This window comes from Cherax quadricarinatus, chromosome 98 (assembly GCF_038502225.1).
Source record: "Cherax quadricarinatus isolate ZL_2023a chromosome 98, ASM3850222v1, whole genome shotgun sequence".
Lineage (NCBI taxonomy): Eukaryota > Metazoa > Arthropoda > Malacostraca > Decapoda > Parastacidae > Cherax > Cherax quadricarinatus.
Genome location: NC_091389.1, coordinates 5,243,216 through 5,315,304, shown reverse-complemented (window position 1 = coordinate 5,315,304; position 72,089 = coordinate 5,243,216). Strand labels below are relative to the sequence as shown.

At 46.5% G+C, this 72,089-nt stretch overlaps 1 protein-coding gene across 1 annotated transcript; it reads left to right on the top strand.

Annotated features, from left to right (window-relative positions):
• Window positions 1-12,220: 12,220 nt before the first annotated feature.
• Window positions 12,221-58,030, top strand: LOC138855537 (anoctamin-6-like). Its single transcript, XM_070105412.1, has 6 exons — window positions 12,221-13,072; window positions 20,641-20,750; window positions 37,147-37,325; window positions 40,797-40,875; window positions 53,936-54,069; window positions 57,844-58,030. The coding sequence occupies exons 2-6, from the start codon at window positions 20,679-20,681 to the stop codon at window positions 58,028-58,030; spliced, it is 651 nt and encodes a 216-aa protein (XP_069961513.1). The 5' UTR covers window positions 12,221-13,072; window positions 20,641-20,678.
• The last annotated feature ends 14,059 nt before the right edge of the window (window positions 58,031-72,089 follow it).

Genomic DNA, 72,089 nt, shown 5'->3' with positions numbered 1-72,089 from the left:
TGGAGGAATATAGCAAATAATATTGTTGCAGTAATAACACCAGGAGGCAGCTCTGATGAAAACTCACACTCACACGAGGTTTTTAATCTCTGCACAAAATTCAATTTAAACCAGCATATAATAGAGCCTACTAGACTGGAGAATACACTAGACCTCATCTTCACTAACAATGATGATCTGATAAGAAATGTCACCATATCAAAAACAATATACTCAGATCACAACATAATTGAGGTTCAGACATGTATGCATGGAGCCCCAGACCGACATAATGAGACTAGTCACGAGGGACCATTCGCTGCCTGACCACGGTCGAGTGAGGTTGTGCGCTGCACCCCTCTGCTGTTCAGGCGAGCTACCTTGTATCAACATGGCGCTGAGTGTGAGGAGGCGCGTAAATACCATTGGTATTGAGCTGCTTCGTGGGGCGATTTCACCCTCTTCAGTGCAAGTCTTACTCCCGACAATCATTAGGGAGACCTATGGAATCCAGGACGATGAGGTGTATGGTGTAGCCCTGAATGGGGCTTATAGAATCTTCGTCAAACTGAATTCCACGTCCGTGTATGAGTCTTTGGTGACGAGGTTCCAAGACGTGAGTCTTGACGCTACTCCAGCTGTGAAGGTGCGTTTGATCGACGTATCTCGCCACTTTACGTGGGTTAAGATACGTAATGTCCCATTTGAGGCAGATGAGGCTGACATAAGGAGTGTTTTTGAGACATATGGAACCGTACATCTGGCACAAAAGGGCAAGTGGACGGCAGGTGCTTACATGGGACGTCCGGAGGGTACCTTTTCCCTGAAGATGACTCTGAGACATCCCATACCGTCTTACGTCGTGTTGGAGGACTTCAGGACGCAAGTTATGGTATCGTATGCCGGACAGAGACGTACGTGCAGAATATGTGGGGCATACGACCATATGGCGGCAGAGTGCGTGAAGCTGAGGAGGGCGCCAGCGCAAACTGGTGAAGCACCAGTTACCAGCGTGATAGCTGTTGAGAGCCCAGTGCGCAAGCAAGGGCCTGGGCGCTTGTGGAGTGAAGAGGTGGAGGATTCCAAAGAGGAGAATGGCATGTGTGAGGTAAGCTGTGATGTAAAAGGATCTGTTACTACACAAAGGACAAGTACAGAAGTGCAAGTGCAGGAGGAGGTGCAGGCTCTAGAGGAAGAGCTTCAGGAGGTGTTAAGGACATTGACACCGCCTGCAGAGGATGTTGTTCCTGAGCTGGTGAGAGACACGGCGGTGCCTGTAGAGGAATGTAAGGATAAAAAACATAGCAGGGTTGACGGGCCAACTAGTAAGAGAGAGTTGTCGCCGTGTGCTGTGGAACGGGGCGTGGTGGAGGTTGAGGTTCATCGTGAGGGAACCTCAGAAGATAACATGGATGTAGAGGGCATCACGAGGAAGAGAGCGGCGGCGTCAGACTCAGATGATGTCCTGACGCCGGCGCAGAGGTCTAGGAGGAAGGAAGAGCAATGTCGAAGCAGTCACGATAAGAGGCATCGCAAAAAAGGGGGAGGGGTTGATGGTGTGAAGCCTTGTGCTGGCTCTGGGGCAGGAGGCCCTGGGATGAATGAAGAGAGGAGGAAGGGTTGGAAACTATAAAGAGGCCTTAGGTGTATGACTGTGAACGTAAATGGACTGTGTAATAGTGTGAAGAAGGAATGGTTTCGAATGTTTCTGTATAAATATAGGGTGGATGTAGTGTTCCTGCAAGAACACAATTTCAAGGAGGGAAGAGTGCTCGAGGTGGAGGGGTTTCAGGTCATGACTCTGCCATCTGCACGTCTGAAAGGTGGTGTGGGTATATTGATCAGGGAGGCAAGCCCGTTTGTGTTGCTAAGAAGTGAGGGGGGAGGAGGGGGAAGAGTATTGCGCGTGGATGGGTGGTGGATGGGACAGCGGGTATCTTTTGTATGTGTGTATGCACCAGCGGAAAATGATGTGAGGGTAAAAAGGGATTTTGTATGTGAAGAACTAGTTTTCTTCTTACGTGGTTTACCTGCAGTGGCCATCGTTGGTGGCGACTGGAACTGCGTTATTAGGAGGGCTGACGTGGAACCAAAAGGGGCGGGGCACGTGTCGGCGGCCTTGCGAGATCTTTTGAGGGATATTCAGTTGCGGGATGCGGTTGGAGGAGGGGCGTTGGAGGTAGAGCACACTTTTGTAAGACGGGGTTACGCTGCTAGGTTGGATAGGCTGTATATATCTCAAGGGGTTGGGTTGACATTTTTCCGTACAATAGAAGTAGCTTATTCGGATCATCGGGCGGTAGTAGCAGAGGTGGCGTGGGAGTCACTCGCAGGTATATCTAGGGGATATTGGAAATTAAATACAAGTGTGTTAGGTGATGAGGAGGGGATAGAGGGATTTGCAACGCTGTGGGAGGGGTTACGTGCAGAGATAAAAGGGGTAGAGGATGTGGTGATGTGGTGGGATGGTGTGGCTAAAGAACGGATTAAGCAATATTACGTAAAGGAAGGGAAACGTATCAATTCTTTAAAATATGGGCTTGCTAACTATTTGGAGGATAGATTACGGGGTTGTTATGCGAGGGGGGCGGTGGCGGGCACTTATCCAATGGATGAAATTATGGCAATTAAAGGGAGGCTGCGTGAGGTACAGGATGAGAGGTTCCAAGCGGTGCGGGTACAGGCGGGGGTGGAAGAGGTGTTATGGGGCGATAGACCTTCATCGTGCGTATTGCGTAGGCAGAAACAAAGACAGCAGGCAATGACTATTCCATGGTTGGAGGTTCATGAATCGATAGGAGGGTACAGGGAGGGGCAGGTCATACAAGCTACGGAAGGAATGGGGGCGTTTGCTGACAAGTGGTATGAGAAGTACTGGCAACGAGAAGGGGTAGAGGATGGGGTTTTAGAACAGGTGTGTGGGAGTGTGGTATGTCAGTTGCGTAACAGTGATAGGGAAGCACTGGGTGGCGAAATAACTGAGGGGGAAATATGGAGGGCTTTAAGTGGAATGCGAAAGGGCAAAGCACCGGGAATTGATGGACTCCCGGTAGAGTTTTATCAGCAGCATTGGGAACTATTGAGGCATTTTCTGGTTAGGTTATTAAATTGCATGAAGGAGAGAGGTGAGCTGGGTGAGAAGCAGGCAACGGCTGTCGTTGTATTGGTACCGAAGGGTAAGGTGCAGCATACGCTTCGGGATTACCGGGCGATCTCGTTGTTATGCGCAGATTATAAATTGTTTGCGAAGATTTTGGGAAATCGGGTCAAGTGTGTGGTAGGGCGGGTAGTATCAAAAACTCAGTTTGGTTTGCCAGGGAGGTCTATGGTGGAGGGGCATGGGTTACTTAGGGATTTCGTGGAGGCAAAAAGGGGGGGGAGGGAGGGAGGTTTGGTGGCGCTCGATTGGCAAGGGGCATACGATAGAGTGGATCGGAAAGCATTGAAAGCCATCCTCAGGGGTCAGGGGTTTGGGGAAGAAATAGTGGGCTGGGTTGAGGCGTTGTATGGAGGTGCAATGGCGAGGGTACAGATTAATGGTCGATTGGGTGGGAAGATTGTAATGGGTAGGGGACTTAGGCAGGGGTGTCCTATGTCACAATTATTATTTGCATGCGTACAGGACCCCTTTTATAGATTGATGGAGCAGCGTATGTGTCACGTAGAGGGACCAGGGTGTGAGGTTGCGAGGGTTTGGCCAGTTTTAATTGGGTATGTGGATGATACAACTGTTCTGATCAGGGAGGGGATGTCAATGGACACATTAGACGGGGTAGTACAAATGTTCGCAGGGGCAACTGGTATGAGGGTAAATTCAGATAAATCCATGGTCATGGGGTTAGGAGCTTGGGCGGGTAGGGTTGATTGGGGTAGTGCAGTTGTGAGGAAGCAGGTGAATTCGTTAAACATCTGTGGTCTTATTTATGCAGACGATCTACCTGTGGCACGCATGGAAAACTCGCTTAGGATGGTAGAAAGGATTCAGGGACGCTTGGGTGCATTGCGACCTTATCATTTGACCCTTGTGCAGCGTGCCATTGTTGTTAATATCTTACTGTATAGCAAAGTATGGCACGTGGCAGCCGTGTTCCCATTAACTGGGCCAGCAATAACGAACATACTTAGGAAGGTTTTTAAATTCTTGTGGGGTTCGAGCTGTGATTGGATTAAGAGAGATGTGGTAATGTTACCTGTAAGTAAGGGGGGGCTGGGATTGCTGGACTTAAAGCGGAGGGTCAAATGTGTCTTCATTAAAAGGGAGGTGATGAGGGAAAGTGTGGGTGGGGGGGGTTGGCCAGGATCCATAACAGATTGCAACGGATGTATACAGGAGTTGAGTTGCATGAGTGTGAAACTGTGTTGAGGGCTCTGGCGTGGGATCGAGAGCCAGCAAAGGTTAAAATAGGTAGGTTGTGTAGATTGTTAGCCGGGAGGGTTGTAGCGCCTGTAGAGGGAATTTTCCCCATGTATGCATGGGGAAGTATATGGAATAGGTTGAGTAGGATGAGGTTGCAACCTCGTGTTCGGGATGTAATGTATCGTTTTCTGCACGGCATTTTACCGTCGGGTGTGGTTCTACGGGATAGACGAGTCGTTGACGGGGGGGGAGTGTGGGATATGTGGTGGGGAGGAGTCGGCTTTTCATGTAGTATATTTTTGTGATGGACTGAGGAGTGTCAAGGGGTGGTTAAATAGGGTGATAAATAGGATAGGAGGTAAAGGAATTTCTGTATTGAGAGCATTAAGTCTCGACGTGGGGGGTTGGGAGGAACGTGTAATCAGAGCTGTGGGATACATTATGGCAGATTATATCTATATAGTGTGGGGATTGCGGGGCAAACAGGTTACTGAGGTGAAGAGGAGGGTGTTAGCGTTAACGTTCTATAAAACGGTATGTAGAAATAAGGAAATTTATGGGAGGAGGTGGGTGAAGGATTTTTCAGAGAGATATAGGCAACTTACGTTACAGGTTTTATTAGACTTGTAATATACGAGGGAGGGGAGGGTATGATTGGAAAGTGTTGCTGGGGTAGGGAAGTCAGGGGTGAAAACAGGGTTGCCTCCCTGGTAATGGATAACAAAAGTTTTGTGAGAGTGTTGGATGAGTGATGCATGAGTGAATAATATGTGGACCACGGGTGCTAGCACCTGTGGAGCTGGCCAGTTTTTGTGTGACAGGACTTTATACTTATTATACATATTGTGTGTGGTAATATTGATTTACGGTAATGACATTGTAATTTGGAGATTTGCTATAATAATTGCATGTGTTTGCTCCAACTTGTTTTCTAGGTGCCTTGCACTGCATAGTGTTGATGCTGTGATCATGCACGGTGTCCAGAGATATGATGTGATATGTTTGTATTAATGTCTGTGCATTATTGTTCGTCACTGGTGTTCTGCAATTTTCAGTTTTGTTTTGAGAGTAAAGAGGTTAATGCACGTCAGATAGTGTAAATAAAGTTGGGCAACAGTGGTGTTATAGGTTTTTGTGGTTAGGTGCGTGCTAGGCACAGTCTTTATGTGTTACTTGTGTCATGGTTATATTTTATGTTGTATTGTACTGTTGTCAATAGCACTATGTAATGTCCATATAAGCTGTATAGAGCTTGAATGTCATAGTTGAAGCTGTGTGATTGTTTTAACACTGGAATTGCATGTTTAAATGTGTAAAGGCTTACATGTGTTGGATTTTGAGACTAAGTTTATTCTTATGGTTGTAGTAATTTTGTATGTCCTTGTGACTTTTCTATATCACCATTGTTGTGTAATACATATTGTTATGTAACTGAACCATTAGGACAATTACATAAATTAATGTTTGGATCATTGCTGTGTGACTTTAGATTAGGCAACATTCATTGTTTATAGTATGTTAGGTTGTAAATAGTGGGGTGGTTGGATAACCACTAGGGGGGGGGGGTAATATGTCTGTATAATATGTTCAGTGCAATGCATTGTATGGTCTGTAGTCGATTATTAAGTACCATTTCGAGGGATGTGTATATAAAAGTGTTGTTCATATCATGTAATTCTGTTGAGTAGCTCCAACAGGTTTGGGTTAAGTGATAGGATGAGGGAGCAGGGAGGGGGGAGGGGTGTACCCACACGGAGTTGTAAGTGTGGTGTGTAACATTAGCTGTAGGGAGGATTGTGTTACTTTATAGACTTAAATGAGTTTTACATATTATATTTTGTAATGTCATGTTTAAAATAAAATATAAAAAAAAAAAAAAAAAAAAAAAAAAAAAAGTCACGAGGGAGCATTCACCAAATTCAACTTCAATAACAAAAACATAAAGTGGGACCAAGTAAACCAAGTCCTAACCGATATAAGCTGGGAAGATATACTAAGCAACACAGACCCCAACTTATGCCTAGAACAGATTAACTTGGTGGCACTCGATGCATGCACAAGGCTTATTCCTCTAAGAAAAAGGAGGAGTAGATGTAAAATAGAAAGAGACAGGCGCTCCCTTTACAGGCGACGGAAAAGAATAACAGAGCGGCTAAAAGAGGTCAATATATCTGAAATGCGTTGGGAGACACTGATCACAGAAATAGCAGGCATCGAACTCAAGCTAAAGGAATCTTATAGGAGTCAGGAATCGCGGGAAGAACTAAAAGCCATAAATGAAATCGAAAGAAACCCAAAGTATTTCTTCTCCTATGTCAAATCAAAGTCGAGAACAACATCCAGTATTGGGCCCCTACTTAAGCAAGATGGGTCCTACACAGATGACAGCAAGGAAATGAGTGAGCTACTCAAGTCCCAATATGACTCAGTTTTTAGCAAGCCGCTAACCAGACTGAGAGTCGAAGATCAAAACGAATTTTTTATGAGAGAGCCACAAAATTTGGTTAACACAAGCCTATCCGATGTTATCCTGACGCCAAATGACTTCGAACAGGCGATAAATGATATGCCCATGCACTCTGCCCCAGGGCCAGACTCATGGAACTCCGTGTTCATCAAGAACTGCAAGAAGCCCCTATCACGAGCCTTTTCCATCCTATGGAGAGGGAGCATGGACACGGGGGTCGTCCCACAGTTACTAAAAACAACAGACATAGCCCCACTCCACAAAGGGGGCAGTAAAGCAACAGCAAAGAACTACAGACCAATAGCACTAACATCCCATATCATAAAAATCTTTGAAAGGGTCCTAAGAAGCAAGATCACCACCCATCTAGAAACCCATCAGTTACACAACCCAGGGCAACATGGGTTTAGAACAGGTCGCTCCTGTCTGTCTCAACTATTGGATCACTACGACAAGGTCCTAAATGCACTAGAAGATAAAAAGAATGCAGATGTAATATATACAGACTTTGCAAAAGCCTTCGACAAGTGTGACCATGGCGTAATAGCGCACAAAATGCGCGCTAAAGGAATAACAGGAAAAGTCGGTCGATGGATCTATAATTTCCTCACTAACAGAACACAGAGAGTAGTCGTCAACAGAGTAAAGTCCGAGGCAGCTACGGTGGAAAGCTCTGTTCCACAAGGCACAGTACTCGCTCCCATCTTGTTCCTCATCCACATATCTGACATAGACAAGGATGTCAGCCACAGCACCGTGTCTTCCTTTGCAGATGACACCCGAATCTGCATGACAGTGTCTTCCATTGCAGACACTGCAAGGCTCCAGGCGGACATCAACCAAATCTTTCAGTGGGCTGCAGAAAACAATATGAAGTTCAACGATGAGAAATTTCAATTACTCAGATATGGTAAACATGAGGAAATTAAATCTTCATCAGAGTACAAAACAAATTCTGGCCACAAAATAGAGCGAAACACCAACGTCAAAGACCTGGGAGTGATTATGTCGGAGGATCTCACCTTCAAGGACCATAACATTGTATCAATCGCATCTGCTAGAAAAATGACAGGATGGATAATGAGAACCTTCAAAACTAGGGAGGCCAAGCCCATGATGACACTCTTCAGGTCACTTGTTCTATCTAGGCTGGAATATTGCTGCACACTAACAGCACCTTTCAAGGCAGGTGAAATTGCTGACCTAGAAAATGTACAGAGAACCTTCACGGCGCGCATAACGGAGATAAAACACCTCAATTATTGGGAGCGCTTGAGGTTCCTAAACCTGTATTCCCTGGAACGCAGGAGGGAGAGATACATGATTATATACACCTGGAAAATCCTAGAGGGACTAGTACCGAACTTGCACACGAGAATCAGTCACTACGAAAGCAAAAGACTTGGCAGACGATGCACCATCCCCCCAATGAAAAGCAGGGGTGTCACTAGCACGTTAAGAGACCATACAATAAGTGTCAGGGGCCCGAGACTGTTCAACTGCCTCCCAGCACACATAAGGGGGATTACCAACAGACCCCTGGCAGTCTTCAAGCTGGCACTGGACAAGCACCTAAAGTCAGTTCCTGATCAGCCGGGCTGTGGCTCGTACGTTGGTTTGCGTGCAGCCAGCAGCAACAGCCTGGTTGATCAGGCTCTGATCCACCAGGAGGCCTGGTCACAGACCGGGCCGCGGGGGCGTTGACCCCCGGAACTCTCTCCAGGTAAACTCCAGGCTGGAATATTGCTGCACACTAACAGCACCTTTCAAGGCAGGTGAAATTGCCGACCTAGAAAATGTACAGAGAACTTTCACGGCGCGCATAACGGAGATAAAACACCTCAGTTACTGGGAGCGCTTGAGGTTCCTAAACCTGTATTCCCTGGAACGCAGGAGGGAGAGATACATGATTATATACACCTGGAAAATAAACCTTATCTTCATGCTAAAAAAAATAAAGTTTCATAACTTTTTTGACATATTGGAAGATGTCGGTCTTGTTGACCACATAAATTTAAAAATATTTGGGATAGTTAAGACAGATGAACGCTACCTTTTGGAGCAATCATTCTCCTGTTTGTTGTGAAAATCAAGTCAATTCAATCATAAATAAAGATGGTGTCTCCCTAAATAAGTAAATAAGTTACTTTCGAGATATAGGCCGCAGCGCGCGGCACCCCAGGTGCCCGGGAAATATTTTTTTTCCCCGAAAAATTCGCCTTATTTTACACTTTTTCCGCGACCTGCGAGTGTTTATTACAGTTAACCATTGTAAATTCGTTTTCTCTCATCATTGATGAGAGAGAACGGACCCTTTCTTCACCTTCAGGGAAAATATCGATAGAATTTTTTTCGTCTGGGCATCATATTATGCTATATATTATATATACTTTTTATGTTTATATGCTATTATTATATTGCATTATGTCATAATAGATCAATTGTGATAGATAAATAAGCCTTATAATTGATATTAGCGTGGGTATGGAATATTTTGTTGGCTGGAGGTGTCGGCCATTTTGGGTACTATACCCAGGGTATCTGGTTGGTTCCCTGATCACATTATCTCCGCCCACTCTGGCATGATCTCAGATGGTGAATTTGTATTATATTAGACATAAAGATATAAGAAAAGGATAAAAATAACACGGGGGAGAAACGTCAACAAAGCCGAGTCAGCGCTTCTTACGCAATATGTTGCGTCAGCGCTGTCACCATGCCTGTTATAAATGGCTGTAATTCCTTTTAGAAACATCGTACAAGTTAGTTAGTTTAATATGTTTATTATGCACCACATACCCATCCTGTGGGCGGTAGTCACCTCATACCCATCCTGTGGGCGGTAGTCACCACATACCCATCCTGTGGGCGGTAGTCACCCCATACCCATCCTGTGGGCGGTAGTCACCCCATACCCATCCTGTGGGTGGTAGTCACCACATACCCATCCTGTGGGCGGTAGTCAAAAGATTACAGAGGTACATAATTGGTCCAGGGACTGGACTCCAAAGTTTTGATAGCTGAGCAAGTTACAGAGGTAATGAACTCACAATTTACAAAGGTAATGAACTCACAATTTACAAAGGTAATGAACTCACAATTTACAAAGGTAATGAACTCACAATTTACAAAGGTAATGAACTCACAATTTACAAAGGTAATGAACTCACAATTTACAAAGGTAATGAACTCACAATTTACAAAGGTAATGAACTCACAATTTACAAAGGTAATGAACTCACAATTTACAAAGGTAATGAACTCACAATTTACAACGGTAATGAACTCACAATTTACAAAGGTAATGAACTCCAGGTAAGTCTGGTCACAATCATGACAAGTTACAAAGGTATTTACAGATTACAGAGGTACGTAATGGGTCCAGGGACTGGGCCCCCAAAGTTTTGATAGCTGAACTAGGTACAAAGGTAATGAGCTCACAAGTTACAAAGGTAATGAATTCTGTAGAATGGTTACTTACGTTTATACTTTGGCTACAATCATGAACAAATTATAGAGTAATGAGCAATTCCATCGTACAAGGATAATAATTATACCAGAGTGTAGTCAGAAAGTTCAGCTATTTTTTGGTAACAATAACTCAATTTTCATATTTTTTCGATTTTTTTTTTTTGCACCGCGCGCGTGAACCTGACTACTCCCTTAGTCTTGGTTACAAGTACTGACTGATGTTGTAGTGGCCAGACTTAGTCTTGGTTACAAGTACTGACTGATGTTGTAGTGGCAAGACTTAGTCTTGGTTACAAGTACTGACTGATGTTGTAGTGGCAAGACTTAGTCTTGGTTACAAGTACTGACTGATGTTGTAGTAGCCAGGCTTAGTCTTGGTTACAAGTACTGACTGATGTTGTAGTAGCCAGGCTTAGTCTTGGTTACAAGTACTGACTGATGTTATAGTGGCAAGCCTTAGTCTTGGTTACAAGTACTGACTGATGTTGTAGTGGCAAGACTTAGTCTTGGTTACAAGTACAGACTGATGTTGTAGTGGCCAGGCTTAGTCTTGGTTACAAGTACTGACTGATGTTTTAGTGGCCAGGCTTAGTCTTGGTTACAAGTACTGACTGATGTTGTAGTGGCCAGGCTTAGTCTTGGTTACAAGTACTGACTGATGTTGTAGTGGCCAGGCTTAGTCTTGGTTACAAGTACTGACTGATGTTGTAGTGGCCAGGCTTAGTCTTGGTTACAAGTACAGACTGATGTTGTAGTGGCCTGGCTTAGTCTTGGTTACAAGTACTGACTGATGTTGTAGTGGTCACGCTTAGTCTTGGTTACAAGTACTGACTGATGTTGTAGTGGTCACGCTTAGTCTTGGTTACAAGTACTGACTGATGTTGTAGTGGTCACGCTTAGTCTTGGTTACAAGTACTGACTGATGTTGTAGTGGCCAGGCTTAGTCTTGGTTACAAGTACAGACTGATGTTGTAGTGGCCTGGCTTAGTCTTGGTTACAAGTACTGACTGATGTTGTAGTGGTCACGCTTAGTCTTGGTTACAAGTACTGACTGATGTTGTACTGGCCAGGCTTAGTCTTGGTTACAAGTACTGACTGATGTTGTAGTGGCCAGGCTTAGTCTTGGTTACAAGTACAGACTGATGTTGTAGTGGCCTGGCTTAGTCTTGGTTACAAGTACTGACTGATGTTGTAGTGGTCACGCTTAGTCTTGGTTAAAAGTACTGACTGATGTTGTAGTGGTCACGCTTAGTCTTGGTTACAAGTACTGACTGATGTTGTAGTGGCCAGGCTTAGTCTTGGTTACAAGTACAGACTGATGTTGTAGTGGCCTGGCTTAGTCTTGGTTACAAGTACTGACTGATGTTGTAGTGGTCACGCTTAGTCTTGGTTACAAGTACTGACTGATGTTGTAGTGGCCAGACTTAGTCTTGGTTACAAGTACTGACTGATGTTGTAGTGGTCACGCTTAGTCTTGGTTACAAGTACTGACTGATGTTGTAGTGGCCTGGCTTAGTCTTGGTGACAAGTACAGACTGATGTTGTAGTGGCCAGGCTTAGTCTTGGTGACAAGTACTGACTGATGTTGTAGTGGCCAGACTTAGTCTTGGTGACAAGTACTGACTGATGTTGTAGTGGCCAGACTTAGTCTTGGTTACAAGTACTGACTGATGTTGTAGTGGCCAGACTTAGTCTTGGTTACAAGTACTGACTGATGGAAAGCAGTTTGAACTTCCCCACAAAAACCGCATGACGCCTCTCTGACAAAACCCATTTGTCTTAGCACCTCTTTCGATGCCCAAGTCCCCATAAGAAATCTATATACTAATTCCCTCACTCTTGCCTGTATTCTTAGTTTACTAAATTCCACCCATATCACTCACCAATCATAAGTGGGATACACTGCCATCCCCTGCAGTGATTCCTGAAGTCACATCAAGGCCAGAATAAGTAAGTCCAGAACCCCAAGTAAGAGAGAAGCTCCTTGATAAACTCCCCTGAAGGAAGGTTCCTTGATGTTGGTGAGGGGCTGTTGATTTAGGGAATTGGATCTGTGCTCCAGTTCCCCGAATTAAGCCTGAATGCCTTCCACATCCCCCCCCCCCCAGGCGCTGTATAATCCTCCGGGTTTAGCGCTGCCCCTTGATTATAATGATAATAATAATCTAAGATAAACAGTAACAATGAGGTAACAGGAGCAGAACGAATACAGATGCGTTGGGAACTGCTAGTCGAGTGATTCCCCACCTGTCGAAGACGAGGATGTCACCTCCCACCGGGTGGAAAAACGGGGGGACAGCATTACCTAGTCACTCCCCATACCTTAACAACCAGACTACCCAACAAACTACCAGCACCATGTACTGATACTTTCTATACTGTTATCCACTGTACGTTTCCCTTACAGAGAGAAACTTAATCACAATAAATGATTATCCTGGTTATTGTATATTTGCACCCTTATATTATCTGGAGCCAGCACCACTACAATGGAAGTACCACTACAGTGGAAGCACCACTACAGTGGAAGCACCACAACAGTGGAAGCACCACTACAGTGGAAGCACCACTACAGTGGAAGCAGGTTGGTGTACATCCTGTGTGTGAGGGAGGTTATCACAGTGTTTTTCCCTCTGGTGATGGTGAGAGGGTCAGTGTCAGTGTATCAGTGTATGAGAGGTGTTGTCTGTGTCTCTTATGGTGTTCTGTACCAGACATCAGTGACAACACTGACTACACCATAAGGAAGCCAGTGTCTGCTGCTACCTTGGTTCTTAATCCTGTTCACCTAGCAGCAAGTAGGTACCTGGGTGTTAGTGGACTGGTGTGGGTGGCATCCTGGGTGTTAGTAGACTGGTGTGAGTCACATCCTTGGTGTTAGTGGACTGGTGTGGGTCACATCCTGGGTGTTATTGGACTTGTGTGGGTCACATCCTGGGTGTTAGTGGACTGGTGTGGGTCACATCCTGGGTGTTAGTGGACTGGTGTGGGTCACATACTGGGTGTTAGTGGACTGGTGTGGGTTACATCCTGGGTGTTAGTGGACTGGTGTGGGTGGCATCCTGGGTGTTAGTGGACAGGTGTGGGTCACATCCAGGGTGTTAGTGGACTTGTGTGGGTCACATCCTAGGCGATAGTGGACTGGTGTGAGTCACATCCTGAGTGTTAGTGGACTTGTGTGGGTCACATCCTAGGTGTTAGTGGACTGGTGTGGGTCACATCCTGGGTGTTAGTGGAATGGTGTGGGTTACATCCTGGGTGTTAGTAGACTTGTGTAGGTAACATCCTTGGTGTTAGTGGACTGGTGTGGGTGTCATCCTGGGTGTTAGTGGACATGTGTGGGTCACATCCTGGGAGTTACTGGACTGGTGTGGGTCACATCTTGCGTGTTAGTGGACTGGTGTGAGTCACATGCTAGGTGTTAGTGGACTGGTGTGGGTCACATCATGGGTGTTAGTTAACTGGTGTGGGTTACATCCTGGGTGTTAGTAGACTGGTGTGGGTCACATCCTGGGTGTTAGAGGACTGGTGTGGGTCACATTCTGGGTGTTGGTTTACTGGTGTGGGTCACATCCTGGGCGTTAGTGGACTAGTGTGGGTCACATCCTGGGTGTTAGTGGATTGGTGTGGGTGGCATCCTGGGTGTTAGTGGACTGGTGTGGATGGCATCCTGGGTGTTAGTCGACTGGCGTGGGTGGCATCCTGGGTGTTAGTCGACTGGTGTGGGTGGTGTCCTGGGCGTTAGTGGATTGGTTTGGGTCGCATCCTATGTGCTAGTGGATTGATGTGGGTCACATCCTGGGTGATAGTGGACTGGTGTGGGTCACATTCTGTATGTTAGTGGACTGGTGTGGGTCACATCCCGGGTGTTAGTGGACTGGTGTGGGTGGCATCCTGGGTGTTAGTAGACTGGTGTGAGTCATATCCTTGGTGTTAGTGGACTGTTGTGGGTCACATATTGGGTCTTATTGGACTGGTGTGGGTCACATCCTAGGTGTTAGTGGACTGGTGTGGGTCACATCCTGGGCGTTAGTGGACTAGTGTGGGTCACATCCTGGGTGTTAGTGGACTGGTGTGGGTCACATCCTGGGTGTTAGTGGACTGGTGTGGGTGGCATCCTGGGTGTTAGTGGACTGAGTGTGGGTGGCATCCTGGGTGTTAGTCGCCTGGCGTGGGTGGCATCCTGGGTGTTAGTCTACTGGTGTGGGTGGTATCCTGGGCGTTAGTGGACTGGTGTGGTTCGCATCCTACGTGCTAGTGGATTGATGTGGGTCACATCCTGGGTGTTAGTGGACTGGTGTGGGTCACATCCTGTATGTTAGTGGACTGGTGTGGGTCACATCCCGGGTGTTAGTGGACTGGTGTGGGTCACATCCCGGGTGTTAGTGGACTGGTAGGTGCTGCTCTCTGCAGTGTTGGATTATTATAATAAACAGTTGCAGTGTTGGAGGTGGATCCACAAGGACAATATACTTGGCTCTGTGAACACCTGTTTGCGCGCTCTCTACGAATTGAAGCAAGATGCCCTCCATCGAACAACTTTACCGACAGCTTAAAGAAGAATTGAGGATGGCGAAGTTGGAGATTCGGCGACTGACCGAGGAAAACAAGAAGATTCGTAGTAGTCCTCCTGTTTTGAGTCCTCAGGTCAAGAAGGGAAACTGGTCAGTGGCTGGACAGCAGGGAACGAAGTTGACGATCAAGAGGACGAATGGAAAGGTTGAAGCGATGAAGAAGAAAGAGACTGCTGTGGAAACTGTTGTGGAAACATCTAATACATTCTCAGTGCTACCCGACGAATGTGAGTCGACTACTGGGAACAACACGACTAACGACACCAAGGAAGGTAAGAATATTGTTGTTGTTGGGGATAGCCAAGTTAGGTATATGGATAGGGCGTTCTGCTTGAAGGACAGGAGTAGGAGACAGAGAGTTTGCTTTCCTCTGGCTGGGATGGAGGATATTGTTAGCCGTCTGGATGACATCATGAGAGGTAATGGGAGCAATCCTATTATCTGTCTCAGTGCTGGAGGCAACGATGTTGGCAGACGTAGGAGTGAAGACCTGATTAGCAGGTATAGGTCAGCAATAGAAATAATTAGGAGTAAGGGTGGGAACCCTGTCATATGTGGCATTTTGCCAAGGAGAGGAGTTAGAAATGAATGGTTGTCCAGGGGAATTGGTGTCAATTGCTGGCTGGACAAATACTGTAAGGAAAATGCGGTAACATTCATTGACAACTGGGACCTCTTCTATGGCAGAAATGACATGTATGCCAGGGATGGGGTTCACTTATCTAGGTCTGGGGTGGGAGCACTGGCAACTGCAGTGGAGGGAGCTGTTAGGACTTTAAACTAGGAATAGTTAGTGGTATGGGTTTTGGCAGGAAAACAGTGAAGTCCCAGTGTAGTAATATTATGAGTTCTAGGGGAACTAGTAATAAGCAGAACGAGGTAGATATTGAAAAGCCAGGGACTTTGGGTGATAAGGACAGTAATAGGTTTAGTAGAAAAACAGAAATGAGCAGGAAGGGTAAAGAGAAAGGAGAGTCTTTCAATGTTTATTATGCTAATTGCCGTAGTGCTAGGAATAAGATGGACGAGTTGAGATTAGTTGCTAGTGCAGGTAACATTGATGTATTTGCCTTAACTGAGACATGGTTTAATTCAAAAAGTCGGGACATGCCTGCAGAATGTCATATTCAGGGTTTTAAATTGTTCCAAGTAGAGAGAAGTATCGGGAAGGGGGGTGGGGTGGCATTGTATGTCCGAGATCGCTTGAACTGTTGCATAAAAACGGGTATTAAGTCTGAAGTAACACATACAGAGTCTGTTTGGATAGAATTTTCAGAGGGGCATGAAAAACTGATTTTAGGAGTGATATACCGTCCCCCAAACTTAGGGACCAAGGGAGACTACTATGGGAGGAAATTGTTAAGGCCACAAGGCACGATAATGTAGTAATTCTAGGAGACTTTAACTTTAGTCATATTGATTGGAATTTCTTGACTGGGAATTTAGAATCATACGACTTCTTAGAAGTAGTTCAGGATTGTTTTTTGAAGCAGTTTGTGACAGAACCTACAAGGGGTAATAACCTGCTTGACTTAGTTCTGGCAAACAATGAATCCCTTGTTAATAATTTAGAAATTTCAGAGGAACTGGGTGCTAGCGACCACAAATCAATTACATTTAGCATTGAATGGAAGTACGATAGTAGCGATAACTCAGTAACAGTCCCAGATTTTCGCTTAGCAGATTACGATGGGCTTAGAGAACACTTATCATCTGTTGACTGGGGTAACGAAGAGAGCTATCAATATGACAGTTTTCTGAACACTATACATGCTGCTCAAAGAACGTTTATCCCATATAAAGAAATTAGATCAAATAGAAATGACCCAAAATGGATGAATAATAGGCTTAAATATCTACTAGGGCATAAGAAAGGAATTTATAGGCGTATCAAAAGAGGCGAGGGTCATCTTATGAATCAGTATATTGACATTAAGAGGGACATTAAAAAGGGGATAAGAAAAGCTAAAAGGGACTATGAAATTAAAGTTGCTAGGGATTCTAAAACTAACCCAAAAAGTTTTTTCCAGGTATATAGAACAAAAGTCAGAGATAAGATAGGTCCCCTTAAAAATAACTATGGGCATCTTACTGACAAAGAGAATGAAATGTGCTCGATTTTTAATAATTATTTTCTCTCAGTTTTTACACAGGAAGACACTAACAATATTCCAGTAATTAATTTTTATAGTGGGCTAGAAGAAGATAAATTATGTAACATCACAGTCACTAGTGAGATGGTTGTGAAGCAGATAGACAGACTGAAGCAAAATAAGTCGCCGGGTCCTGATGAGGTTTTTTCAAGGGTTCTTAAGGAATGCAAAATGGAACTCTGTGAACCATTAACTAATATTTTTAATTTATCTCTTCAAACAGGTGTAGTGTCTGATATGTGGAAGATGGCTAATGTAATTCCTATTTTTAAAACAGGGGACAAGTCGTTACCGTCAAATTACCGCCCAATAAGCCTGACCTCAATTGTAGGCAAATTACTAGAGTCAATTATAGCTGAGATTATAAGAAGCCATCTCGATAAGCATAGCTTGATTAATGATACTCAGCATGGATTCACAAGAGGCCGGTCTTGTCTAACTAATTTATTAACTTTCTTCAGTAAAGCTTTTGAGGCTGTTGACCACGATAAAGAATTTGATATTATTTACTTAGATTTTAGTAAGGCTTTTGATAGAGTTCCGCACCATAGACTGTTAAAGAAAGTGGCAGCTCATGGCATTGGGGGAAAAGTGCTCTCGTGGATCGAGTCATGGCTCACTGACAGGAAGCAGAGAGTGTCCATAAATGGAGTTAAATCCGAGTGGGGATCTGTAACAAGTGGCGTTCCACAGGGATCAGTCTTGGGCCCGTTGTTGTTTATAATATATATCAATGATCTTGATGAAGGAATTACTAGTGATATGAGCAAATTCGCCGATGACACAAAGATAGGTAGGATAATTGATTCAAACGTAGATGTTATGGAACTTCAGGAGGATTTAAACAAACTCTATTCTTGGTCAGAAAAGTGGCAGATGCAGTTCAATGTAGATAAATGCAAGGTTCTGAAGCTCGGGAGTGTCCATAACCCTAGTACTTATAAGTTAAATAATGTAGAACTTAGCCATACAGATTGCCAAAAGGACTTGGGGGTTATGGTGAGCAGCAACCTTAAACCAAGACAGCAATGCCTAAGCGTACGTAATAAGGCAAATAGATTACTGGGATTTATATCAAGAAGTGTAAGCAACAGAAGTCCAGAGGTCATACTGCAGCTTTATACATCATTAGTAAGGCCTCACCTAGATTATGCAGCTCAGTTCTGGTCTCCATATCACAGAATGGACATAAATTCATTAGAAAACATTCAGCGTAGGATGACTAAATTAATACATAGCATTAGAAATCTTCCTTATGAAGAAAGATTGAAGACTCTTAAGTTACATTCACTTGTTAGACGAAGAATGAGGGGAGACCTGATCGAAGTGTATAAGTGGAAGATAGGTATTAATAAAGGGGATATTAATAAGGTCTTGAGGATGTCTCTCCAAGAGAGAACCCGCAGTAATGGATTTAAATTAGATAAGTTTGGATTTAGAAAGGACATAGGAAAGTATTGGTTTGGAAATAGGGTAGTTGATGAGTGGAACAGTCTACCTAGTTGGGTTATTGAGGCTAGGACTTTGGGTAGTTTCAAATTTAGGTTGGATAAGTACATGAGTGGGAGGGGATGGATTTGAGTGGGACTTGCACATCGGAGCTTGTTTCTTGGGTGGCATTGAAAATTGGGTTGGGCAAATGTTTTGTTAGTGGGATGAATTGTAAAGGACCTGCCTAGTATGGGCCAACAGGCCTCCTGCAGTGTTCCTCCTTTCTTATGTTCTTATGTTCTTATGCATCCTGGGTGTTAGTAGACTGGTGTGAGTCCCATCCTTGATGTTAGTGGACTGGTGCGGGTCACATATTGGGTCTTATTGGACTGGTGTGGGTCACATCCTGGGTGTTAGTGAACTTGTGTGCGTCACATCCTGGGTGTTACTGGACTGGTGTGGGTCACATCCTGGGTGTTAGTGGACTGGTGTGGGTCACATCCTGGGTGTTAGTGGACTGGTGTGGGTGGCATCCTGGGTGTTAGTGGACTGGTGTGGGTCACATCCTGGGTGTTAGTGGACTGGTGTGAGTCACATCCTGGGTGTTAGTGGACTGGTGTGGGTCACATCCTGGGTGTTAGTGGACTGGTGTGGGTGACATCCTGGGTGTTAGTGGACTGGTGTGGGTCACATCCTGGGTGTTAGTGGACTGGTGTGGGTCACATCCTGGGTGTTAGTGGACTGGTGTGGGTGGCATCCTGGGTGTTAGTGGACTGGTGTGGGTCACATCCTGGGTGTTAGTGGACTGGTGTGAGTCACATCCTGGGTGTTAGTGGACTGGTGTGGGTCACATCCTGGGTGTTAGTGGACTGGTGTGGGTCACATCCTGGGTGTTAGTGGACTGGTGTGGGTCACATCCTGGGTGTTAGTGGACTGGTGTGGGTCACATCCTGGGTGTTAGTGGACTGGTGTGGGTGGCATCCTGGGTGTTAGTGGACTGGTGTGGGTGGCATCCTGGGTGTTAGTGGACTGGTGTGGGTGGCATCCTGGGTGTTAGTGGACTGGTGTGGGTGGCATCCTTGGTGTTAGTGGACTGGTGTGGGTGGCATCCTGGGTGTTAGTGGACTGGTGTGGGTGGCATCCTTGGTGTTAGTGGACTGGTGTGGGTCACATCCTGGGTGTTAGTGGACTGGTGTGGGTGGCATCCTTGGTGTTAGTGGACTGGTGTGGGTGGCATCCTGGGTGTTAGTGGACTGGTGTGGGTGGCATCCTGGGTGTTAGTGGACTGGTGTGGGTCACATCCTGGGTGTTAGTGGACTGGTGTGGGTCACATCCTGGGTGTTGGTGGACTGGTGTGGGTCACATCCTGGGTGTTAGTGGACTGGTGTGGGTCACATCCTGGGTGTTAGTGGGCTGGTGTGAGTCACATCCTGGGTGTTAGTGGACTGGTGTGAGTCACATCCTGGGTGTTAGTGGACTGGTGTGAGTCACATCCTGGGTGTTAGTGGACTGGTGTGAGTCACATCCTGGGTGTTAGTGGACTGGTGTGAGTCACATCCTGGGTGTTAGTGGACTGGTGTGAGTCACATCCTGGGTGTTAGTGGACTGGTGTGAGTCACATCCTGGGTGTTAGTGGACTGGTGTGAGTCACATCCTGGGTGTTAGTGGACTGGTGTGAGTCACATCCTGGGTGTTAGTGGACTGGTGTGAGTCACATCCTGGGTGTTAGTGGACTGGTGTGAGTCACATCCTGGGTGTTAGTAGACTGGTGTGAGTCACATCCTGGGTGTTAGTGGACTGGTGTGAGTCACATCCTGGGACAAGATTGTGGACAATAGAAATAAGTAAGACAGTCCTGGATGACTCACTGACTTTGTGTTATTCTGGCTGGCTTGCCCTCCAGGGTTAAAAATCCCAACGAAATCTTATCTTTTAAGTAAGTATAATCAGGTATATTCAAATACGTATATTGTGATACATAGCAGCATATGTGAAGACAACCTGGGACGACCCAAATAAGTCAGAGTGACCTATTTCCAATTTGCTCCTGGTAATATACGTTTAGATAGTTTGTCGTCTAAGTACACTTGTGTCCTTATATCTCCTTATAGCCGACTATAACTATCATTACTATTTTCTGGCAGATAGTATATAATTTACTCTCATGTGGTTATTATTTCGTCTAGATAATTGCTTTAACACTTGCAGGAGTTGTGGTAGGAGGTGAGAGAGAGTAGTGGGAGTTGATGGTAGCCAGTCACACACTGTATCTGCGAGCTGATGCTGTTGGCATGGAGGAGATGAATACTGGAGATGAGGTTAGTATTGTTGGTCTTGTATTATGCTGGTGTGTGTTGTGTGTGTGTGTTGTGTGTGTTGTGTGTTGTGTGTGTGTGTTGTGTGTGTGTGTGTTGTGTGTTGTGTGTTTGTTGTGTGTGTGTGTGTGTGTGTGTGTGTGTGTGTGTGTGTGTGTGTGTGTGTGTGTGTGTGTTGTGTGTGTGTGTTTGTTGTGTGTGTGTGTGTGTGTGTGTGTGTGTGTGTGTGTGTGTGTGTGTGTGTGTGTGTGTGTGTTGTGTGTGTGTACTCACCTATTTGTACTCACCTATTTGTGGTTGCAGGGGTCGAGTCCTAGCTCCTGGCCCCGCCTCTTCACCGGTTGCTACTAGGCCCTCTCTCTCCCCGCTCCATGAGCTTTATCAAACCTCGTCTTAAAACTGTGTATGGTTCCTGCCTCCACTACGTCATTTTCTAGGCTATTAAACTGCCTTACAACTCTATGACTGAAGAAATACTTCCTACTATCTCTCTGACTCATTTGTGTCTTCAACTTCCAATTGTGGCCTCTTGTTTCTGTGTCCCCTCCCTGGAACATCCTGTCTTTGTCCACCTTGTCTATTCCACGCAGTATTTTATATGTCGTTATCATGTCTCCCCTGACCCTCCTGTCCTCCAGTGTGGTCAGGCGGATTTCCCTTAATCTTTCTTCATAGGACATTCCCCTTAGCTCTGGAACTAACCTTGTCGCAAACCTTTGTACTTTCTCTAGTTTCTTGACGTGCTTTATCAAGTGCGGGTTCCAAACAGGTGCTGCATACTCCACTATGGGCCTGACATACACGGTGTACAGTGTCTTGAATGATTCCTTACTAAGGTATCGGAATGCTGTTCTCAGGTTTGCCAGGCGCCCATATGCTGCAGCAGTTATCTGATTGATGTGTGCTTCCGGAGACATGCTCGGTGTTATACTCACCCCAAGATCTTTCTCCTTGAGTGAGGTTTGCAGTCTTTGGCCACCTAGCCTATACTCTGTCTGTGGTCTTCTGTGCCCTTCCCCTATCTTCATGACTTTGCATTTGGCAGGATTAAATTCGAGAAGCCATTTGCTGGACCAGGTGTCCAGTCTGTCCAGGTCTCTTTGAAGTCCTGCCTGGTCCTCATCAGATTTAATTCTCCTCATTAACTTCACATCATCTGCAAACAGGGACACTTCTGAGTCTAACCCTTCCGTCATGTCGTTCACATATACCAAAAATAGCACTGGTCCTAGGACCGACCCCTGTGGGACCCCGCTCGTCACAGGTGCCCACTGTGATACATCATTACGTACCATGACTCGTTGTTGCCTCCCTGTCAGGTATTCTCTGATCCATTGCAGTGCCCTTCCTGTTATATGCGCCTGATGCTCTAGCTTCTGCACTAATCTCTTGTGAGGAACTGTGTCAAAGGCCTTCTTGCAGTCCAAGAAGATGCAATCAACCCACCCCTCTCTCTCTTGTCTTACTTCTGTTATTTTATCATAAAACTCCAGAAGGTTTGTGACACAGGATTTGCCTTCCGTGAATCCGTGCTGGTTGGCATTTATACTCCTGTTCCGTTCCAGGTGCTCCACCACTCTCCTCCTGATAATCTTCTCCATAATTTTGCATACTATACACGTCAATGACACAGGTCTATAGTTTAGTGCCTCTTTTCTGTCTCCTTTTTTAAAAATGGGAACTACATTTGCCGTCTTCCATACCTCAGGTAGTTGCCCAGTTTCCAGGGATGTGTTGAAGATTGTGGTAAGTGGCATGCACAACATATCTGCTCCCTCTCTAAGGACCCACGGGGAGATGTTGTCTGGTCCCATTGCCTTTGAGGTATCGATGTCCCTTAGCAGTTTCTTCACCTCCTCCTCATCTGTATGTATGTCGTCCAACACTTGTTGGTGTATTCCTTGCTGGTGTCCCCATCTGGTCTGTCCCCCCAGAGTCCTTCCTGTCTCTACTGTAAATACTTCCTTAAATCTCGTGTTGAGCTCCTCACATACCTCTTGATCGTTTCTTGTGAGTTCTCCACCTTCTTTCCTCAGCCTTATCACCTGGTCCTTGACTGTTGTCTTCCTCCTAATGTGGCTATACAGCAGTTTCGGGTCAGATTTGTGTGTGTGTGTGTGTGTGTGTGTGTGTGTGTGTGTGTGTGTGTTTGTGTGTGTGTGGGTGTGTGTGGGTGTGCGTGTGGGTGTGTGTGTGTACTCAATTGTACTCACCTAATTGTGGTTGCAGGGGTCGAGACTCAGCTCCTGGCCCCGTCTCTTCACTGATCGCTACTAGGTCCTCTCTCTGCTTCCTGAGCTTTGTCATACCTCGTCTTAAAACTATGTATGGTTCCTGCCCCCACTACATCACTTGCTTGGCTATTCCACTTCCTGACGACTCTATGACTGAAGAAATACTTCCTAACATCCCTCTGACTCGTCTGAGTTTTCAGCTTCCAATTGTGATTCCTTGTTTCTGTGTCTCATCTCTGGAACATCCTGTCTCTGTCTACCTTATCTATTCCACGCAGTATTTTATATGTCGTTATCATGTCTCCCCTGGCCCGCCTGTCCTCCAATGTCGTCAGTCCGATGTCCCTCAACCTTTCTTCGTAGGACATACCCCTGAGCTCCAGAACTAGCCTTGTTGCAAACCTTTGCACTTGCTCTAATTTCTTGACGTGCTTGACCAGGTGTGGGTTCCAAACTGGAGCTGCATACTCCAGTATGGGCCTGATGTACAGTGTACAGTGTCTTGAGCGATTCCTTACTAAGGTATCGGAACGCTAGTCTCAGGTTTGCCAGGCGCCCATATGCTGCAGCACCTATCTGGTTGTGTGCCTCCGGAGACATGCTCGGTATTATGGTCACCCCAAGGTCTTTCTCCTTGAGCGAGGTTTGCAATCCTTGGCCACCTAGTCTATACTCTGTCTGTGGTCTTCTTTGCCCTTCTCCGATCTTCATGACTTTGCACTTGGCTGGGTTGAATTCAAGAAGCCAGTTACTGGACCAGGTGTCCAGCCTGTCCAGGTCTCTTTGAAGTCCTGCCTGATCCTCATCTGATTTAATTCTCCTCATTAACTTCACATCATCTGCGAACAGGGACACTTCTGAGTCTATCCCTTCCATCATGTCAATCACATATACCAGACATAGCACTGATCCTATTACCAACCCCTGTGGGACCCCGCTTGTCATAGGTGCCCACTGTGATACCTCATCACGTACCATGACTCGTTGTTGTCTCCCTGTCAGGTATTCTCTGATCCATTGCAGTGCCCTTCCTGTTATACGCACCTGATCCTCTAGTTTCTGCACTAATCTCTTGTGAGGAACTGTGTCTAAGGCCTTCTTGCAGTCCAAGAAAATGCAATCAATCCACCCCTCTCTCTCGTGTCATCTGTAACTTTGTCATAAAACTCCAGAAGGTTTGTGACAGGATTTGCCTTCCATGAATCCGTGCTGGGTGTCGTTTATACTCTTATTCCATTCCAGGTGTTCCACCACTCTCCTCCTGATAATCTTCTCCATGACTTTGCATACTATACAGGCCAGTGACACTGGTCTGTAATTTAGTGCCTCTTTTCTGTCTCCTTCTAAAAATGGAGCTACATTTGCCGTCTTCCATACCTCGGGTAGTTGCCCAGTTTCAAGGGATGTATTGAAGATTGTCGTTAATGGCACACACAGTATATCGGCTCCCTCCCTGAGGACACACGGGGAGATGTTGTCTGGTCCCATTGCCTTTGAGGTATCAAGGTCACTTAGCAGCTTCTTCACCTCCTCCTCAGTTGTATGTATGTCATCCAGCACTTGTTGGGCTATTCCCTGTTGGTGTCCCCCTCTGTCCTGTCTTCCCAGTGTCCTTCCTGTCTCCACTATAAATACTTCCTTAAATCTCGTGTTGAGCTCCTCGCATACCTCTTGATCGTTTCTTGTGAGTTCTCCACCTTTTTTCCTCAGCCTGATCACCTGGTCTTTGACTGTCGTCTTTCTCCTAATGTGGCTAAACAGCAATTTCGGGTCAGACTTGACTTTCGATGCTATGTCATTTTCGTACTGTCTCTGGGCCTCCCTCCTTACCTGTGCATATTCGTTTCTGGCTCTTCGACTGATCTTGTTTTCCTGGGTCCTTTGCCTTCTATACCTCTTCCATTCTTTGGTGCACTTAGTTTTAGCCTCCCTACAACTTCGGGTAAACCAAGGACTCGCTTTGGTCTTCTCATTGTTTCTGTTGCCCTTGGGAACAAACCTTTCCTCTGCTTCGTTGCACTTTGTTGTTACATATTCCATCATCTCCATTACTGACTTTCCTACCAGTTCTCTGTCCCACTGAATCTCCTGCAGGAAGTTCCTCATACCTGTGTAGTCCCCCCTTTTATAGTTTGGCTTTTCCCGTTCGACTCCTGTTACCCTCTCCACCTGTAACTCTACTATGTAATCAAAACTCAGAACCACATGGTCACTAGCTCCGAGGGGCCTCTCATATGTGATGTCTTCAATGTCTGAGCAACTCAGAGTGAACACACGGTCCAGTTTTGCTGGTTCATCCTCTCCCCCTCTCTCTCTGGTAGTGTCCTTAACATGTTGATGCATGAGGTTTTCCAGTATCCCATGCATCATCTTGGCTCTCCATGTTTTGGGACCCCCGTGTGGCTCCAGGTTTCCCAGTCGATCTCCCTGTGGTTGAAATCGCCCATAACCAGTTACTTTGCTCTGCTCGAGTGAGCCCTTCTTGCCACCTCAGCCAGTGTGTCCACCATTGCTTTGTTGCTCTCCTCATATTCTTCTCTTGGCCTCCTGCAGTTCTGTGGTGGATTATACATCGCTGCAATGACTACCTTATGTTTCCCAGACTGATGTGTACCTACTATTTAATCCCTTCCTCTAGTCTTGACCATGCTTTCCATTTCCTCAAATCTCCATCGGTTTTTTATGAGCAGTGCAACCCCTCCTCCCCCTCTGCTCCTTCTATCTTTTCTCAGGATCTGATACCCCAGTGGGAAGATTGCATCTGTTATTGTCTCAGTGAGTTTTGTTTCTGTGGCTGCTATGATGTCTGGGGACTTCTCATTGATTCTTTCATGCCACTCCTCATATTTATTAGTTATTCCATACACATTCGTGTACCAAACCTTCAACTTCTTCTCTAAAACTGAGATCCTGGTGTGTGTGTGTGTGTGTGTGTGTGTGTGTGTGTGTGTGTGTGTGTACTCACCTAATTGTGGTTGCAGGGGCCGAGACTCAGCTCCTGGCCCTGCCTCTTCAATGATCGCTACTAGGTCCTCTCTCTCTCTGCTTCCTGAGCTTTGTCATACCACTTCTTAAAACTATGTATGGTTCCTGCCTCCACTACTTCACTTGCTAGGCTATTCCACTTCCTGACGACTCTATGACTGAAGAAATATTTCCTAACGTCCCTGTGACTCGTCTGAGTCTTCAGCTTTCAATTGTGACCCCTTGTTTCTGTGTCCCCTCTCTGGAACATCCTGTCTCTGTCCACCTTGTCTATTCCCCGCAGTATCTTGTATGTCATTATCATGTCTCCCCTGACCCTTCTGTCCTCCAGTGTCGTCAGTCCGATTTCCCTCAACCTTTCCTCGTACGACATTCCCCTGAGCTCTGGAACTAGCCTTGTTGCAAACCTTTGTACTTTCTCTAACTTCTTGACGGGCTTGACCAGGTGTGGGTTCCAGAATGGTGCTGCATACTCCAGTATGGGCCTAACATACACAGTGTACAGTGTCTTGAACTATTCCTTATTAAGGTATCGGAATGCTATTCTTAGGTTTGCCTGGTGCCCGTATGCTGCAGCAGTTATTTAGTTGATGTGTGCCTCCGGTGACGTGCTCGGTGTTATGGTCACACCAAGATCTTTCTCCCTGAGTGAGGTCTGTAGTCTGTGTCCACCTACCCTATACTCTGTCTGCAGTCTTCTTTGCCCCTCCCCAATCTTCATGACTTTGCATTTGGCAGGGTTGAATTCGAGAAGCCAGTTTCTGGGCCACGTGTCCAGCCTGGCCAGGTCTCTTTGCAGTCCTGTTTCATCCTCATCCGATTTAATTCTTCTCATCAGAGTCTTCCTTCCATCATGTCGTTCGCATGTATCAAAAATAGCACTGGTCCTATAACGGACCCCTGTAGGACCCCGCTCGTCACAGGCGCCCACTGTGATATCTCTTCACGTACCATGACTCGTTGTTGCCTCCCTGTCAGGTATTCCCTGATCCATTGCAGTGCCTTCCCTGTTGTATGCGCCTGATCCTCAAGCTTCTGCACTAATCTCTTGTGAGAAACTGTGTCAAAGGCCTTCCTGCAGTCCAGGAAAATGCAATCAACCCACCTCTCTCTCTTGTGTCTTACTTCTGTTACCTTGTCATATAACTCCAGAAGGTTTGTGACACAGGATTTGCCTTCCATGAACCCATGCTGGTTTTCATTTATAATCTTGTTCCGTTCCAGGTGTTCCACCACTCTCCTCCTGGTAATCTTCTCCATGACTTTGCATACTATACTTGTCAGAGACACAGGTCTGTAGTTTAGTGCCTCGTTTCTGCTTCCTTTCTTAAATATGGGGACTACATTTGCTGTCTTCCATTTCTCAGGTAGTTGCCCAGTTTCAATGGATGTGTTGAAGACTGTGATTAGGGGCACACACAGCATCTCTGCTCCTTCTCTAAGGACCCATGGGGAGATGTTGTCCGGTCCCATCGCCTTTGAGGTATCAAGGTCACTTAGCAGCTTCTGCACCTCCTACTCAGTTGTTTGTCTGTTATCCAACACTTGTTGGTATATTCCCTCTTGATGTTCCCTTCTGTGCTGTCTTCCCAGAGCCCTTCCTGTCTCTACTGTAAAAACTTCCTTCAATCTCCTGTTTAGCTCCTCACATACCTCCTGATCATTTCTTGTGAGTTCTGCACCTTCTATCCTCAGTCTGATCACCTGGTCTTTGACTGTTGTCTTCCTCCTGATGTGGCTATACAACAGTTTCGTGTCAGTTTTGACTTTCGATGCTATGTTATTTTTATACTGTCGCTGGGCCTCCCTCCTTACCTGTGCGTACTCGTTCCTGGCTCTGCGACTGATCTCCCTATTTTCATGTGTTCTCTGCCTTCTGTACTTTTTCCATTCTCTATTGCACTTTGCTTTTACCTCCTTACACCGTCGGGTAAACCAGGGGCTCGTTCTGGTCTTCCCATTGTTTCTGTTGCCCTTAGGAATAAACCTTTCCACTGCCTCCTTGCATTTTGTTGTTACATATTCCATCATTTCATTTACTGGCTTTCCTACCAGATCTCTGTCCCACGGAACCTCCTGCAGGAAGTTCCTCAAACCTATGTAGTCCTCTCTTTTATAGTCTGGCCTTTCCCATTCAACTCCTGTTACTCTCTCCACTTGCAACTCTACTATGTATTCAAAGCACAGAACCACGTGGTCACTGGTTTCTAAGGGACTCTCATATGTAATGTCCTCAGTGTCTGAACTGCCCATGGTGAACACAAGGTCCAATCTTGCTGGTTCATCCTCCCCTCTCACTCTGATAGTGTCCTTAACATGTTGGTGCATGAGGTTTTCCAGCACCACATCCAACATCTTGACTCTCCATGTTTTGGGACCTCCATGTGGCTCCAGGTTTTCCCAGTCAATCTCCCTGTGGTTGAAATCACCCATAACCAGCAACTTTGCTCTGCTGGAATGAGCTCTTCTTGCCACCTCAGCAAGTGTGTCCACCATTGCTCTGTTGCTTTCTTCATATTCCTCTCTTGGCCTCCTGCAGTTTTGTGGTGGATTATACATCACTGCAATGACCACCTTGTGCTCCACAGACCGAAGTGTACCTACTATGTAGTCCCTTTCTCCTGTCTCGTCTATGCCTCCCATTTTCTCGAATTTCCATCGTTTTTTACGAGCAGAGCAACCCCTCCTCCCCCTCTGCCCCTTCTATCTTTCCTCATGATCTGGTATCCTGGTGGGAAGATTGCATCTGTTGTCTCCGTGAGTTTTGTTTCTGTAACTGCTGTGATGTCAGGGGACTTCTCATTGATTCTTTCTTGGCATTCCTCATATTTATTCGTTAATCCATCCGCATTTGTGTACCAAACCTTCAACTTCTGTTCTAATGCTGTAACTGTGGTCCTGGGGGAATACTGGGGTTGGGAAAGCAGGAGCCCTCGTGGGGGCCCATGGGGGGTTGCAGTGGAGGTGGAGGAAGAGCTCCCATAGGGGGTTGCTGTAGGGGTAGGGTTCGTGGTGTGGGGGTGGGAACAGAGGGATCGGTGTGTGATGGCTGGTTTAGATTGTTCAGTTGCCTTGGGGTGTCGTGGCTGGAGTCTTTCTGCAGGTGTTTCTGGGGGGTGTGCTTCCCCTTCCTCCTGTGCCTGGGTTATTCTGCTCTTCTTTATCATTTCCTCCCATTCCTCTTTTAGTTTTTGCACTCTCTCTTTCAGTATCATCCTTTCCTCCTGTGTTCTGTCTTGATCGAGGTACACACTCTTGAACTCCTGCTTGCCTCTCAGCCGTGCTTTCTACTGCAGGATCATGGTTCGAGTTGATTCTGCCTTGAAAATTACTTTGAGAGGCCGTTTCCTTCTCTTTGTGAACCACCCAATTCTCCGAAAATTTGCCACCTGGGTCATGTCCCCCTCGCCTATCACCTTCATGATACCTTCAATCACTTTTTTCTCCTCCTGTTTTCTTTCATCATAAATTTTCCCTTCAGCTTCGTCTAGCCCATAGACAAAAACTGATCTCTCCCTTTCCACCTCCCACTGTGACTCCCATTGCATCCTCTGATGTGTTTTAGTTCCTCCCCGTGGAGTGTTCCTTCCTTCAATCCCTTCCCTAGATATGGCCCCTATGCTTCTTGGTTTGTCCTTCCTGCTCACCTGTTCCTGGCCCCCACAGGTATCTGGTATGGTCCCTGCACATGTCCTAGTTCCTTCAATGTCTTCCAACCTCTCATTCTGTCCTAGTGTGCTCCCTGTCTTTGTTTTGGCCCCATGTGTGTGTGTGTGTGTGTGTGTGTACTCACCTAGTTGAGGTTGCGGGGGTCGAGTCCGAGCTCCTGGCCCCGCCTCTTCACTGATCGCTACTAGGTCACTCTCCCTGAGCCGTGAGCTTTATCATACCTCTGCTTAAAGCTATGTATGGATCCTGCCTCCACTACATCGCTTCCCAAACTATTCCACTTACTGACTACTCTGTGGCTGAAGAAATACTTCCTAACATCCCTGTGATTCATCTGTGTCTTCAGCTTCCAACTGTGTCCCCTTGTTACTGTGTCCAATCTCTGGAACATCCTGTCTTTGTCCACCTTGTCAATTCCTCTCAGTATTTTGTATGTCGTTATCATGTCCCCCCTATCTCTCCTGTCCTCCAGTGTCGTCAGGTTGATTTCCCTTAACCTCTCCTCGTAGGACATACCTCTTAGCTCTGGGACTAGTCTTGTTGCAAACCTTTGCACTTTCTCTAGTTTCTTCACGTGCTTGGCTAGGTGTGGGTTCCAAACTGGTGCCGCATACTCCAATATGGGCCTAACGTACACGGTGTACAGGGTCCTGAATGATTCCTTATTAAGATGTCGGAATGCTGTTCTGAGGTTTGCTAGGCGCCCATATGCTGCAGCAGTTATTTGGTTGATGTGCGCTTCAGGAGATGTGCCTGGTGTTATACTCACCCCAAGATCTTTTTCCTTGAGTGAGGTTTGTAGTCTCTGACCCCCTAGACTGTACTCCGTCTGCGGCCTTCTTTGCCCTTCCCCAATCTTCATGACTTTGCACTTGGTGGGATTGAACTCCAGGAGCCAATTGCTGGACCAGGTCTGCAGCCTGTCCAGATCCCTTTGTAGTTCTGCCTGGTCTTCGATCGAGTGAATTCTTCTCGTCAACTTCACGTCATCTGCAAACAGGGACCCCTCAGAGTCTATTCCTTCCGTCATGTCGTTCACAAATACCAGAAACAGCACTGGTCCTAGGACTGACCCCTGCGGGACCCCGCTGGTCACAGGTGCCCACTCTGACACCTCGCCACGTACCATGACTCGCTGCTGTCTTCCTGACAAGTATTCCCTGACCCATTGTAGTGCCTTCCCTGTTATCCCTGCTTGGTCCTCCAGTTTTTGCACCAATCTCTTGTGTGGAACTGTGTCAAACGCCTTCTTGCAGTCCAAGAAAATGCAATCCACCCACCCCTCTCTCTCTTGTTTTACTGCTGTCACCATGTCATAGAACTCCAGTAGGTTTGTGACACAGGATTTCCCGTCCCTGAAACCATGTTGGCTGCTGTTGATGAGATCGTTCCTTTCTAGGTGTTCCACCACTCTTCTCCTGATAATCTTCTCCATGATTTTGCATACTATACATGTCAGTGACACTGGTCTGTAGTTTAATGCTTCATGTCTGTCTCCTTTTTTAAAGATTGGGACTACATTTGCTGTCTTCCATGCCTCAGGCAATCTCCCTGTTTCGATAGATGTATTGAATATTGTTGTTAGGGGTACACATAGCGCCTCTGCTCCCTCTCTCAATACCCATGGGGAGATGTTATCTGGCCCCATTGCCTTTGAGGTATCTAGCTCACTCAGAAGCCTCTTCACTTCTTCCTCGGTTGTGTGCACTGTGTCCAGCACTTGGTGGTGTGCCCCACCTCTCCGTCTTTCTGGAGTTCCTTCTGTCTCCTCTGTGAACACTTCTTTGAATCTCTTGTTGAGTTCTTCACATACTTCACGGTCATTTCTTGTTGTCTCTCCTCCTTCCTTCCTTAGCCTGATTACCTGGTCCTTGACTGTTGTTTTCCTCCTGATGTGGCTGTACAACAGTTTCGGGTCAGATTTGGCTTTCGCTGCTATGTCATTTTCATATTGTCTTTGGGCCTCCCTTCTTATCTGTGCATATTCGTTTCTGGCTCTACGACTGTTCTCCTTATTCTCCTGGGTCCTTTGCCTTCTATATTTCTTCCATTCCCTAGCACACTTGGTTTTTGCCTCCCTGCACCTTTGGGTAAACCATGGGCTCATCCTGGCTTTTTCATTATTCCTGTTACCCTTGGGTACAAACCTCTCCTCAGCCTCCTTGCATTTTGTTGCTACATATTCCATCATCTCATTAACTGGCTTCCCTGCCAGTTCTCTGTCCCACTGAACCCCGTTCAGGAAGTTCCTCATTCCTGTGTAGTCCCCTTTCTTGTAGTTTGGCTTCATTCGTCCTGGCCTTCCTGCTTCTCCCTCCACTTGTAGCTCTACTGTGTGTGTGTGTGTGTGTGTGTGTGTGTGTGTGTGTGTGTGTGTGTGTGTTTGTGTGTGTGTGTGTGTGTGTGTGTACTCACCTATTTGTACTCATCTGTTTGTTGTTGAAGGTGTCGAGTCAGCTCGTGGCCCAGCCTCTTCGCTGATCGCTACTAGGTCCACTCTCTCACTGCTCCATGAGCTCTATCATACCTCTTCTTAAAGCTATACATAGAACCTGCCTCCACTACATCACTCTCCAGATCGTTCCACTTCCTCACAGCTCCATGACTGAAGAAATATTTCCTGACATCCCTGTGACTCATCTGAGCTTTCAGCTTCAGTTGTGGCCCCTTGTTGCCGGTTTCTCTAGGTATTTTATATGTCGTTATCATGTCTCTGCCCTATCCCTCCTGTCCTCCAGTTTCGTCTCGTAGGACATACCCCTTACCTCTGGTACTAGTTATTACATCCTAGGATTTCAAAGGCCTGTTATCCCAGGTGTAATGGGAGCAAAAGAAACACAGCAGAAAAAGTTTAGACTTATATTATCCTTCACCAATTTAGAACAGCAATATGTACACTATGTACAGTAATAAGTATAGTGCACGTCACGGTAAGCAAGGCAGAAATAGAAGCCACAAGATAGCAGACCGTGCTCAACCAGCTCTAGAATGGGAATGACAAGGGCAGACAGGAGAGCGGTATCCACATAACCTCTGCGATTGCCAATCCCACCTTCTTATTGGCTAGAACCTGGTCACTAGTTGAACGATGGGGCCCCATCACCAACTCTTAGCAACCTGGTTCGCTGGTTGGGGGAGATAGCCTGTAAATGAGGGTGTGTCCATGCGCCGAATAAAGGTTACGTACTCTTTGCATGCCACACCCCCACCCCGAGAAGGCTCAGGATTAGGCTGCCACCTCCCAGTGGTAACCGTGCCGCCATGGCACAAAATAATGGGACCGCCTATCCTCTCCACCATCCGACTCTTAGATAGAGCTCAGCTTTCCTAGTGACCAAAAGCCAAACCCTAAACTCAGAGCGAGACAGCAGTCAGATAGACCAACATAGGTCCAAGATACAAGCGGACGGTAGCCCGTATCCCCTCACTAAAAAAAAAAACCCCACATCAGGGGATAAAAAAAAAGAGCTTGAAAAGGGGTTTACCACAAATACATCCTAACCTAAATAAAATATTAAACTAGACTCTTGACAAAGAGTCTGCCAACACATTTTCTTTGCCGGCAATATATTTAATTTTTATGTTGTAGGGCTGCAGCCTGAGCGTGATTCTTCATGGCTTGGAGATAGACTAACGGGTTGTGATCACTGTAGACTGTGACCACCTGCGATGTCTGGCCCACATAAACATCGAAATGCTCCAAAGCCAGTACCAGCGCGAGGGCTTCTTTTTCAATGGCAGAGTAAGCTCTCTGATGTGGCTGGAACTTGGCTGAAAAGTATGCGATTGGCTGCAGCTCCTTGTTCCCGATTTGTAATAGTACCGCCCCAACCCCAGACTCACAAGCATCAACCTGTAATGAAAAAGGTTTGGAGAAGTCTGGAGACAGGAGAATGGGTGCAGAGCACAATAATCTTTTTGCTTTATTAAAAGCAGTGTTACAATCTGAAGTCCAAATAAAGGGAACTTTATGACTGGTAAGAGAGGTAAGAGGGGCTACAATATCCGAGAAATTCTTACAGAATCTTCTGTAAAATCCGATCATGCCTAGGAAACGTTGAAGAGATTTCCTATCATGAGGAACTGGATATTCTTTAATCGAAAGAACTTTAGCAAGTTTAGGTGCAACATTACCACTACCTACTTCATGGCCTAGAAAAGTGACAGTGGCCTGGCCAAAGGAAGATTTAGATAAATTAACTGTTAATTGGGAACTCTGAAAGGTCTCAAACAGAGCTTTAAGTCTAAGTAGGTGTTGATCCCAAGTATCAGACACCACAACAATATCATCTAGGTATGCTGCCGTGCCTTCAAGTCCTTTAATAGCCTGATGGATGAGTTTCTGGAATGAAGAGGGGGAATTTTTCATTCCGAAGGGGGTAACTGTATACTGATAATGACCTCCTGGAATTACGGAGGCAGAGATTTCCTTCGCCTTATCTGTCAAAGGTACCTGATAGTAACCTTTAAGATCTAATTTGGACACAAAAGTAGCCTTACCCACAAAGTCAATTACGTCATCCAGACGAGGAAGAGGGTAAGCATCTGTAATTGTGACCTCGTTCACTTTACGGTAGTCTGTGCACATACGAAACCCTCCATCAGCCTTTTTTACTAGGATGCACGGTGAAGCCCATGGACTAGATGACTCCTCCACTAAACCATGTTCTAACAAGAAGTCTACTTCCTGCTGAAGTAGCCTTTGCTTTTCAGGATTAGCTCTGTAGGGGGAGAGTTTAATTGGTTTAGATTTTCCCACATCTACATCATGGTAACCTAACGTACATTTTTTCGGCACATCCGAAAAAATATTAGGATATGACTGTAGAAGCTCAGTTAAATTGGTTGCTTGTATTTCAGATAATCCATCCATTAACGGGCTAGGATCCTTGAGGAGGACAGAATTTGAAAGTTTAGTATTAATTTCAGAGATAGAGTGCAAAGAGTCAGAGTCGTCCTCAGAGGTAGAGGACAGAGTCATTACTGGGACTTTATCTGGTGTATGGAAGTACTTTAATTGATTAATGTGGTAAGTTTTAGTTTTTGAGGTCTTATCAATGGGAGCTACCACATAATTTACATCAGATAATCTACTTACAATCTGCATAGGTCCCGTAAATCTAGCTTTCAAGGTGTGGCCAGGTATAGGTTCCTGCACCAACACCTTGTCTCCTGGATGGAAGGAGCGGAATTGTGCACTTCTGTCATACCTCTGTTTCATCTTACTTTGAGCTGTCTTTAGGTTAGCCTTGGTTAACTGACGTGCCACTTGCAACCTTGAAGACGGGTTGTAGAGTGCTGAGCTTACGTCTTCTCCCATCCATCCTTCTTTGAGCACCCGAAGAGGACCTCGTACATTGTGCCCAAAGATCAGCACAAACGGACTATACCCTGTAGACTCTTGCACCGTCTCTCGTACTGAGAACAGCAACAAAGGTAGTGATTCATCCCAGTCTGTAGGAAAGTGCATGCAAAAACTTCTCATCATTGTTTTTAATGTTTGGTGGAATCTTTCCAAGGCGCCTTGGGACTGAGGGTGATAGGCAGTGGATAAGTTGTGAATTATCCCTAACCTAGTTAATACTTCCCTAAATGCTTTGGCAGTGAAGTTAGTACCTTGATCACTTTGTATAGTTTTAGGAATGCCAAAACAAGAAATGAATTTAGGATTTCAAATGGCCTGTTACCCCGGGTGTAATGGGAGCAAATAAACACAGCAGAAAAAGTTTAGACTTATATTATCCTTCACCAATTTAGAACAGCAATATGTACACTATGTACATTAATAAGTATAGTGCACGTCACGGTAAGCAAGGCAGAAATAGAAGCCACAAGATAGCAGACCGTGCTCAACCAGCTCTAGAATGGGAATGATAAGGGCAGACAGGAGAGCGGTATCCACATAACCTCTGCGATTGCCAATCCCACCTTCTTATTGGCTAGAACCTGGTCACTAGTTGAACGATGGGGCCCCATCACCAACTCTTAGCAACCTGGTTCGCTGGTTGGGGGAGATAGCCTGTAAATGAGGGTGTGTCCATGCGCCGAATAAAGGTTACGTACTCTTTGCATGCCACACTAGTCTTCTTGCAATCCTTCACATTTTCTATATTTCTTGAGGTGCTTGGCCAGGTGTGGGTTCTAAGCTGGTGCTGTATATTCCAATAGGACCCTGACGTACACGGTGTACAGTCTTGAACGATTCCTTACTGAAGTGTCTAAATGCTATTCTGAGGTTTGCTAGGCGCCCATATGCTGCAGCAGTTATCTGGTTGATCTGCGCCTCAGGAGATCTGCTCGGTGTTATACTCACCCCAAGATCCCTTTCCTTGAGTGAGATTTGTGGTCTCTGGCCCCCTAGACTGTACTCTGTCAGCGGGGTTCTTTGCCCTTCCCAAATCTTCATGACTTTGCACTTGGTGGGGTTGAACTCCAGGAGCCAGTTGCTAGATCAGGCTTGTAGTTTGTCCAGATCCCTGTGAATTCCTACCTGATCCTTATCCGATTGAATCCTCCTAAACAGCTTCACATCGTGTGTGTGTGTGTGTGTGTGTGTGTGTGTGTGTGTGTGTGTGTGTGTACTCACCTAGTTGTGGTTACAGGGGTCGAGTCATAGCATTTGCCCCACCTCTTCACTGGTCGCTACTGGGTCACTCTCCCTGTACCATGAGCTTTATCGTACCTCTTCTTAAAGCTATGAATGGATCCTGCCTCCATTACATCGGTTCCCAAACTATTCCACTTCCTGATTACTCGGTGACTGAAGAAATACTTCCTAACATCCCTGTAATACATCTGTGTCTTCAACGTCCAACTGTGTCCCCTTGTTGTTGTGTCCCATCTCAAGAACATTCTGTCTTTGTCCACCTTGTCAATTCCTCTCAGTATTTTATATGTCGTTATCATGTCCCCCCCCTATCTCTCCTGTCCTCAAGTGTCGTCAGTTCGATCTCCCTTAAGTACTCGTAGAACATACCCCTTAGCTCTGGGACTGGTCTTGTTGCAAACGTGCGTGTGTGTGTGTGTGTACTCACCTAATTGTGGTTGCAGGGTTCGAGACTCAGCTCCTGGCCCCGTGTGTGTGTGTGTGTGTGTGTGTGTATTAGCTACAAAATACATGCCAGGCTCTGTATTCCAAGAATCATGTAAAAAAGAGTATAATAACTTAGCTGCCTTCCTGTACCCAGCATAAAACAGTAGAAATTAAATAATTCATTGCTAATTTATTACTTAACAAGTGAAATAATCTTAAATGTGATAAGGTAATTATATCGGTTGGATGCTGTAAATCATATGTACCACACCGCTAAATGTAGTATGTATACAATGAATAACTCACGGATTCTTAAAGTATAATTAACAAAGGTCACTGGTCAGTAATAACTCACACGGGGGCAGAAATTCAGAAAATTAATCTGTATAATTCGACCCCTTGTTGGGATCCTCCATGTGTGTGTTACTTAACAAGCATTTGTGTTTATGTTTCGTATTTAGAATATTCTGATATGCAGGTGGGATCACAGAGAGGCCTCTACATGAGTGATGGCATCAAGACCATCGACTACGTACTAACGTCTCCACAAGAGGACCAGGACGAAGGAAACACCAGTCGACGGAGGGTGTTTGAAGACAACCTGTTGGCGGAGGGCCTCATCCTAGAGAGAGACCAAGTGGATGGTGTCCCACACAGGTTAGTGTCCTAGTGGTCTCATCCTAGAGAGAGACCAAGTGGATGGTGTCCCACACAGGTTAGTGTCCTAGTGGTCTCATCCTAGAGAGAGACCAAGTGGATGGTGTCCCACACAGGTTAGTGTCCTAGTGGCCTCATCCTAGAGAGAGACCAAGTGGATGGTGTCCCACACAGGTTAGTGTCCTAGTGGTCTCATCCTAGAGAGAGACCAAGTGGATGGTGTCCCACACAGATTAGTGTCCTAGTGGTCTCATCCTAGAGAGAGACCAAGTGGATGGTGTCCCACACAGGTTAGTGTCCTAGTGGTCTCATCCTAGAGAGAGACCAAGTGGACGGTGTCCTACACAGGTTAGTGTCCTAGTGGTCTCATCCTAGAGAGAGACCAAGTGGATGGTGTCCCACACAGGTTAGTGTCCTAGTGGTCTCATCCTAGAGAGGGACCAAGTGGACGGTGTCCTACACAGGTTAGTGTCCTAGTGGTCTCATCCTAGAGAGAGACCAAGTGGATGGTTTCCCACACAGGTTAGTGTCCTAGTGGTCTCATCCTAGAGAGAGACCAAGTGGATGGTGTCCCACACAGGTTAGTGTCCTAGTGGTCTCATCCTAGAGAGAGACCAAGTGGATGGTGTCCCACACAGGTTAGTGTCCTAGTGGTCTCATCCTAGAGAGGGACCAAGTGGACGGTGTCCTACACAGGTTAGTGTCCTAGTGGTCTCATCCTAGAGAGGGACCAAGTGGACGGTGTCCTACACAGGTTAGTGTCCTAGTGGTCTCATCCTAGAGAGAGACCAAGTGGATGGTGTCCCACACAGGTTAGTGTCCTAGTGGTCTCATCCTAGAGAGAGAACAAGTGGATGGTGTCCCACACAGGTTAGTGTCCTAGTGGTCTCATCCTAGAGAGGGACCAAGTGGATGGTGTCCCACACAGGTTAGTGTCCTAGTGGTCTCATCCTAGAGAGGGACCAAGTGGATGGTGTCCCACACAGGTTAGTGTCCTAGTGGTCTCATCCTAGAGAGAGACCAAGTGGATGGTGTCCCACACAGGTTAGTCTCCTAGTGGTCTCATCCTAGAGAGGGACCAAGTGGACGGTGTCCTACACAGGTTAGTGTCCTAGTGCTCCCCTCTACTAGATTTACGCTATTCACTTTACAAGCAAAGAACTTTGACGTCGTACATCAGCTCACTTTAATGTCCATCTCTATTTTAAGTACACTGCTACTCTCAGGGTGCCAAGTATAACGTTATTTACTTCTAGGCGAAACAGAGATAACTTGGCTATATGTCTCACTCTGCTCAACCTTATATAGCGTCCTGCTCTTCTGTTATTATTACAGGTCGTTGATAATGTGAGAAATCTGTAAAGCCCACGGAATTTCATTATTTTTTCACAGTAGTTGTTTTGCATATTGTGATATCACCTGTTTACTGTGATCTTATTGCGCACACACACATATGTATCAACATGTTAGGGACACTACCAGAGAGAGAGGTGAGGATGAGCCAGCAATACTGGGACGCATATTCGCCTTGAGTAGTTCAGACATTGAGGACTTCATATATGAAAAGCCCCTCGGAGCTAGTGATCACGTGGTTCCGACCTTTGAATACACAGAGCTACAAGTGGAGAGGGTAACAGGAGTAGGATGGGAAAAGCCAAACTACAAAAGGGGGGACTACACAGGCATGAGGAACTTCCTGCAGGAGGTTCAGTGATAAAGAGAACTGTTAGAAAAATCAGTAAACGAAATGATGGACTATGTGACAACAAGATACAAGGAGGCAGAGGAGAGGTTTGTTCCCAAGGGCAACATAAATAATGGGAAGACCAAAACAAGTTCTTGGTTCACCCAAAGGTGTAGAGAGGCAAAAGCTAAGTGTGCTAGAGAATAGAAAAAGTACAGAAGACAAAGGACCCAGGAAAATAAACAGATTAGTCGAAGAGCCAGAAACGAGTATGCACAGGTAAGGCGGGAGGCCCAGCGACGATATGAAAGCAACATAACATCGAAAGTCTGACTCGAAGCTGTTGTACAGCCACATCAGGAGGAAGACAACAGTCAAGGACCAGGTAATCAGCCTGAGGAAGGAAGGTGGGGAGATCACAAGAAACAAGCAAGAGGTATGCAAGGAACTCAACATGAGATTTAAAGTATTTACAGTGGAGACAGAAAGGGCTCCAGGAAGTCAAAATAGGGAGGTACACCAACAAGAGATATACCAACAATTGCTGGATGAAATACACACAACCGAGGAGGAGGTGAAGAAGCTGCTACATGAACTTGATACCTCAAAGGTGGTGGGACCAGACATCTCTCCGTGGGTCCTTAGAGAGGGAGCAGAGATGCTGTGTGTGCACTAATAATCTTCAACACATCCATTGAAACTGGACAACTACCTGAGGTATGGAAGACGGCAAATGTAGTCCCAATTTTTAAGAAAGGAGACAGACACGAGGCACTAAACTACAGACCTGTGTCACTCATGTGTATAGTATGCAAAGTCATGGACAAGATTATCAGGAGGAGAGTGGTGGAGCACCTAACAAGGAACAAGCTTATAAATGACATCCAGTACGGTTTCAGAGAAGGGAAATGCTGTGTCACAAATCTATTGGAGTTCTATGACAAGGTGATGGAAGTAAGACATGAGATAGATAGAGAGAGAGGGAGAGAGAGAGAGAGAGAGAGAGAGAGAGAGAGAGAGAGAGAGAGGTGGGCAGACTGCATTTCAAAAGCACATTTTCGTTGCTTTAAAAAAATCTCTTTAGCTTCACAAATATATTTGATTATATGTAGGTAACTATAAAAATTATTTGGGTAATTTTTAAAAAATAGAAATATCTCTAATATTAATTTGAGGCTCATTAATATATATTTAAATATTCTTTCACTTGATTTTAGTAACGTTAAAAATATATTTAAGTTTGATAATTGATTTTCAACGATAGTGACATGACTTAGTAGGCCTAACATGGTCCAGTAGGCCTGCCTAACATGGTCCAGTAGGTCCTAGCACGATCCAGTAGGCCTGTCTAAGATGGTCTAGTGGGTCTGTCCAACATGGCCCAGTAGATCTGTCTAACATGATCCAGTAGGCCTGTCTAACACGATCCAGTAGGCCTGTCTATATTTCTAATGGGTTGGACACTTGTTCAAAACTTGGTTACCTTCACTGTGGATACCTTTCGCCAACCAGTGGCTTCCTCAGTCCATTGGAGAAGAATACTTGAAAATCAGAAGAGTTTGAGGTAATCAGTCCCTCAACCTGGAGTCGATGTGATCAGTCCACCAGTTTTGAGGGACCGATTACTTCAAACAACTTCTAATCTCCAACCATTCTTCTCTACTGGACTGGGGAAGCCACTGGATCGCTAAACGTTGCCTCGATTAATACACCCAAGTCTTACACATGTGCCTTATTTATCCTCCTGTCGGTTCTCTGAGACATTTATCTACATCTTCGTGTTTCAGGTTCGTGAAGGTTCACGCACCGTACGAGGTGTGTGCAAGGTACGCTGAAATACTCCACCTCCGCCTGCCCATCAAGAAGGTATCATATTTGATTCTTTTTCTCGTAAAGGGAACAATAGGGACCCAAAGGTGATTATCAAGGTGTTTACTGAGAACAAAATGGCACAATACCATGAGGGGAACAATACACAAATGACCCGAACATAGGAGACGGAGAATCTGAAAGGTTGTCATGAGCCTCTCACTCTCTGTTTACCTGGAGTTTACCAGGAGAGGATTTCGGGGGTCAACGCCCCCGCGGCTTGGTCTGAGACCAGGATTCATGGTGGATCAGGGTCTGTGTGGATAATTTGTGAATATTTATCGAGGTTATGTTTCGCCCACCAGGGTTTTCTTTAGTCCAAGAAAGTAGAGTGACACCTGAGGAGTCCCGTAGCTCGATCGGTAGCGCACTCAACTCACACACTGTGGTCCGGGGTTCAATTCCCCAGTACGGCAGGAAACACTGGGAAGCGTTTCCTTAAGACACCTGATGTCCATGTTCACCCATCAGGAAAATAGGTACCTGGGTGTTAGTCGACTGGTGTGGGTGGCATCCTGGGTGTTAGTGGACTGGTGTGGGTAACATCCTGGGTGTTAGTGGACTGGTTTGGGTCACATCCTGGGTGTTAGTGGGCTGGTGTGGGTTACACCCTGGGTGTTAGTGGACTGGTGTGGGTCAAATCCTGGGTGTTAGTGGACTGGTGTGGGTCACATCCTGGGTGTTAGTGGACTGGTGTGGGTCACAACCTGGGTGTTAGTGGACTGGTGTGGGTCACATCCTGGGTGTTAGTGGACTGGCGTGGGTCACATCCTGGGTGTTAGTGGACTGGTGTGGGTCACATCCTGGGTGTTAGTGGACTGGTGTTGGTCACAACCTGGTTGTTAGTGGATTGGTGTGGGTCATATCCTGGGTGTTAGTGGACTGGTGTTAGTCACATCCTGGGTGTTAGTGGACTGGTGTGGGTCACATCCTGGGTGTTAGTGGACTGGTGTGGGTCACATCCTGGGTGTTAGTGGACTGGTGTTGGTCACATCTTGGGTGTTAGTAGACTGGTGTGGGTCTCATCCTGGGTGTTAGTGGACTGGTGTTAGTCACATCCTGGGTGTTAATGGACTGGTGTGGGTCACATCCTGGGTGTTAGTGGACTGGTGTGGGTCACATCCTGGGTGTTAGTGGACTGGTGTGGGTCACAACCTGGGTGTTAGTGGACTGGTGTGGATCACATCCTGGATGTTAGTGGACTTGTGTGGGTCACATCCTGGGTGTAGTGGACTGGTGTGGGTCACATCCTGGGTGTTAGTGGACTTGTGTGGGTCACATCCTGGGTGCTAGTGGACTGGTGTGGGTCAAATCCTGGGTGTTAGTGGGCTGGTGTGGGTCACATCCTGGGTGCTAGTGGACTGGTGTGGGTCACATCCTGGGTGTTAGTGGACTGGTGTTGGTCACATCTTGGGTGTTAGTGGACTGGTGTGGGTCACATCCTGGGTGTTAGTGGACTGGTGTTAGTCACATCCTGGGTGTTAATGGACTGGTGTGGGTCACATCCTGGGTGTTAGTGGACTGGTGTTTACCTGGAGTTTACCTGGAGAGAGTTCCGGGGGTCAACGCCCCCGCGGCCCGGTCTGAGACCAGGCCTCCTGGTGGATCAGAGCCTGATCATCCAGGCTGTTGCTGCTGGCTGCACGCAAACCAACATACGAGCCACAGCCCGGCTGATCCGGAACTGACTTTAGGTGCTTGTCCAGTGCCAGCTTGAAGACTGCCAGGGGTCTGTTGGTAATCCCCCTTATGTGTGCTGGGAGGCAATTGAACAGTCTCGGGCCCCTGACACTTATTGTATGGTCTCTTAACGTGCTAGTGACACCCCTGCTTTTCATTGGGGGGATGGTGCATCGTCTGCCAAGTCTTTTGCTTTCGTAATGAGTGATTTTCGTGTGCAAGTTCGGTACTAGTCCCTCTAGGATTTTCCAGGTGTATATAATCATGTATCTCTCCCTCCTGCGCTCCAGGGAATACAGATTTAGGAACCTCAAACGCTCCCAATAATTGAGGTGTTTTATCTCCGTTATGCGCGCCGTGAAAGTTCTCTGTACATTTTCTAGGTCGGCAATTTCACCTGCCTTGAAAGGTGCTGTTAGTGTGCAGCAATATTCCAGCCTAGATAGAACAAGTGACCTGAAGAGTGTCATCATGGGCTTGGCCTCCCTAGTTTTGAAGGTTCTCATTATCCATCCTGTCATTTTTCTAGCAGATGCGATTGATACAATGTTATGGTCCTTGAAGGTGAGATCCTCCGACATGATCACTCCCAGGTCTTTGACGTTGGTGTTTCGCTCTATTTTGTGGCCAGAATTTGTTTTGTACTCTGATGAAGATTTAATTTCCTCATGTTTACCATATCTGAGTAATTGAAATTTCTCATCGTTGAACTTCATATTGTTTTCTGCAGCCCACTGAAAGATTTGGTTGATGTCTGCCTGGAGCTTTGCAGTGTCTGCAATGGAAGACACTGTCATGCAGATTCGGGTGTCATCTGCAAAGGAAGACACGGTGCTGTGGCTGACATCCTTGTCTATGTCGGATATAAGGATGAGGAACAAGATGGGAGCGAGTACTGTGCCTTGTGGAACAGAGCTTTTCACCGTAGCTGCCTCGGACTTTACTCTGTTGACGACTACTCTCTGTGTTCTGTTAGTGAGGAAATTATAGATCCATCGACCGACTTTTCCTGTTATTCCTTTAGCACGCATTTTGTGCGCTATTACGCCATGGTCACACTTGTCGAAGGCTTTTGCAAAGTCTGTATATATTACATCTGCATTCTTTTTGTCTTCTAGTGCATTTAGGACCTTGTCGTAGTGGTCCAATAGTTGAGACAGACAGGAGCGACCTGTTCTAAACCCATGTTGCCCTGGGTTGTGTAACTGATGGGTTTCTAGATGCGTGGTGATCTTGCTTCTTAGGACCCTTTCAAAGATTTTTATGATATGGGATGTTAGTGCTATTGGTCTGTAGTTCTTTGCTGTTGCTTTACTGCCCCCTTTGTGGAGTGGGGCTATGTCTGTTGTTTTTAGTAACTGTGGGACGACCCCCGTGTCCATGCTCCCTCTCCATAGGATGGAAAAGGTTCGTGATAGGGGCTTCTTGCAGTTCTTGATGAACACAGAGTTCCATGAGTCTGGCCCTGGGGCAGAGTGCATGGGCATGTCATTTATCGCCTGTTCGAAGTCATTTGGCGTCAGGATAACATCGGATAGGCTTGTGTTAATCAAATTTTGTGGCTCTCTCATAAAAAATTCATTTTGATCTTCGACTCTCAGTCTGGTTAGCGGCTTGCTAAAAACTGAGTCATATTGGGTGTGGGTCACAACCTGGGTGTTAGTGGACTGGTGTGGATCACATCCTGGATGTTAGTGGACTTTTGTGGGTCACATCCTGGGTGTAGTGGACTGGTGTGGATCACATCCTGGGTGTTAGTGGACTGGTGTGGGTCACATCCTGGGTGCTAGTGGACTGGTGTGGGTCAAATCCTGGGTGTTAGTGGGCTAGTGTGGGTTACACCCTGGGTGTTAGTGGACTGGTGTGGGTCAAATCCTGGGTGTTAGTGGACTGGTGTGGGTCACATCCTGGGTGTTAGTGGACTGGTGTGGGTCACAACCTGGGTGTTAGTGGACTGGTGTGGGTCACATCCTGGGTGTTAGTGGACTGGCGTGGGTCACATCCTGGGTGTTAGTGGACTGGTGTGGGTCACATCCTGGGTGTTAGTGGACTGGTGTTGGTCACAACCTGGTTGTTAGTGGATTGGTGTGGGTCATATCCTGGGTGTTAGTGGACTGGTGTTAGTCACATCCTGGGTGTTAGTGGACTGGTGTGGGTCACATCCTGGGTGTTAGTGGACTGGTGTGGGTCACATCCTGGGTGTTAGTGGACTGGTGTTGGTCACATCTTGGGTGTTAGTGGACTGGTGTGGGTCTCATCCTGGGTGTTAGTGGACTGGTGTTAGTCACATCCTGGGTGTTAATGGACTGGTGTGGGTCACATCCTGGTTGTTGGTGGACTGGTGTGGGTCACATCCTGGGTGTTAGTGGACTGGTGTGGGTCACAACCTGGGTGTTAGTGGACTGGTGTTGATCACATCCTGGATGTTAGTGGACTTGTGTGGGTCACATTCTGGGTGTAGTGGACTGGTGTGGGTCACATCCTGGGTGTTAGTGGACTTGTGTGGGTCACATCCTGGGTGCTAGTGGACTGGTGTGGGTCAAATCCTGGGTGTTAGTGGGCTGGTGTGGGTCACATCCTGGGTGCTAGTGGACTGGTGTGGGTCACATCCTGGGTGTTAGTGGACTGGTGTTGGTCACATCTTGGGTGTTAGTGGACTGGTGTGGGTCACATCCTGGGTGTTAGTGGACTGGTGTTAGTCACATCCTGGGTGTTAATGGACTGGTGTGGGTCACATCCTGGGTGTTAGTGGACTGGTGTTTACCTGGAGTTTACCTGGAGAGAGTTCCGGGGGTCAACGCCCCCGCGGCCCGGTCTGAGACCAGGCCTCCTGGTGGATCAGAGCCTGATCATCCAGGCTGTTGCTGCTGGCTGCACGCAAACCAACATACGAGCCACAGCCCGGCTGATCCGGAACTGACTTTAGGTGCTTGTCCAGTGCCAGCTTGAAGACTGCCAGGGGTCTGTTGGTAATCCCCCTTATGTGTGCTGGGAGGCAGTTGAACAGTCTCGGGCCCCTGACACTTATTGTATGGTCTCTTAACGTGCTAGTGACACCCCTGCTTTTCATTGGGGGGATGGTGCATCGTCTGCCAAGTCTTTTGCTTTCGTAATGAGTGATTTTCGTGTGCAAGTTCGGTACTAATCCCTCTAGGATTTTCCAGGTGTATATAATCATGTATCTCTCCCTCCTGCGTTCCAGGGAATACAGGTTTAGAAACCTCAAGCGCTCCCAGTAATTGAGGTGTTTTATCTCCGTTATGCGCGCCGTGAAAGTTTTTCCTGTTATTCCTTTAGCACGCATTTTGTGCGCTATTATGCCATGGTCACACTTGTCGAAGGCTTTTGCAAAGTCTGTATATATTACATCTGCATTCTTTTTGTCTTCTAGTGCATTTAGGACCTTGTTGTAGTGATCCAATAGTTGAGACAGACAGGAGCGACCTGTTCTAAACCCATGTTGCCCTGGGTTGTGTAACTGATGGGTTTCTAGATGGGTGGTGATCTTGCTTCTTAGGACCCTTTCAAAGATTTTTATGATATGGGATGTTAGTGCTATTGGTCTGTAGTTCTTTGCTGTTGGTTTACTGCCCCCTTTGTGGAGTGGGGCTATGTCTGTTGTTTTTAGTAACTGAGGGACGACCCCCGTGTCCATGCTCCCTCTCCATAGGATGGAAAAGGCTCGTGATAGGGGCTTCTTGCAGTTCTTGATGAACACAGAGTTCCATGAGTCTGGCCCTGGGGCAGAGTGCATGGGCATGTCATTTATCGCCTGTTCGAAGTCATTTGGCGTCAGGATAACATCGGATAGGCTTGTGTTAATCAAATTTTGTGGCTCTCTCATAAAAAATTCATTTTGATCTTCGACTCTCAGTCTGGTTAGCGGCTTGCTAAAAACTGAGTCATATTGGGTGTGGGTCACAACCTGGGTGTTAGTGGACTGGTGTGGATCACATCCTGGATGTTAGTGGACTTTTGTGGGTCACATCCTGGGTGTAGTGGACTGGTGTGGATCACATCCTGGGTGTTAGTGGACTGGTGTGGGTCACATCCTGGGTGCTAGTGGACTGGTGTGGGTCAAATCCTGGGTGTTAGTGGGCTGGTGTGGGTCACATCCTGGGTGCTAGTGGACTGGTGTGGGTCACATCCTGAGTGTTAGTGGACTGGTGTGGGTCACATCCTGGGTGTTAGTGGACTGGCGTTGGTCACATCCTGGGTGTTAGTGGACTTGTGTGGGTCACATCCTGGGTGTTAGTGTACTGGTGTTGGTCACATCCTGGGTGTTAGTGGATTGGTGTGGGTCATATCCTGGGTGTTGGTGGACTGGTGTTAGTCACATCCTGGGTATTAGTGGACTGGTGTGGGTCACGTCCTGGATGTTAGTGGACTTGTGTGGGTCACATCCTGGGTGTTAGTGGACAGGTGTGGGTCACATCCTGGTTGTTAGTGGACTGGTGTGAGTCACATCTTGGGTGTTAGTGGACTGGTGTGAGTCATATCCTGGGTGTTAATGGTCTGGTGTTGGTCACATCCTGGGTGTTATTGGACTGGTGTGGGTCACATCCTGGGTGTTAGTGGACTGGTGTGAGTCACATCCTGGGTGTTAGTGGACTGGTGTGAGTCACATCCGGGGTGTTAGTGGACTGGTGTGGGTCACATCCTGGGTGTTAGTGAACTGGTGTGGGCTACATCCTAGGTGTTAGTGGACTGGTGTGGGTCACATCCTGGGTGTTAGTGGACTGGTGTGGGTCACATCCTGGGTCTTAGTGGACTGGTGTTAGTCATATCCTGGGTGTTAGTGGACTGGTGTGGGTCACATCCTGGGTGTTAGTGGACTGGTGTGGGTCACATCCTGGGTGTTAGTGGACTGGTGTGGGTCACATCCTGGGGGTTAGTGGAATGGTGTGGGTGGCATCCTGGGTGTTAGTGGACTGGTGTGGGTCAAATCCTGGGTGTTAGTAGACTGGTGTGGGTCACATCCTGGGTGTTAGTGGACTGGTGTGGGTCACATCCTGGGTGCTAGTGGACTGGTGTGGGTCAAATCCTGGGTGTTAGTGGGCTGGTGTGGGTCACATCCTGGGTGCTAGTGGACTGGTGTGGGTCACATCCTGAGTGTTAGTGGACTGGTGTGGGTCACATCCTGGGTGTTAGTGGACTGGCGTTGGTCACATCCTGGGTGTTAGTGGACTTGTGTGGGTCACATCCTGGGTGTTAGTGTAGTGGTGTTGGTCACATCCTGGGTGTTAGTGGATTGGTGTGGGTCATATCCTGGGTGTTGGTGGACTGGTGTTAGTCACATCCTGGGTATTAGTGGACTGGTGTGGGTCACGTCCTGGATGTTAGTGGACTTGTGTGGGTCACATCCTTGGTGTTAGTGGACTGGTGTGGGTCACATCCTGGGTGTTAGTGGACTGGTGTTGGTCACATCCTGGGTGTTAGTGGACTGGTGTTAGTCATATCCTGGGTGTTAATGGACTGGTGTGGGTCACATCCTGGGTGTTAGTGGACTGGTGTGGGTCACATCCTGGGTGTTAGTGGACTGGTGTGGGTCACATCCTGGGTGTTAGTGGACTGGTGTGTGTCACATCCTGAGTGTTAGTGGACTGGTGTGGGTCACATCCTGGGTGTTAGTGAACTGGTGTGGGTTACATCCTAGGTGTTAGTGGACTGGTGTGGGTCACATCCTGGGTGTTAGTGGACTGGTGTGGGTCACATCCTGGGTCTTAGTGGACGGGTGTTAGTCATATCCTGGGTGTTAATGGACTGGTGTGGGTCACATCCTGGGTGTTAGTGGACTGGTGTGGGTCACATCCTGGGTGTTAGTGGACTGGTGTGGGTCACATCCTGGGGGTTAGTGGAATGGTGTGGGTGGCATCCTGGGTGTTAGTGGACTGGTGTGGGTCAAATCCTGGGTGTTAGTAGACTGGTGTGGGTCACATCATGGGTGTTAGTGGACTGGTGTGGGTCACATCCTGGGTGTTAGTGGACTGGTGTGGGTTACATCCTGGGCGTTAGTGGACTGGTGTGGGTGGCATCCTGGGAGTTAGTGGACTTGTGTGCGTCACATTTTGGGTGTTAATGGACTGGTGTGGGTCACATCCTGGGTGTTAGTGGACTGGTGTGGGTTACATCCTGGGCGTTAGTGGACTGGTGTGGGTGGCATCCTGGGAGTTAGTGGACTGGTGTGCGTCACATCTTGGGTGTTAGTGGACTGGTGTAGGTCACACCCTGGGTGTTAGTGGACTGGTGTGGGTCACATCCTGGGTGTTAGTGGACTGGTGTGGGTGGCATCCTGGGTGTTAGTGGACTGGTGTGGGTCACATCCTGGGTGTTAGTGGACTGGTGTGGGTGGCATCCTGGGTGTTAGTGGACTGGTGTGGGTCACATCCTGGGTGTTAGTGGACTGGTGTGGGTGGCATCCTGGGTGTTAGTGGACTGGTGTGGGTCACATCCTGGGTGTTAGTGGACTGGTGTGGGTCACATTCTGGGTGTTAGTGGAATGGTGTGGATCACATCCTGGGTGTTAGTTGTCTGGTGTGGGTCACATTCTGGGTGTTAATGGACTGGTGTGGGTCACATCCTGGGTGTTAGTTGTCTGGTGTGGGTCACATTCTGGGTGTTAATGGACTGGTGTGGGTCACATCCTGGATGTTAGTGGACTGGTGTGGGTCACAACCTGGGTTCTAGTGGACTGGTGTGGGTCACATCCTGGGTGTTAGTGGACTGGTGTGGGTCACATCCTGGGTGTTAGTTGTCTGGTGTGGGTCACATTCTGGGTGTTAATGGACTGGTGTGGGTCACATCCTGGATGTTAGTGGACTGGTGTGGGTCACATTCTGGGTTCTAGTGGACTGGTGTGGGTCACATCCTGGATGTTAGTGGACTGGTGTGGGTCATATCCTGGGTGTTGGTGGACTGGTGTTAGTCACATCCTGGGTATTAGTGGACTGGTGTGGGTCACGTCCTGGATGTTAGTGGACTTGTGTGGGTCACATCCTTGGTGTTAGTGGACTGGTGTGGGTCACATCCTGGGTGTTAGTGGACTGGTGTTGGTCACATCCTGGGTGTTAGTGGACTGGTGTTAGTCATATCCTGGGTGTTAATGGACTGGTGTGGGTCACATCCTGGGTGTTAGTGGACTGGTGTGGGTTACATCCTGGGTGTTAGTATACTGGTGTGGGTCACATCCTGGGTGTTAGTGGACTGGTGTGTGTCACATCCTGAGTGTTAGTGGACTGGTGTGGGTCACATCCTGGGTGTTAGTGAACTGGTGTGGGTTACATCCTAGGTGTTAGTGGACTGGTGTGGGTCACATCCTGGGTGTTAGTGGACTGGTGTGGGTCACATCCTGGGTCTTAGTGGACTGGTGTTAGTCATATCCTGGGTGGTAATGGACTGGTGTGGGTCACATCCTGGGTGTTAGTGGACTGGTGTGGGTCACATCCTGGGTGTTAGTGGACTGGTGTGGGTCACATCCTGGGGGTTAGTGGAATGGTGTGGGTGGCATCCTGGGTGTTAGTGGACTGGTGTGGGTCAAATCCTGGGTGTTAGTAGACTGGTGTGGGTCACATCATGGGTGTTAGTGGACTGGTGTGGGTCACATCCTGGGTGTTAGTGGACTGGTGTGGGTTACATCCTGGGCGTTAGTGGACTGGTGTGGGTGGCATCCTGGGAGTTAGTGGACTGGTGTGCGTCACATTTTGGGTGTTAGTGGACTGGTGTGGGTCACATCCTGGGTGTTAGTGGACTGGTGTGGGTTACATCCTGGGCGTTAGTGGACTGGTGTGGGTGGCATCCTGGGAGTTAGTGGACTGGTGTGCGTCACATCTTTGGTGTTAGTGGACTGGTGTAGGTCACACCCTGGGTGTTAGTGGACTGGTGTGGGTCACATCCTGGGTGTTAGTGGACTGGTGTGGGTGGCATCCTGGGTGTTAGTGGACTGGTGTGGGTCACATCCTGGGTGTTAGTGGACTGGTGTGGGTGGCATCCTGGGTGTTAGTGGACTGGTGTGGGTCACATCCTGGGTGTTAGTGGACTGGTGTGGGTGGCATCCTGGGTGTTAGTGGACTGGTGTGGGTCACATCCTGGGTGTTAGTGGACTGGTGTGGGTGGCATCCTGGGTGTTAGTGGACTGGTGTGGGTCACATCCTGGGTGTTAGTGGACTGGTGTGGGTCACATTCTGGGTGTTAGTGGAATGGTGTGGATCACATCCTGGGTGTTAGTTGTCTGGTGTGAGTCACATTCTGGGTGTTAATGGACTGGTGTGGGTCACATCCTGGATGTTAGTGGACTGGTGTGGGTCACAACCTGGGTTCTAGTGGACTGGTGTGGGTCACATCCTGGGTGTTAGTGGACTGGTGTGGGTCACATCCTGGGTGTTAGTTGTCTGGTGTGGGTCACATTCTGGGTGTTAATGGACTGGTGTGGGTCACATCCTGGATGTTAGTGGACTGGTGTGGGTCACATTCTGGGTTCTAGTGGACTGGTGTGGGTCACATCCTGGATGTTAGTGGACTGGTGTGGGTCACATCCTGGGTGTTAATGGACTGGTGTGGGTCACATCCTGGGTGTTAATGGACTGGTGTGGGTCACATCCTGGGTGTTAGTGGACTGGTGTGGGTCACATCCTGGGTGTTAGTGGACTGGTGTGGGTCACATCCTGGGTGTTAGTGGACTGGTGTGGGTCACATCCTGGGTGTTAATGGACTGGTGTGGGTCACATCCTGGGTGTTAGTGGACTGGTGTGGGTCACATCCTGGGTGTTATTGGACTGGTGTGGGTCACATCCTGGGTGTTAGTGGACTGGTGTGGGTCACATCCTGGGTGTTAGTGGACTGGTGTGGGTCACATCCTGGGTGTTAGTGGACTGGTGTGGGTCACATCCTGGGTGTTAGTGGACTGGTGTGGGTCACATCCTGGGACAAAACTGACATAATTTGCGGGAAATGCTCAACATAACAAGGTACTTTCTATATAGTAGTATGTCATTGATGTCAACTATGGTCTGTATACCTTGTACATGTATACCTTGTACATGTATACCTTGTACATGTATATCTTGTACCTGTATACCTTGTACATGTATACCTTGTGCATGTATACCCTGTACATGTATACCCTGTACATGTATACCTTGTACATGTATTTGTAGTAATTAATGATTATTAATATTACAAGTTGATAAGCAAGCCACGTACGTGTGCAGCAGTTAGACATCGGTTTGTGTTGCCTCCGAATTCGACTAAAGAAGTCTACTGAGTTGGCTAAATGTTGCACATGTTTCAAGAGAATGTTAGTTTAAGATATGTAAATTGCATTGCCAGGTATGTTGAGAGGAGAGAGGGGCTATAGATAAGATAAGATAAGATTTCGCTCGGATTTTTAACCCCGGAGGGTTAGCCACCCAGGATAACCCAAGAAAGTCAGTGCGTCATCGAGGACTGTCTAACTTATTTCCATTGTGGTCCTTAATCTTGTCCCCCAGGATGCGACCCACACCAGTCGACTAACACCCAGGTACCTATTTGCTGCTAGGTGAACAGGACAACAGGTGTAAGGAAACGTGTCGAAATGTTTCCACCCGCCGGGAATCGAACCCGGGCCCTCCGTGTGTGAAGCGGGAGCTGTAGCCACCAGACCACCGGGCCATGGGTGTGGGTTGCATGGACGAGATTCCTTTTGCTAGCATTTTCTTTCACAATGACACTCCCTGTGTTCTGGTAGGGGGAGGGGTGATTCAACACTATCTGTTGGTACGAGTTGTCTGCCTGATTCCATTACCTTTGTAACTTGTGAGCTCATTATCTTTGTACCTAGTTCAGCTATGAAAACTTTGGGGGCCCAGTCCCTGGACCAATTATGTACCTCTGTAATCTGTAAATACCTTTGTAACTTGTCATGATTGTGACCAGACCTACCTGGAGTTCATTACCTTTGTAAATTGTGAGTCCATTACCTCTGTAACTTGCTCAGCTATCAAAACTTTGGAGTCCAGTCCCTGGACCAATTATGTACCTCTGTAATCTTTTGACTACCGCCCACAGGATGGGTATGGGGTGACTACCGCCCACTGGATGGGTATGGGGGTGACTACCGCCCACTGGATGGGTATGGGGTGACTACCGCCCACTGGATGGGTATGGGGGTGACTACCGCCCACTGGATGGGTATGGGGGTGACTACCGCCCACTGGATGGGTATGGGGTGCATAATAAACATATTAAACTAAACTCCCTGATGACTAGCTTGGCATTCATGAACTCCATGAGATGTCCACATGTTTAGCCATGAATGATCCAAGCGTTAGTCAAGTCATTCACTTGGTAAGTGTTCATAGACTCACTATGTAATTTTTGTAATACTTCCAGAGGTTGCACCAATGTAAATTTTGTTACATGAACCACAGGGTTTTTCACTCGTATGAGGCCCCGAGTTGTCGTTTACTACAGACATAATATACAACTACGGAATGATGTAGATCAGATATCTTTGTAGTGATGTATGATTTTAGCTGTGGTGTGTTGATACATAAGTATGTATATAAATATACATACATCTCCACACGAATACATACACAGGAGCTACTATATTACAAATAATTTACCTATTTTCAGAATATTTCCTGGGTGGCCTGGTGGCTTGGTGGCTAAAGCTCCCGCTTCACACACGGAGGGCCCGGGTTCGATTCCCGGCGGGTGGAAACATTCGACACGTTTCTTTACACCTGTTGTCCTGTTCACCTAGCAGCAAATAGGTACCTGGGCGTTAGTCGACTGGTGTGGGTGGCATCCTGGGGGACAAGATTAAGGACCACAATGGAAATAAGTTAGACAGTCCTCGATGACGCACTGACTTTCTTGGGTTATCCTGGGTGGCTAACCCTCCGGGGTTAAAAATCCGAACGAAATCTTATCTTATCTTACAGCTAGAGTTATAATATTTCGTCAGTATTGTCTACCATTCTTGTACAAGACAGACACTGTAGAGATGTATCGGATGTGAAAATTTAGATATCAGCGGATGTGGATATGTATGAGGATGTCTTACTTATTTGGTGGATGTTGATGCGGATGTAAGAAATTGTGCGGATGCTCTGCAGATGTGGATGTGGATATCCGATATATCACTAACAGACAGTCCTCGATGATGCACTGACTTTCTTGAGTTATCCTGGTTGGCTAACCCTCCGGGGTTAAAAATCCCAACAAAAATCTTATCTTACCAAGTTGAACTTTGACTCTCAAAGATCGAGGTGGCGTAAGTTTATCTAAAGAAATGATCATTACTCTTTTCACTCTGACTCTACACAGAGCAGGTTGAGTGCTAACATAATGTTTAACTACAACTAATGCAAATTTACCATTGTTTTTATTTCAGGAAGTGAGATTTGATATATCTGCGTCCTCATGCACATATAAAAATATTTTCCGACCCATCCAGTCAGACAGGAACGTCATAAAGCAAGACAGTAGAGTCCCCACTGCTGTCTACTCTAACAGCAACAAATATCTGTAAGTCTCTTTTGAGTCTATAAATTTTGCATTTTCCATAGTTATTTGCAATGTAATTGTTGATCTTACTCTTTGTACTTGCTACGTTGTTAGGTAAGACACATATGCAACAGTTAGGTATCTTTATTATGAAACGTTTCGCCTACACAGTAGGCTTCTTCAGTCAAGTACAGAAAAGTTGATAGAAGCAGAAGATACTTGAAGACGATGTAATCAGTCCATCACCCTTAAAGTTTTGAGGTGGTCAGTCCCTCAGTCTGGAGAAGAGCATTGTTCCATGGTATGAAACAATGTACTTGACTGAAGAAGCCTACTGTGTAGGCGAAACGTTTCATAATAAAGATACCTAACTGTTGCATATGTGTCTTACCTAACAACCTGTCGGTATTTTATACCATTTTAATGTACTTGCTACGTGTTCTATATTGTTCCTCATGCGTCATATAATCTGTGTTCTCTACCTGTTCTTTATAGTTTCATGTTATCTCCCAACACTTAGTCTTATTTATGTTATTAAGACTTTTTTAATATAAATTATAAACTGTCCAGTTAGTTAAGTGACATCAACGTCAATTAATGTAGTCTGAAGACAGTTATTTTTGGATATTCGAAATAAATTGGCCTTGATATGCTTGGGATACTATACAATTGTCTCTCTGAAAAAGTTATTTTTTTTGAGGTGTTAAAATATAAATTAGTCTGGGCTGAATATTTGAAATTTTGGAAATAAACAAAGGTGTTGGCTATAAGATCAGTACATAAATAACCTATACATACGAGACTTGAGCCTATGGCGATTTTGGTCAAGTTTAGACAATTAATTAGTCACTAGTCTCAGATACAACCTACCCAACATTCTCAGTGGTACCTTACAGGTTCGTCTCAGATACAACCTACCCAACATTCTCAGTGGTACCTTACAGGTTCGTCTCAGATACAACCTACAAAACATTCTCAGTGGTATCTTACAGGTTCGTCTCAGACACAACCTACCTAACATTCTCGGTGGTACCTTACAGGTCGTCTCAGATACAACCTATCCAACATTCTCAGTGGTACCTTACAGGTTCGTCTCAGATACAACCTACCCAACATTCTCAGTGGTACCTTACAGGTTCGTCTCAGATACAACCTACAAAACATTCTCAGTGGTATCTTACAGGTTCGTCTCAGACACAACCTACCTAACATTCTCGGTGGTACCTTACAGGTCGTCTCAGATACAACCTACCCAACATTCTCAGTGGTACCTTACAGGTTCGTCTCAGATACAACCTACCCAACATTCTCAGTGGTAGATTATAGGTTCGTCTCAGATACAACCTACAAAACATTATCAGTGGTATCTTACAGGTTCGTCTCAGATACAACCTACCCAATATTCTCAGTGGTACCTTACAGGTTCGTCTCAGATACAACCTACTCAACATTCTCAGTGGTACCTTACAGGTTCGTCTCAGATACTACCTACCTAACATTCTCAGTGGTACCTTACAGGTTCGTCTCAGATACAATCTACCCAACATTCTCAGTGGTACCTTACAGGTTTATCTCAGATACAACCTACCCAACATTCTCAGTGGTACCTTACAGGTTTGTCTCAAATACAACCTACCCAATATTCTAACTGGTACCTTACAGGTTCGTCTCAGATACAACCTACGTAACATTCTCAGTGGTACCTTACAGGTTCGTCTCAGATACAAGCTACCCAACATTCTCAGTGGTACCTTACAGGTTCGTCTCAGATACAACCTACCCAACATTCTCAGTGGTACCTTACAGGTTCGTCTCAGATACAACCTACCCAACATTCTCAGTGTTACCTTACAGGTTTGTCTCAGATACAACCTACCCAACATTCTCAGTGTTAGATTTTCATTCTTTTGTTGAAAATTTATATATTTCGTGTCTATAGACTGTGGTACCTTGTTTCCTAGTTTATAATAGAGATAATGGTGTCCCACTTGTTACTGATACCCACCAGTGGTACCTCAGTGGTTATTTAATCACTGGAAACATCAGAAGTTTGTGCTATTGTCTGGTTGATCACACCCTGATCCTCCATGAGGCCTGGTCTCAGACTGAGCCGCGGGGGAGTTGACCTCCAGAACCCTCTCCAGGTAAATTCCAGGTAAACCGCCTTGTACGATCGGTCAGTTTGCTTCAGTAAGTATAAACCATACCACGGGTGGGGTTAGAACCTGCGATTAGAGAGTTATAAAACTCCAGACCGACGCGGTAACCACTGGACCAGCTGCTACAATAAGATTCGCCCAAACTAGGTATATTTCTACACCATAGGAAGGTTAACATAGGCCACCAGTGTGACCACAAATGCAAGATTTTACAGACGAATCTCCCACTAACATTTCTAGTATGTTGGTACGACAAGGTCCTAAATGCACTAGAAGACAAAAAGAATGCAGATGTAATATATACAGACTTTGCAAAAGCCTTCGACAAGTGTGACCATGGCGTAATAGCGCACAAAATGCGCGCTAAAGGAATAACAGGAAAAGTCGGTCGATGGATCTATAATTTCCTCACTAACAGAACACAGAGAGTAGTAGTCAACAGAGTAAAGTCCGAGGCAGCTACGGTGAAAAGCTCTGTTCCACAAGGCACAGTACTAGCTCCCATCTTGTTCCTCATCCTCATATCCGACATAGACAAGGATGTCAGCCACAGCACCGTGTCTTCCTTTGCAGATGACACCCGAATCTGCATGACAGTGTCTTCCATTGCAGACACTGCAAGGCTCCAGGCGGACATCAACCAAATCTTTCAGTGGGCTGCAGAAAACAATATGAAGTTCAACGATGAGAAATTTCAATTACTCAGATATGGTAAACATGAGGAAATTAAATCTTCATCAGAGTACAAAACAAATTCTGGCCACAAAATAGAGCGAAACACCAACGTCAAAGACCTGGGAGTGATTATGTCGGAGGATCTCACCTTCAAGGACCATAACATTGTATCAATCGCATCTGCTAGAAAAATGACAGGATGGATAATGAGAACCTTCAAAACTAGGGAGGCCAAGCCCATGATGACACTCTTCAGGTCACTTGTTCTATCTAGGCTGGAATATTGCTGCACTCTAACAGCACCTTTCAAGGCAGGTGAAATTGCCGACCTAGAAAATGTACAGAGAACTTTCACGGCGCGCATAACGGAGATAAAACACCTAAATTACTGGGAGCGCTTGAGGTTTCTAAACCTGTATTCCCTGGAACGCAGGAGGGAGAGATACATGATTATATACACCTGGAAAATCCTAGAGGGACTAGTACCGAACTTGCACACGAAAATCACTCACTACGAAAGCAAAAGACTTGGCAGACGATGCACCATCCCCCCAATGAAAAGCAGGGGTGTCACTAGCACATTAAGAGACCATACAATAAGTGCCAGGGGCCCAAGACTGTTCAACTGCCTCCCAGCACACATAAGGGGGATTACCAACAGACCCCTGGCAGTCTTCAAGCTGGCACTGGACAAGCACCTAAAGTCAGTTCCTGATCAGCCGGGCTGTGGCTCGTACGTTGGCTTGCGTGCAGCCAGCAGCAACAGCCTGGTTGATCAGGCGCTGATCCACCAGGAGGCCTGGTCACAGACCGGGCCGCGGGGGCGTTGACCCCCGAAACTCTCTCCAGGTAAACTCCAGGTAAACACTAACATTTCTAGTATGTTGGTACATATGCATAATGTTCAATGTTCGCTGCAGACAGGCTTTATAACTATGCTCCATGCTTCTGTATTTTCCAGATTTGATGATGGTGAGCAGTTGTTTACACCTGTAATTCGAACTCAAGTTGTCGACTTTATTTTGGGGAAAATATTTGATAAAGATTCACCTTACGAATTTGGGATAGAGAAGTTGCTGAGAGATGGTGTTTACGAAGCTGCTTACCCAGTCCATCAGGTGAGGATGTTAACCCAGTCCATCAGGTGAGGATGTTAACCCAGTCCATCAGGTGAGGATGTTAACCCAGTCCATCAGGTGAGGATGTTAACCCAGTCCATCAGGTGAGGATGTTAACCCAGTCCATCAGGTGAGGATGTTAACCCAGTCCATCAGGTGAGGATGTTAACCCAGTCCATCAGGTGAGGATGTTAACCCAGTCCATCAGGTGAGGATGTTAACCCAGTACATCAGGTGAGGATGTTAACCCAGTCCATCAGGTGAGGATGTTAACCCAGTCCATCAGGTGAGGATGTTAACCCAGTCCATCAGGTGAGGATGTTAACCCAGTCCATCAGGTGAGGATGTTAACCCAGTCCATCAGGTGAGGATGTTAACCCAGTCCATCAGGTGAGGATGTTAACCCAGTCCATCAGGTGAGGATGTTAACCCAGTCCATCAGGTGAGGATGTTAACCCAGTCCATCAGGTGAGGATGTTAACCCAGTACATCAGGTGAGGATGTTAACCCAGTCCATCAGGTGAGGATGTTAACCCAGTCCATCAGGTGAGGATGTTAACCCAGTACATCAGGTGAGGATGTTAACCCAGTCCATCAGGTGAGGATGTTAACCCAGTCCATCAGGTGAGGATGTTAACCCAGTCCATCAGGTGAGGATGTTAACCCAGTACATCAGGTGAGGATGTTAACCCAGTCCATCAGGTGAGGATGTTAACCCAGTCCATCAGGTGAGGATGTTAACCCAGTACATCAGGTGAGGATGTTAACCCAGTCCATCAGGTGAGGATGTTAACCCAGTCCATCAGGTGAGGATGTTAACCCAGTACATCAGGTGAGGAGGTGTTGTTGATCCTGTCCATCAGGTGAGGATGTTAACCCAGTACATCAGGTGAGGATGTTAACCCAGTCCATCAGGTGAGGATGTTAACCCAGTCCATCAGGTGAGGATGTTAACCCAGTCCATCAGGTGAGGATGTTAACCCAGTACATCAGGTGAGGATGTTAACCCAGTCCATCAGGTGAGGATGTTAACCCAGTCCATCAGGTGAGGATGTTAACCCAGTACATCAGGTGAGGATGTTAACCCTGTACATCAGGTGAGGAGGTGTTGTTGATCCTGTCCATCAGGTGAGGATGTTAACCCAGTCCATCAGGTGAGGATGTTAACCCAGTCCATCAGGTGAGGATGTTAACCCAGTCCATCAGGTGAGGATGTTAACCCAGTACATCAGGTGAGGAGGTGTTGTTGATCCTGTCCATCAGGTGAGGATGTTAACCCAGTACATCAGGTGAGGATGTTAACCCAGTCCATCAGGTGAGGATGTTAACCCAGTCCATCAGGTGAGGATGTTAACCCAGTCCATCAGGTGAGGATGTTAACCCAGTACATCAGGTGAGGATGTTAACCCAGTCCATCAGGTGAGGATGTTAACCCAGTCCATCAGGTGAGGATGTTAACCCAGTACATCAGGTGAGGATGTTAACCCAGTCCATCAGGTGAGGATGTTAACCCAGTCCATCAGGTGAGGATGTTAACCCAGTACATCAGGTGAGGAGGTGTTGTTGATCCTGTCCATCAGGTGAGGATGTTAACCCAGTACATCAGGTGAGGAGGTGTTGTTGATCCTGTCCATCAGGTGAGGATGTTAACCCAGTACATCAGGTGAGGATGTTAACCCAGTCCATCAGGTGAGGATGTTAACCCAGTCCATCAGGTGAGGATGTTAACCCAGTCCATCAGGTGAGGATGTTAACCCAGTACATCAGGTGAGGATGTTAACCCAGTCCATCAGGTGAGGATGTTAACCCAGTCCATCAGGTGAGGATGTTAACCCAGTCCATCAGGTGAGGATGTTAACCCAGTCCATCAGGTGAGGATGTTAACCCAGTCCATCAGGTGAGGATGTTAACCCAGTCCATCAGGTGAGGATGTTAACCCAGTCCATCAGGTGAGGATGTTAACCCAGTCCATCAGGTGAGGATGTTAACCCAGTCCATCAGGTGAGGATGTTAACCCAGTCCATCAGGTGAGGATGTTAACCCAGTACATCAGGTGAGGAGGTGTTGTTGATCCTGTGCATCAGGTGAGGATGTATATTATCCCAGCCCATCAGGTGGGGATGTGTTGTTAACCCAGTCCATCAGGTGAAGATGTGTTGTTAACCCAGTCCATCAGGTGAGGATGTGTTGTTGACCCAGTCCATCAGGTGAGGATGTGTATTATCCCAGCCCATCAGGTGATTATGTGTATTATCCCAGCCCATCAGGTGAGGATGTGTATTAACACTGTCCATCAGGTGAGGATGTGTATTATCCCAGCCCATCAGGTGAGGATGTGTATTAACACTGTCCATCAGGTGAGGATGTGTATTATCCCAGCCCATCAGGTGAGGATGTGTATTATCCCAGCCCATCAGGTGAGGATGTGTATTATCCCAGCCCATCAGGTGATTATGTGTATTATCCCAGCCCATCAGGTGAGGATGTGTATTAACACTGTCCATCAGGTGAGGATGTGTATTATCCCAGCCCATCAGGTGAGGATGTGTATTAACACTGTCCATCAGGTGAGGATGTGTATTATCCCAGCCCATCAGGTGAGGATGTGTATTATCCCAGCCCATCAGGTGATTATGTGTATTATCCCAGCCCATCAGGTGAGGATGTGTATTAACACTGTCCATCAGGTGAGGATGTGTATTATCCCAGCCCATCAGGTGAGGATGTGTATTAACACTGTCCATCAGGTGAGGATGTGTATTATCCCAGCCCATCAGGTGAGGATGTGTATTATCCCAGCCCATCAGGTGATTATGTGTATTATCCCAGCCCATCAGGTGAGGATGTGTATTAACACTGTCCATCAGGTGAGGATGTGTATTATCCCAGCCCATCAGGTGAGGATGTGTATTAACCCAGTCCATCAGGTGAGGATGTGTATTATCCCAGCCCATCAGGTGAGGATGTGTATTAACACTGTCCATCAGGTGAGGATGTGTATTATCCCAGCCCATCAGGTGAGGATGTGTATTATCCCAGCCCATCAGGTGAGGATGTGTATTAACACTGTCCATCAGGTGAGGATGTGTATTAACCCAGTCCATCAGGTGAGGATGTGTTGTTAACCCAGTCCATCAGGTGAGGTTGTGCTGTTGATCCAGTCCATCAGGTGAGGATGTGTTGTTAACCCAGTCCATCAGGTGAGGTTGTGCTGTTGATCCAGTCCATCAGGTGAGGATGTGTACTGTTAACCAGGTTCCACAAATATTCTTTCAGAATGGCTCGACAGGTTCTTCTCGTTTTACGCACCTGTCGGTTAATCCGTCCAATGTTTTCATTCGACACTTTGGTAATTCTTCCCGTACCGGAGAGTCCAGTTACAATATCGTGCTGCAAATATATTTTGGAAAGCGTTGAAGTCCCTTGATTTGTATTCCCTGGAACACAGGCGAGAAAGATACGTGATAAGATACATCTGGAAAACCCTAGAGGGATTAGTACCAAACTTGCACACGAAAATCTTCCTTTATGAAAACACGAGACTCATATCCCAGGATCCTGTTGGGGTTTCTAATGGGTATAGGTGTACCTCTGATGGAGATACCCCCGTTGTCTTCTGTATCTGTTGCCCCACTTCCTATCCTAAACCCAGAAATCCTGCCTTCCCCCAGGTTCATGTGTCCTGGGGTCTATCTGTGTCCGTCTCAGATATTCTCCCATCCCCAATTCCTATCCTGCACCAAGCAACCCTGACTTCCCCAGAGGGTACTGATGAGGACATTGTCTGGGTTGGTCACGATTCTATATTTCTTCTCCCAGTTTGATGTTCTTCCTTAGTTCAGTGTTCATTTTTTTCTATTACCTTCTCGTACTTCTATTTTCCCGTTATAGAAGTGGATGACACTACATGGATAATATAATTATTAAATTGGGTGATGATAGTAGCATGGACCTCGGGTTAAGGGAGATGGTTTACATATAAGTTGAATAGTATAGGGCTGAGGCACGAGCCTTGTGGTACTCCAGCCGTCGGTGTGAAACACTGCTGTCTTGCCGTTAAAGGTAGGGATCAATATGAGTCCGACCAGTTTAATTATAAGTCCATCATGCCACAAACTGTCAAAAGCTTTGTGTACATCCCTGGTGGCAGTTAGACTGCCCTGTTTCATCAGGCTGTCCACAGCATCGAAGATATTGATAGCTTGTTGGATTCCTCTGTGAGTCCTGAATCCAAACTGTTTTCCAGTGAAAAAGTGATTGTACTCCATGTAATAGTTTAATCTGTTGGAAATGATTTTCTCTAGGACTTTACTAGTGACTTCAAGTAATGAGATAGGTCTATAGTTCTCTGTTTTATGGTTGTCTTTATTGGATTTTGCAATAAATATTATTCATGCTGTCTTAAGACCCACTGGAAAGTATCTCGAGGCCAAGATGGCATTTTCTGGACAAGACTTTGTTTCAGTGTTATACCTGATAGACCACGGGCTTTATTACGCATTCTGCCGAGAACTTGACCCATCTCTGTAAGTGTGAGTGGTCTTGTTAGGGGATGTTCAACTTCAGGCGTGGATGTATTAATTATAGTCAACGGGTGGAGGTCAGCTCGGTTTGTCCCTCCAGTCATTGACACACTGGTAATGGTCATTATAAAATCTTCTGTCATTGTGTGAGAGAATTTTCTCCCACACATCGCCCATCAGATTGGTTTAGTCTTGTGGCTCATCAAATCTGATATCAACTACCTCTGCATCGTCCATCAGTGAAGGAATGTACAGTATTACATAACTGGAAGATTTGTGCTTGTACTTGGCCCCTGGAAGCTGGCAGATCTTGTTCCAGAACTTTCCAGGATGACGTTTGTACTGATTAGCTTGTAGAACAAGATATTTCCATAATTCACTTTTGAGCTGTGTGATCATGGTAATTAAGTCTCTTCTCAACCTCTGCAGTATAGCCCAGTATAGTCTTGTTTGATGTTGCCTTCTACATTGTTTGATCATTTTTATGCAGTCTCTAATTTCCCTGGATGGTTTGTATTGCTGATAGAGCTTTGATGTATCTAACTGGCAAGTTGCATGAGTTGCCTCTATGATTCGGTCGTGTAAGAAGTTGATTGCTTCATCAGTTGCAGTTGAAGGCTGGTTCTCAAGCGGTACAGTATCGTCACTGCATAGGTAGTCCCTGATGGGGTCAAATCCTAGAGTTTTAGGTTAGGTTTCGGAGGAGTCGGTATTGTAAATGGCGATGCTTGTAGTGTTATTATAACAGTGATGTGGTCTGATCCTGCGCTTCCACTAGGGAAGACCCAGCGATGGTATAGGTCACAATCTCTGTTGTCAAGACTATATCAGGTGTCCCCGGGTGAGGGCCTATATATAACTTAAAGAATGGACCTTGTAATGATAGATTTCTTGCTGTCATTATATTATATAGTTGTTTACCCTTTAGGTCACCCAGCAGATGTCCGGAAGTATTTCTTCAGTCATAGAGTTGTCAGGCAGTGGAGTAGCCTAGAAAGTGACGTAGTGGAGGCGGGAACCATACATAGTTTTAAGGCGAGGTATGATAAAGCTCATGGAGCAGGGAGAGAGAGGACCCAGTAGCAACCAGTGAAGAGGCGGGGCCAGGAGCTAAGACTCGACCCCTGCTACCACGAATAGGTGAGTGATACACAAATAACCCGCACATAAAAGAAAGAAGCTTACGACGACGTTTCGGTCCGACTTGGACCATTTACAAAGTCACACTAACCAGAAGTGGAGCAGGACGGCTATATATAGGCAGGAAGAGGTGGTGGTAGTAGTAGTAGTAGTAGTACAAGAATGGTATATAATACCGACAAGATGAAATTAAGACACATGCGCAACACCCGGGCATCCCTATCGTAGACGTTTCGCCATCCAGCCAGCCACTGGATGGCGAAACGTCCACAACAAAGACAACCAGACGCCGCACATGTCCTTCCCTCTTTTAAACCCCTCTTTCGATCTTATGAGGCTGCTCTTATTGCTACCAGGCGTCGTAAGAATCATCTTCGCTTCCTACGTGACTGTCTTGCTGAACAAGTTCTGCCACCTTCCTTCTCCCACTTCCTGAAAACCAACCCACTGGGCACTCCCTTTCCTGATCATGCCCGTCTCCTACTTCAACAGCTCATTCTTTCTACTAAATCACAGGTTGAAGATGCCTTATTTACTCTCCGTCAACGTCAACGTGCTCTCTTTGCTGCTCTACCACAGGATCTCTGTAACCTTCTCTCTACCATTGTCTTTGACACTGCTCGCCTGAATACACATTTCATTCTTCTAAACTACAGAATAAACTTCAACGTCTCATCTCAGCTAGCCCTTGGTCTAAATTCTCCCTCACTGACTGTGTTACTAACCTGTCTTCTGTCTCACTCTCTCAGTATGAGCTTGAACTTCTTGGTTTTGGCCTTTCCTTTGCCACTTCGCCTATCCCTCGCGCTGGTATTTCCCTGATTAGCTCTTATGATTCCTTTCGTCAATCTCGCTACCGTAATCTTCCTGACTTGTCCACTTTTCGTGGCGCTCTCCTTCCTGCTCTTGTTAGTCTGTTTTCTAAGAATCACCACCTTCCACGCCGTTACCAACTTGCCCTTTCTTCTCTTAAATCCAACACTAACATTGTCATACTATCTTCTGACAAAGGTAATTCGGTAGTTATCCTTGATCGTGAGGATTACCTCCGTAAAGCTAATGTCTTGCTCTGACTCGCGTACCTACACTCCTCTCGTTTCCAACCCTCTTGATCGCATCAAGAGAACTTTCAACAAAAAACTAAGGACTCTCTCCGACCTCTGTCCTCCTGACTTGGACCTTGTTCAACGGTTTCGTGTCATCTGTCCCTCTCTTCCCTATTTCTATGGCCTTCCCAAAACTCATAAACCTGATATTCCTCTTCGTCCTATGATATCCTCTAGAGGCTCTGTCTCTTATTCTCTTGCTTCTTGGTTGGCCAAAACCCTCTCTCCCTTTCTTGGTACTTTTTCTCCTGCCCACCTCCGTCACTCTCAAGACTTCATTGAACGGGTTCGCTCTCTCCCAACCTGTAAGATGCTTAGTCTTGACGTTGAGTCCCTCTTCACCAATGTCCCTCTTGATGATGTCCTTGATTTCTTTAGAGAGAAGGCCCATGAAGGGTTTCTTCATCTCCCTATACCTACTGATGTCTTTCTTGATCTGATCCGCCTCTGTGTGGAATCTAACTCCTTTTCCTTCCAAGGGAAATATTATTCTCAAACCTTCGGTGTCGCTATGGGCTCTCCTCTCTCTCCTGTCCTTGCTAATCTTTACATGGAATACTTCGAGACTGTTCTTCTTCCTACCCTCGATGTGCAACCTTCACTCTGGCTCCGCTATGTGGATGACATCTTTGCTCTGTGGCCTCATGACTCCAGTCTCTTCCAACCTTTTCTTGAAGCTCTTAATAATCTTGCCCCTTCCATTAAGTTTAAAGCTGAATGGGAATCTAAATCCTTACTTCCTTTCCTTGATGTCCATGTCCACCGCTCAGATACAGGTTTTTCCTTTTCCGTTTACCGTAAACCTATGCACAGTGGCATGTACATTCACTACTTTTCTTATCATGCTTCCCCTGTCAAGAAAAGTGTTCTTATCTCCCTCTTTCTCCGTGCCCTCCGCATCTGTGATCATCAGTTTCTTCCAGCAGAAATTTCCACTCTTCATAATTCGTTTTCCCGTCTTGGCTACCCTTCCCATTTCATAGACTCTGCCTTCTCACGAGCTGAACGTAATTTCTTCTCTCCCAAACTCTCTACTCCTGGGAACTCTTCTATCCTCTGCCTTCCCTACATTTCCGGTCTTTCTAATCTCAACTATTCTCTCCGTCCCTTAGACATCAAGGTTACCTTCCGCCAGACTAACACTCTTCGCACTAATCTCGTTCATACCTCTCCTCCCTCTACAGATGTTCCTGGTGTCTACTCTATTTCTTGCTCCTCCTGTCCTCTTCAATACTTTGGAGAAACTGGTCGATCTCTTTCTGACAGACTTAGGGAGCACAAAAATAGTGTTAGGCTTGCCGACACTAACAATGCTCTTTTCTGTCACGTCAGAGATCATAGCCATCCTATTGACTGGTCTTCTGCTAAAACTGTCTTCCCTACTTCCAACTCGAACAGTCGCCGTCTAGTTGAATCCTCTCTAATACACAACTTTCCTTGTATGAACCTTAGCCCTGGCTTCGTCTCTGTAGATGCCTTCCTCTCCCACTACATTGTAAAATGCTCCAAACTTCAGAACACCCGTGACTTAACCTGACTCCTCATTTTTTCTTTTTCTTTTTCTTCTTCTCCCTCTTCCCCTTTCCTCTTTCCTTTTCTCCTCTGGGTTGTCTTTCTCTCTTCTGTCTCGTGTTTCTGTTCCTTCTTCATTTATTTCACCACTTCCCCTTTCACGCACCTCTGTGCGCTTGCTCTCCCTCTGTGGGCACCTAGCTCTCTTGCAGTGCTCCCCTTCACTTGTATTTGACTGGCTCGTCCTCCTTATTCCCCACTTCTACCACTACCACTACTACTACCTCTTCTACTACTACTACTACTACTACAACTACTGATGAAATTAAGACACATGTGCGGCGTCTGGTTGTCTTTGTTGTGGACGTTTCGCCATCCAGTGGCTGGCTGGGTGGCGAAACGTCTACAATAGGGATGCCCGGGTGTTGTGCATGTGTCTTAATTTCATCTTGTCGGTATTATATACCATTCTTGTACTACTACTACTACTACTACCACCACCTCTTCCTGCCTATATATAGCCGTCCTGCTCCACTTCTGGTTAGTGTGACTTTGTAAATGGTCCAAGTCGGACCGAAACGTCTTCGTAAGCTTCTCTCTTTTATGTGCGGGTTATTTGTGTATCGTTCCAGTCACGGTATTGTGCCTTTTTGTTATTTAATAGGTGAGTGAGCTGAAGACTGTGGGATGATGGCCATTAAAACTCCTATTACAGTTGTGACCGGGTGTGGACATGTGACCGGGTGTGGACATGTGACCGGGTGTGGACATGTGACCGGGTGTGGACATGTGACCGGGTGTGGACATGTGACCGGGTGTGGACATGTGACCGGGTGTGGACATGTGACCGGGTGTGGACATGTGACCGGGTGTGGACATGTGACCGGGTGTGGACATGTGACCGAGTGTGGACATGTGACCGGGTGTGGACATGTGACCGGGTGTGGACATGTGACCGGGTGTGGACATGTGACCGGGTGTGGACATGTGACCGGGTGTGGACACGTGACCGAGTGTGGACATGTGACCGGGTGTGGACATGTGACCGAGTGTGGACATGTGACCGGGTGTGGACATGTGACCGGGTGTGGACATGTGACCGAGTGTGGACATGTGACCGGGTTTGGACATGTGACCGGGTGTGGACATGTGACCGGGTGTGGACATGTGACCGGGTGTGGACATGTGACTGGGTGTGGACATGTGACCGTGTGTGGACATGTGACCGGGTGTGGACATGTGACCGGGTGTGGACATGTGACTGGGTGTGGACATGTGACCGAGTGTGGACATGTGACCGGGTGTGGACATGTGACCGGGTGTGAACACGTGACCGGGTGTGGACACGTGACCTGGTGTGGACACGTGACCAGGTGTGGACACGTGACCAGGTGTGGACACGTGACCGGGTGTGAACACGTGACCGGGTGTGGACACGTGACCTGGTGTGGACACGTGACCAGGTGTGGACACGTGACCAGGTGTGGACACGTGACCGGGTGTGGACACGTGAATTTCTCAATTTTTTCATATATATTTGATCTAAAACCACACAATACATTAACTAAACAAAAGTATACCGAGTCAGATTATCGACAGACATAAAATCATCATTATGGAAACACTGCGCCATACAATAATATGCGAGTAAGACAAGATACAGAATCCCCTTACCCCTCCCCATCTACAAAATCCAACCTACACACACAGTAATATTACATGCCGTAAAAATGCAAGCGGTATAACGCCTTCCCCCCCATTGTTTATTTAACTTATAAAGTAACCAAACCAATTTAAACTTGAGAAAATGTTATATTAGTGACAATAACAACTCGACAGTAGTGACAAAATGCCAACTGCGGGTGTTGCGCATGTCTTAATTTCATCCTGTCGGTATTATATACAATTCTTGTACTACTACTACTACTACTACTACTACTACTGCTACTACTACTACTACTACTACTACTACTACTACTACTACTGCTACTACTACTACTACTACTACTACTACTACTACTACTACTACTACTACTGCTACTACTACTACTACTACTACTACTACTACTACTACTGCTACTACTACTACTACTACTACTACTACTGCTGCTACTACTACTACTACTACTACTACTACTACTACTACTGCTACTACTACTACTACTACTACTACTACTACTACTACTACTACTACTACTACTACTGCTACTACTACTACTACTACTACTGCTACTACTACTACTACTACTACTACTACTACTGCTACTACTACTACTACTACTGCTACTACTACTACTACTACTACTACTGCTACTACTACTACTACTACTGCTACTACTACTACTAATACTACTACTACTACTGCTACTACTACTACTACTACTACTACTACTACTACTACTACTACTACTACTACTACTACTACTACTACTACTACTACTACTACTACTACTACTACCACCTCTTCCTGCCTATATCTAGCCGTCCTGCTCCACCTCTGTTAGTGTGACTTTGTCAATGGTCCAAGTCGGACCGAAACGTCGTCGTAAGCTTCTCTCTTTTATGTGCGGGTTATTTGTGTATCGTGTATTTTAAATGTTGTATCAAACCACATTTTACAACGTATATATCGTGCTAAACACAGCTCACTGGCGCCTAGACTCCAACAGTTCTAACTGGTAAAATACAATACCAGATACATAAAAGTACCACAATAAATACTTATGCCACCGACTGTAGACATGTCCCATACCCTATACCCTATCCACCTTCCCATACCCTATACCCTATCCACCTTCCCATACTCTATACCCTATCCACCTTCCCATACCCTATACCCTATCCACCTTCCCATACCCTATACCCTATCCACCTTCCCATACCCTATACCCTATCCACCTTCCCATACCCTATACCCTATCCACCTTCCCATACCCTATACCCTATCCACCTTCCCATACCCTATCCACCTTCCCATACCCTATACCCTATCCACCTTCTCATACCCTATACCCTATCCACCTTCCCATACCCTATCCACCTTCCCATACCCTATACCCTATCCACCTTCCCATACCCTATACCCTATCCACCTTCCCATACCCTATACCCTATCCACCTTCCCATACCCTATACCCTATCCACCTTCCCATACCCTATACCCTATCCACCTTCCCATACCCTATACCCTATCCACCTTCCCATACCCTATACCCTATCCACCTTCCCATACCCTATATCCTATCCACCTTCCCATACCCTATACCCTATCCACCTTCCCATACCCTATCCACCTTCCCATACCCTATACCCTATCCACCTTCCCATACCCTATACCCTATCCACCTTCCCATACCCTATACCCTATCCACCTTCCCATACCCTATACCCTATCCACCTTCCCATACCCTATACCCTATCCACCTTCCCATACCCTATACCCTATCCACCTTCCCATACCCTATACCCTATCCACCTTCCCATACCCTATACCCTATCCACCTTCCCATACCCTATACCCTATCCACCTTCCCATACCCTATACCCTATCCACCTTCCCATACCCTATACCCTATCCACCTTCCCATACCCTATACCCTATCCACCTTCCCATACCCTATACCCTATCCACCTTCCCATACCCTATACCCTATCCACCTTCCCATACCCTATACCCTATCCACCTTCCCATACCCTATACCCTATCCACCTTTCACATATATGCTTTCCTACATATACACGAAACACACGCGTACATTACACCTAACTTGTACAACTAACAATATATAGCGCACACAATGACTTACAATGTTCGTCATGATTCAAACACCCTAACATAAAATGGCCAACACAGCTGTTTTAGGTTTCATATATATGAAGGAATAACTCCATCCAGTTACAGTGCATATATATCAGTGTTTTCTTATAACATAAAACAGTGACACCCGCCAGATATCCGTACAATATAATGCAAAGGTTGATTAATACGCGTTAACAGAGTCCTCTTGTAACTTGTCATGATTGTGACCAGACTTACCTGGAGTTCATTACCTTTGTAAATTGTGAGTTCATTACCTTTGTAAATTGTGAGTTCATTACCTTTGTAAATTGTGAGTTCATTACCTCTGTAACTTGCTCAGCTATCAAAACTTTGGAGTCCAGTCCCTGGACCAATTATGTACCTCTGTAATCTTTTGACTACCGCCCACAGGCTGGGTATGGGGTGACTACCGCCCACAGGATGGGTATGGGGTGACTACCGCCCACAGGATGGGTATGGGGTGCATAATAAACATATTAAACTAAAAAAACAACAGAGTCCTCTACAAAACCCAGGTATCCCCGGGTGCACAGGACAAGGATAAGCAAGGTACATTAAATGGAACAATACATGTAAAGCATACGGTTCAATAGAGACTCCATAACACTACAATGGAAAACTAATTATACAAAAGCAGACATGTGGATTATTGCAATTTAGATTAACCAAACAACCAACGTTGCAACTATAGCAACTGGCGAAGCCATTGCTCATCCACACCAATAACATATCAGAACCAACCCACTCCCCCCCCTTCCATCCTTATCATACTACTACTCAGTCCACTTTCACGCCAGATCATCGCTGTCCACCAGCCCATTATCATCCTGTTACAATTAATCCGCTAAGTTTTACCACCGTCATATCGCGATACCCTTCAGGAAAAAAAACCGCAATCCACCTGCTACCATAGACCCTTCTGTTTGTGCACATTGTTCTGTAAAAACGTGCAGCCAACGCCCCGATCCTACCAGTGCCCCGTACCTCACGCATTCCCCAGGACATGTACAAATAATCCACGATGATATATCTTAACGCTCGTGCCACATCCTGTGTCACCCCATCCACGTCAAGGAGTAACGCCCTTAACATAGCCACCCTCCCCCCTCCCAACATCCCGAAAACACCTCGCATCCACAACCTTACCTCTTCTAGGGATGGACAAAAATACACTGCATGAAAAGCTGTTTCTTCATCACCACAATGTACGCAGGTTGCATCCTCAACAAAACCCATTTTCCATTACATTGACGCCAGGATCCCCATCATAAATCTATACACCACCTCCCGCCCCTTGGCTGGTATACGAAGCCGCCGGAATTCCTGCCAAATTACCTTCCAATTATACGTGGGATAAATCTCCACCCCTGACAATGCCTCCTGCCGAAATCCTACATTCACCAGCCTTCCTACAGGCATACCACGGACATCCCTCACTTTTAACATGAATCGCAGCAAGTCTTCACACGCCTCTAGTTCCTTTCCACGCCACCAACATCGGACTTCTCTTCCAACCTCCCCCACCCTACATCCTCTAGTCCCCCCTAGTCTCAAGTAACATGCCCGTACATATATTGCTCTCACCCTAGGTCCCAAAACTAGCAAACCTAAACCCCCCACTCGTACTCCAGACATTACCACCTCACGTCCCAACCATGTCCGTCCATATCCCCGTACATACCTCAACGCCCTCCTCTGTATCTCTGTTACGTCACAGGTCCTCAAAGGGTAAACAGCTACCACTCCCCAGACTTTACTATACACAAGCGAATTCACGATCATCACCCGTTGGTGCAACGAGGAATCCCCAGCTTGTAGTCCACGTAATCTACCCAGCACCTTGTCCCGTACCACCACTGAATTAACCTCCCTGCTTGCCTGTTTGTCCGCTAAATATGCAATCCCACAAATCCTAATCCTATCCACACATGTCCATCCAAACCCCTCGCCCATTCTCCTGCCCACCCAGCTCCCCACCTCTAGCAACA

Coding starts and splice junctions, on each gene's coding strand:
- LOC138855537 (XM_070105412.1), top strand. CDS start 20,679: ATGGTAGCCAGTCACACACTGTATCTGCGAGCTGATGCTGTTGGCATG. Junction 37,326..40,796: donor GTGGATGGTGTCCCACACAG/GTTAGTGTCCTA, acceptor TTCGTGTTTCAG/GTTCGTGAAGGTTCACGCAC. Junction 40,876..53,935: donor TCCGCCTGCCCATCAAGAAG/GTATCATATTTG, acceptor TTTTTATTTCAG/GAAGTGAGATTTGATATATC.